The 60036-nt window shown below is 46.3% G+C and overlaps 2 protein-coding genes across 2 annotated transcripts; both read left to right on the top strand.

Moving 5' to 3' along the window:
• The first annotated feature begins 18113 nt into the window (after nt 1-18113).
• LOC129714459 (adhesion G protein-coupled receptor E1-like) lies at nt 18114-23591 on the top strand. The gene is made up of 3 exons (XM_055664063.1): nt 18114-18774; nt 19719-19853; nt 21776-23591. Exons 1-3 carry the CDS (start codon nt 18681-18683, stop codon nt 21973-21975), a joined length of 429 nt encoding a protein of 142 aa, XP_055520038.1. The 5' UTR covers nt 18114-18680; the 3' UTR covers nt 21976-23591.
• LOC129714419 (adhesion G protein-coupled receptor E2-like) lies at nt 22063-49983 on the top strand. Its single transcript, XM_055664002.1, has 20 exons — nt 22063-22096; nt 22882-23022; nt 25130-25267; nt 25996-26136; nt 26690-26830; nt 29091-29231; nt 30442-30573; nt 31019-31086; nt 32492-32578; nt 34220-34394; nt 36524-36643; nt 39347-39534; nt 40858-41028; nt 42753-42944; nt 43807-44042; nt 44703-44769; nt 45689-45780; nt 47627-47795; nt 48879-48965; nt 49839-49983. Exons 1-20 carry the CDS (start codon nt 22063-22065, stop codon nt 49854-49856), a joined length of 2538 nt encoding a protein of 845 aa, XP_055519977.1. The 3' UTR covers nt 49857-49983.
• Nucleotides 49984-60036: the final 10053 nt, after the last annotated feature.

Consider the following 60036-nt stretch of genomic DNA (forward strand, 5'->3'; position numbering starts at 1 on the left):
AGAGGGAGACGAGAGAGAAGAGGGGGAGAGGGGGGGGGGAGAGGGGGAGGGAGAGGGAGAGGGAGAGGGAGAGGGAGAGGGAGGGGAGGGGGAGAGGGAGAGAAAGAGGGAGAGGGGGAGGGGGGAGAGAGAGGGGGAGGGAGAGAAAGAGGGAGAGGGAGGGGAAGGGGAGGGGAGAGGGAAAGAGGGAGGGAGGTAGGGAGAGGGAGAGGGAGAGAAGGAGAGAGAGAGCCACAATCACAGCTCTCTCCACAGCTAGAGAGAGCCATGAACCAGGGCACTCCTGGATATGATTTATGAGTGAATGAGGAGGCTGTACATGAAGACAGCTGCAATTGTAAACTACCAGCTTGTCACAACCTGCTCTGCACAAACTGGCCAGTGCATGCTTACATTTAAAGATCATTTCACAATACCCCAACCCACTCAACTTACCTAAGGTAAACTCTTGATGAAGTTATTATATGGCCAAAAGACACGGCCAGGCACATGGATAGGAAGGTTTAGAGGGGCAAATATGGGGCAGGTGGGACCAGTGTAGATGGGGCATTGTGGTCAGCATGAGCAAATTGACCGAATGGCATTTTTCTACACTGTGTGCCTCTAAGACTACTCTGGTGATCTAATACCACTTGTCTCACCTCACGTTACATCTTACGGTCAAACTCTGTCCTAGTTTCAATATCCTCTGAGATCATAGATTCGCTGCCACAGAATGCCAATTCACTGGATGTTTTCAAGACAGAGTTAATTTAGCTCTTAGGGCTAACGGAATCAAAGGATATGGGGGAAAAAGTGGGAACGGGGTATTGATTTTGATCATCCATGATCATATTGAAGGTGCAGCCTCGAAGGGCCGAATGGCCTACTCCTACACCTATTTTCTATGTTCATGTTTCCACCTGTCTAAATGTCTCTTAAACATTGTGATAGTACCTGCCTCAACTTCCTGCTCCAGCAGCTCATTCCATACACCTAACACCCATTGTGTTAAAAAGTTGCCCCTCAGGTACCTATTAAATCTTCCCCCCCCCCCCCCCCCTCACCTTAAACCTATGTCCTCTGGTTCTTGATTCCCATACTCTGTGAAAAAGAATCCTTGCATTTACTCTATCTATTCAGTGGGGCACTGGGGAGAAGGGTCAGAAGTGAGGGGGGTTTGGGGTAAAAATGGGAAGGGGCTGTTAGACATTACCTAAAATTGTGGAATTCATTTGAAATGACAAGGTCTACATGTATCAGTGCCTGATGAAACCATAGCTGCCACCTGGTGGTGATCTGTATAACTGCTCGCTGCTTCTCAGCATAGAACCACATCAGAACAATGTGTAACATAGAAACATAGAAAATAGGTGCAGGAGTAGGCCATTCGGCCCTTGGAGCCTGCACCGCCATTCAATATGATCATGGCTGATCATCCAACTCAGTATCCTGTACCTGCCTTCTCTCCATACCCCCTGATCCCTTTAGCCACAAGGGCCACATCTAACCCTCTTAAATATAGCCAATGAACTGTGGCCTCAACTACCTTCTGTGGCAGAGAATTCCACAGAGTCACCACTCTCTGTGTGAAAAATGTTTTTCTCAACTCGGTCCTAAAAGACTTCCCCCTTATCCTTAAACTGTGACCCCTTGTTCTGGATCTTGAAACTGTGACCCCTTGTTCTGGAAGGAACTGCAGGTGCTGCTTTAAACCATAGACACAAAAAGCTGGAGTAACTCAGCGGGACAGGCGGCATCTCTGGATAGAAGGAATGGGCGATGTTTCGACACAAGACCCTTCTTCAGACCGATGGAGAACCACATAGGAACAAGATGCTTAACTGAGACTCCAACACCTGTCAGAAGGAATTCAAGGACAACGCACACCAACTTTGTTGCTTGTTAAGATGGTCCCACCACAGAGCCGGTTTCTACTCACCTTAATATTTTTTTTTAACTTCTTGACACAAAGCCATGGAGTGTGTTCATAAGTTCGTAAATCTTACGGGGGCAGAATTAGGCCATTCGGCCCATCGAGTCTACTTTGCCGTTCAATCATGGTTGATCTATTTTTTTCTTTCAACCCCATTCTCCTGACTTCTCCCCATAACCTTTGACACCCTTACTAATCAAGAATCTGTCAAACTCTGCTTTAAAACTACCCAAAGTGGCGCATCGGTGGAGTTGCTGCTTTACAGCGCGCAGCGCCGGAGACCTGGGTTCCATCCCGACTACGGGCGCTGTCTGTACGGAGTTTTCCTTTCTCCCCGTAACCGTGCAGATTTTCTCCGAGATCTTCAGTTTCCTCCCACACACCAAAGACGTGCAGGCACGTAGGTAAATTGGCTTGGTAAAACTTGGAGTAAAACTTTTTGCTTGGTAAAACTTGGAGTAAAACTTCAAACAAGAGGACATGACTTCAGAATTAAGGGACAGAAGTTTAGGGGTAATATGAGGGGGAACTTCTTTACACAGAGAGTGGTGGCGGTGTGGAATGAGCTCCCAGTGGAAGTGGTGGAGGCAGGTTCATTGGTATCATTTAAAAATAAATTGGATAGGCATATGGATGAGAAGGGAATGGAGGGTTATGGTATGTGCAGGCAGGTGGGACTAAGGGGGAAAAAAAAATTTGTTCGGCATGGACTTGTAGGGCCGAGATGGCCTGTTTCCGTGCTGTAATTGTTATATAGTTATATGGTTAAATGTAAAAATTGTCCTTAGTGGGTGTAGGATAGTGTTAACGTGCGTGGTTCGCTGGTCGGCACGGACCTGGTGGGCCGAAGGGCCTGTTTCCACGCTGTATCTCTACACTAAACTAAACCGAGACTTGGACAAAGTATTGAATAACCCAGCGGGTCATGCAGCATCTGTGGAGAACGTGGAAAGGTGGCATTACAGGTCGGGAATCTTCTTCAGTTTGAATGTAGGGGTGGGAGGAGGGGGGAGAAGGAGCTGGAAAAGAGGTGAGGCAAGAGCATGGCAGGTAATGGGTCGACATACACAATGTTTGTGCAGAACATGATGCCAAGTTAAACCAATCTCCTTTGCTTGCACTTGTCTTGATCCATATCCCTCAATTCCCTGCATGTCCATGTGCCTATCTAACAATAGCTTTTAAAAGGCTACTATCATATCTGCCTCCATCATTAACACTGGCAGCTCGTTCAAGACCCCCACTACTCTGTGTAAAAATACCTGTCCCACACATCTCCATTAAACTTTCCCCCTCACCTTATAGCTACGCCCTCTAGTGGAGTAAGGAATGGGTGACAGAGAAGCTGCCTGCCCTGCTGAGTTACTCCAGCTTTTTGTGTCTATCTTTGGTTTAAAACAGCATCTGCAGTTCCTTCATGCACACAACTAATGTAATGGACTGATTTGTACATTGTGCATGATATGAGTTGAGTGGATATTGTGCAAACAAAGCATTTCATTGTCTCTCAGTTCACATGACATGAAGCCAATCCCAAATGGGGAGAAATACTTTGGCATCTTACGGCGTTAAGTCGGATCAGATTATCTGCATTTTCACAACGTGTCCCTATTTTATTGCACAAAAATCCTTACAGGGGACAGGAATTTGGTTAAAACCACACCCAGTTTAGTTTAGAGATACAGCGCGGAAACATGCCCTTCAGCCCACTGAATCTGCACCGACCAGCGATCCCCACACACTAACACAATCCTATACACACTAGGGACAAGTTACAATATTACCAAGCCAATTAGCCTGCAAACCTGTATGCCTTTGGTGGTCGGAAATCAAAGATCTGGGACAAAACCCACGCAGGTCAGACTGTACGGTCTCTCTGTGACCACCTGGGTTTCCTCCGGGTGCTCCGGTTTCCCCCCACATCCCAAAGACGTGCAGGTCGGTAGGTTAATTGGCCTCTGTAAATTCCCCCCCTAGCGTGTAGAGAAAGTGGGATAACGAGGGACTAATGTGAATGGGTAGTCGATGGTCAGCATGGACTCGATGGGCCGAATGTCCTGTTTCCATGCTGGATCTCTAAACGGGAAAAATCAGAGGCCCGATGAAGTTGGGAGGGGGATCCTCAGTGATAGAGTAAATCAAGGGACAAACACTGTTACAGCAGAATCATAAAGGGGCTGTCTCACTGCAGCAACCTGATCCGTGAGTTCAGTCATACTCGCAGAATGGTCGACACGAGGTCCTAGGAGGTCTTTGTAACTCTCCTTCATGCTCGAGAGTGGTCCCCGCGTACTCGAGGCCTCAGCTAGGTCGCGGCGTATTTTTCAACATGCTGAAAAATGCCCGCGGGTAAAAAAAGGTCCCCATGGGAAAAACTCGATATTGTTTTTACTCGTAGGTTTAGTCGAAGTAGGTCGTAGTAGGTCGGCATGTTAGTCGTAGGTAATCAAGGGGAGTCGTAGATAGTAGTTGAGGCCAGTTAATTGGCTATATTTAAGAGGGAGTTAGGTGTGGCCCTTGTGGCTAAAGGGATCAGGGGGTATGGAGAGAAGGCAGGTACAGGATACTGAGTTGGATGATCAGTCATGATCATTTTGAATGGCCGAATGGCCTACTCCTGCACCTATTTTCTATGTTTCTATATTTCTATGAGCTACTCCAGCATTTGTGTCTATCTTTGATGGAAACAGGCCATTCAGCCCATCATGACCATACAAAGCCGTGCTCCAGCACCAGCACTAATGTGCTCTAGTTTTCTCACTGCCTCAGGAGATGACACCAGATCTCCTGATATGCTGTTGCTAACACGCCCCACAGTTTCTTGAGCAGGAACTAAAGGGCGAGCAGACACTAGTGTGAGAGTGGGGCCCCACTGCTCTGGATTCCTCGCTCTGCTGCAGACCACCCCAGCAGAAGCTGTGCGGAGGCCAGCAGTGATCAGCGGGAGATGCTGGCGGGGGGGAGAGTGGTCAGCATTACCATGGTGCAGCCAGCCACTCATCCCCACCCCCCAGTATCCCTGACTCCCCGGGGACTGATTCACGGCTCAGCTCAGCCCTTGTGCACCACCTCTTGCATGTTGCTGGCTTATCTTCATTGACATCCTTCTGATCAGAGTTGTGGTGACATTCATTGTCTCTGTAGGTCACACTGGGTGGGGACTGCAAACTTCATTTATTGAAAGGTTATTTTTGTTTTCACAATGCGCTCCCAGTTTTACAGTCACTGTTACTGAAGGCACCATTTAATATTCACTGTTGGCTTCGAACTCTTAGAGTCGTTAAATCATAGAGCACAGAAACAGGCCCTTCGGCCCAACTTGCCCATGTCAACCAAGGAGCCCCAACTAGGTTAGTTCAATCTTTCCCCTTCTCACCTAAACCGATATGCTCCGGTTTCCGATTTTTCTGTCCTGGGTAAAAGACTCTCTGCATTTCTCCCTCTTCCCTCTCCCCTTCCCAGCTCTCCCACTGTCTCCGCCCCTTCCTTTCTTCTTCCCGCCCCTCCTCTACCCTGGGGAAAAGACTTTGAGTATCTCCCCTACCGATGTTTCTCATAATTCCACGAACTTCCATGAAAGTCACCTCTCCCCTTCCCTTCCCACAGGAATTGGAGGACAGAGATGTGTGGTGCATCCGTCACCATTCCCATTGGAAACCAGCGCCACTGTGTCGCTAATGTTTTCAATGATGATGAATGAATGAATGAACGAATGAATGAATGAATGAATGATTGAATGAACTCAATGCCATGGGCAATGAAGGCAAGAAAGTCATTTGTCTCTTTATCTCCCTTCACTAGTGTTGTCACTAGGTCTCTCTGTTTAACACCATCCACAAGGCTCTGCCATTCAATGTGTATGTCCTGTCTTGGTTCAACTTGTTGCCTTCTGACACCTTGCACTTGGCCTTACACAAGGAGCCTTGGATCTAGTCACAGCATCTCTTCCATGTCTATAGAGTCATACAGAACGGAAACAGGCCCTTTGGCCCAACTTGTCCATGATGCCCCATCTACACTAGTCACACCCGCCTGCGTTAGATGTTCACCAGTGACCCTGGAGGGCAGAGGGTGCCTCACATGTCTGGCGGAGACTGTAGATGATCTCCAGTATAGGGCTCACATTCACCCATTCACCATTATACTTACCCTGCTCCCATGTGCCAGGCTGATCCAACAAACACAGCGATTGATGTTGCCATTCCCTCCCCAGATGCTGCCTGACCCGCCAAGTTCCTCCAGCACTTTGTTCTTTGCCCAAGATTCCAACATCTGCAGTCTCTTGATATTGGTCTACCAGATGCCTTATAGGACTTAGGTCAGATTGCATTTGGAGTATTGCGTGCAGTTCTGGTCATCCCATTGCATGAAGTGTGTGGAGGCTTTGGAAAGGGCCCAGAGGAGGTTTGCCAGAATGATGCTTGGATTAGGAGGTATTTACTAGAGGGAGGATGGACAGACGTGGATTATTTTCTATGGAACACAATAGGATCAGGGACATAGAAACATAGACAATAGGTGCAGGAGGAGGCCAATCGGCCCTTCGAGCCAGCACCGCCATTGATTGTGATCATGGCTGATCGTCCCCTATCAATAACCCGTGCCTGCCTTCTCCCCATATCCCTTGACTCCACTAGCCCCTAGAGCTCTATCTAACTCTCTCTTAAATCCGATAGAATTTGATCTGATGGAAAGATATAACATTTTGAGAGGCGTAGATAGGGTGGACAGAAAATTTTCCCGGGATAGAAATATCAAATACGAGAGTTTAAGAAAGAACTGCAGATGCTGGAAAAATCGAAGGTAGACAAAAATGCTGGAGAAACTCAGCGAGTGAGGCAGCATCTATGGAGTGAAACGTCACCTATTCCTTCACTCCATAGATGCTGCCTCACCCGCTGAGTTTCTCCAGCATTTTTGTCTACTTTCAAATAGGAATATTTGTGAAAGTGACAAAGTTTAATGGGGATCTGCGGGTCACATGATTCCAGTGTCTGAAGTTATATGTGTCTCCAGTAAGGTACAGATAGAGTGGGTGAGGGGTGGCTGGTTTGTGTGATGGACTGGGCTGTGTCTACAATTCTCTGCAACGTCTTGCTGCCTTGGGTGGCACAGTTGCCAAAAACCAATAGACAATAGACAATAGGTGCAGGAGTAGGCCATTTCGGCCCTTCGAGCCAGCACCGCCATTCAATGTGATCATGGCTGATCATCCCCAATCAGTACCCCGTTCCTGCCTTCTCCCCATATCCCCTGACTCCGCTTTCTTTAAGAGCCCTATCTAGCTCTCTCTTGAAAGTATCCAGAGAACCTGCCTCCACTGAGGCAGAGGATTCCACAGATTCACAACTCTCTGGGTGAAAAAGATTTTCCTTGTCTCCGTTCTATACGGCTTACCCCTTATTCTTAAACTGTGGCCCCTGGTTCTGGACTCCCCCGACATCGGGAACATGTTTCCTGCCTCTAGTGTGTCCAAACCCTTAATGACCTTAGTGTTTAAGAAGGAACTGCAGATGCTGGAAAATCAAAGATACACAAAAATGCTGGAGAAACTCAGCAGGTGCAGCAGCATCTATGGAGCGAAGGAAATAGGCAACGTTTCGGCACGAAACATTGCCTATTTCCTTCGCTCCATAGATGCTGCTGCACCCGCTGAGTTTCTCCAGCATTTTTGTGTACCTTAATGATCTTATATGTTGCAATAAGATCCCCTCTCATCCTTCTAAACTCCAGAGTGGCAAGTGACCATGCGGCCTGATATGGTGTTTTCTCCGATGCATCTGCAGGAATTGGGAAGAGTCATTGGAGACATGCTGAATGTCCTTCACCTCCTGAGCAACTGGAGGTGTTAGTGTGTTGTGGAGTCAATGTCTCTCTATGGATGAGACACATTGTTACCTTGTTACCGCACTGTTCCATGCCCGCCGTTCGGGCTCCTGCCCAAATGACACTGGGACACAATCGAGATGCCTAACAAATACGAGTGTGGTTGTCTTGGCCTGAGAACAAGAGTTACACTTCCCTTCCCCTGCTGATTAGCTCGATGTGATGAAGAGATGAGATGGTGTATAAATTCTGGTGATTTCAGAATCAGCTGACACAGAAGCTGCAGAGAATGGGTCTCAGCAACATGGGCTGCTGTTTGCCTCTAATGGGTAAATATTCATTCCAATACTTCCCTTCCGCTCCCCACTCCACTCTTTCCCTCCCCTCCCCTCATCTCCCTTCCTTCACTCATCCAACCCTTCCCATCTCCCAGTCCCCTCCCTCTCTTGTCTAATCTATCCTCTCCTCCGCCCTTTCCTTTCACCCACCTCTCCTGACTCGGGGGCTGGGAGGGGAGGTGGGAGCACACAGCTGGGGGGAGTGGGCAGCAGTGTCATAGCTCAGCCCTGGTCTAAACGAGTTATCGTGGGGCTTTTTCGACGAGTGGATGAATGAGGATGTGTGTCGGGCATTATCGAGGCTAGCATTGTCGTTGGCGAACTGATGTCGAATGAAGACACAAGGAACTGCAGGTGCTGGAATCATGAGCAAAACACAAAGTGCTGGAGGAACTCACAGAGCGGTAAAGATGCCATATGGTATACTTGTCTTCATCGGTCAGGGGATCGAGTATCAGAGTCAGCCAGTCAGGCAGCATCTGTGGAGGACATGGATAGGTGATATTTATGGTTGGAGCAGAGTCCAGAGTCTGGAAAAGGGTCTCAAACTGAAAAGTTTCCAGTGATGCTGCCTGATCTGCTGAGTTAGATAGAGCTCTAGGGGCTAGTGGAGTCAAGGGATATGGGGAGAAGGCAGGCACAGGTTATTGATAGGGGACGATCAGCCATGATCACAATGAATGGCGGTGCTGGCTCAAAGGGCCGAATGACCTCCTCCTGCACCTATTTTCTATGTTTCTATGTCTATGTTTCTATGAGTTACTCCAGCACTTTGTGTCCTTTTGCATATTAATCAGCATCTGCAGTTCTTTGTTGCTAGATAAGAGATAGTCTTGGCATAATGTTCTGCACACATATTGTGGGCTGAAGGGCCTGTTCACATGCTGTACTGTGTTTTTGGTCAATGAAGCTGAACCTCCAGAAGGATCATGAAAAAACACTCACTCCTTAACTCACATGTTGCCCCTGTCCCAAGCAATACGTGATGGATAGTGTCGTTTTAACTGTATTTAACCCATATTAGTCCAACCCCAGGCCATGTTTATAATGGGACAGTCTAGAGGCAAGTTCACTCTGTATTTAACCTATGTTGTCCCTGTCCTTGGAGATGTTTAATGGGATATTGTAGAGGCAGGTTCACACTTAACTTAAGCCGTGTTGTTCTAGGACAGGTGAATGTTAAACAGTTAAACTGGTGAATGGTTCACCCAAGGGGGAATGAAATTATTTTGGGGCGAATGAGTTAATTTATGTGCCTGCTCATGTGACAATATAAATGTTGTAGAAAATTCTACACAAGGGAGAATAAGACGGAAATTACCAAAAACATAATCAAATTTAGTCGAGGGTGAATGAAATTTTGTAATGAAGACTCAAGGGGGAATGACACTGAGATAGTTTAAGCACTGTTCTAGGAGATGTTTAATGGGACATGGTGGAGGCGAGTTCACTCTGTATTTAAGCCGTGTTGTCCTTTTCTTGGGCTTGTGTGATGGTACATCTTCACTCTGTATTTAGCTGGTGATATTCTCTCCTGCCCTGTCTCCCTCCACTTGCCTTATAACATAGAACATAGAAAATAGGTGCAGGAGTAGGCCATTCGGCCCTTCGAGCCTGCACCGCCATTCAATATGATCATTGCTGATCATCCAACTCAGTATCCCGTCCCTGCCTTCTCTCCATACCCCCTGATCCCTTTAGCCACAAGGGCCACATCTAACTCCCTCTTAAATATAACCAATGAACTGTGTGGCCTCAACTACCTTCTGTGGCAGAGAATTCCACAGATTCACCACTCTGTGTGAAAAATGTTTTTCTCATCTCGGTCCTAAAAGATTTCCCCCTTATCCTTAAAATGTGACCCCTTGTTCTGGACTTCCCCAACATCGGGAACAATCTTCCTGCATCGAGCCTGTCCAACCCCTTAAGAATTTTGTAAGTTTCTATAAGATCCCCCCTCAATCTTCTAAATTCTAACGAGTACAAGCCGAGTCTATCCAGTCTTTCTTCATATGAAAGTCCTGACATCCCAGGATCCTCAGATTAGGAGACCAAAACTGTACGCAATACTCCAGGTGTGGTCTCACCAAGACACTGCACAACTGCAGTAGAACCTCCCTGCTCCTATACTCAAACCCTTTTTCTATGAATGCTAACATACCATTCACTTTCTTCACTGCCTGCTGCACCTGCATGCCTACTTTCAATAACTGGTGTACCATGACACCCAGGTCTCGTTGCATCTCCCCTTTTCCTAATCAGCGATTAAGTAAGTTTGATGAAACCTCTGCCCTGTTTTGCTCATAGTTTCGGGACAAGCTCCAGAGAGCCTAGATCTAAAGGCTCAGGAAAGATTCTTCTCACACGGGCAATTCCTCGGGTGAATTAGCTTCGCATAAAACAATTAGTATTGAGGCAAGTATGTAGGGATTGAAGTTTGCACGTTCTCCCTGTGACCCTTTGGATTTCCCCTGGTTTTCTCCCACATCCCAGAGACGTGAGGATCAGTAGGTTACTTGTCCGCTGTAGATGGTCCTGAGTGTCGGCTTTTTTTTTAAATATATTTTATTTTATTAGAAGTAAGCACAGTCATATGGCACCAAAGTGCCTAATATATATTTTCATAATACATTTTATGTACAACTTCTTTTTTTTTTTGTTACATTGAAAAAAGATGAGAATAAGAAAAATAAGTTAGATAGTAAAGGATAGAAAGATGTGAAATATATAGTGTGTGAAGAAAGAAAACGAGTAAATGAAGAAAGTTGAGAGAGAAAATAGTGAAAAGAAAAGGAGATCATTATTTATAGTCTTGACCAACCCTCGTCCAGTCCTGAAACAGTTATTTTTTACAATTGTGTTGCACCATATGATTCCAAAAAAACGACGAATGGAGACCAACTCGTTATGAATTGGTCTGATTTATCCATTAGGAGGAATCGCATTTCCTCAAGATGAGCGGTGTCCAACATACTTGCAATCCACATTTTAAGCGTTGGTATTGATGTACCCTTCCAAAATGTAAGTATTAATTTTTTTGCTATTATTAAACCATAATTAAGGAATAGATTTTGAGATGTGTTCAATTTATTCCCATCTTCCATTACACCAAATATAATCATTTCAGTATTAGGTTCCATTCTTGTCTTGAATAATTTTGTAAGTATTTCAAAAATATCATTCCAAAATCTATAAAGTTTTATGCAGTAAACTAAGGAGTGTGTTATAGTTGCCTTTTGGACTAGACATTTATCACAAGTGGCGGATATATTTGGATAAAATTTGGTCAATCTTGTTTTTGTATAATATAATCTATGTACAATTTTAAATTGAATTAGATTATGTCTTACATTAATTGAACATTTGTGAATATATATCAGGTATTTTTCCCATTTAACCTTCGTAATTTTTATCATTAATTCCCGTTCCCACTCTTCTCTAAGTACCTCTGTCGATGGTAGGTCTATATTTAGAATACTATTATATAAATAGGATATTAATTTTTGTGAGTCAGCTTCAATATTCATTGCTTCTTCCAATAAGTCAGGAGTTACTTCTTGATATCCTTGTATATATTTTTTCACAAAGTCGCAAATCTGAAGATATTTAAAATATTGGTTGTTTTTCAATTTAAATTTTAATTGTAGTTGTTGGAATGATAGTAGGTTTCCCATTTCGTACATATCCCTGATCCTTCTAATTCCGAGACTTTCCCATTGGTTATATGTCTTATCAATAAGAGATGGTTTAAATAAAGGGTTATTCGCAATTGGCATTAACAGTGATAGATTTCTTAATTTTAAAGATAATTTTATTTGTTTCCAAATTCTTATTGTACCATATATAATTGGGTTCTTCTTATATATTGTGTTATTCAGTTTTTTGGGGGAAAAGAGGATCGTTCCTATATTACAAGGATGACAATCCTCCTTCTCCATTTTTATCCATTCTGTCTGTTGTGTAGAACTATCCAACCAATAAATCATATTCTTAATATGCACTGCCCAGTAATAATACATAAAATTCGGAAGTGAAAGTCCCCCGACCTCTTTTGGTTTACATAAGTGTATTTTTGTGATTCTATGTGATTTATAGTCCCAAATATAATTTGTAATGTTAGAGTCTAATTTTTTTTTTTAATATTTTGGTATATATACCGGTATAGACTGAAATAGGTATAGTAATTGTGGTAAGAAGATCATTTTTATTGCATTTATTCTACCTAATAATGATAAGGGAAGTGTTTTCCAAAATTTAATCCGTGTATTAAGTTTATTTAATAAAGGTATGAAATTAGCATTGAATAATGCTTTATATTTTCTAGTAATCTGAATACCCAAATATTTAATTTTTTCTGTTGCGATTTTAAAGGGGAACTTCAGTAAGTGTGTAGGTTCTTGAGGTTTTAATGTCATGATTTCGCTTTTGTTCCAGTTTATTCTATATCCAGAAAAAGACCCAAATTCCTCTATTAAGTTTAATAAATTTGGTATGCTCGTTTGTGACTTTGTAATATATAAAAGTATATCGTCTGCATATAATGAGATTTTATTCTTTGAGTCCCTGGTATTATAGCCCTGAATATTCGGATGAATTCTTATACTTTCAGCCAGGGGTTCTATCATAAGGGCAAATAGCAGGGGTGATAGTGCACATCCCTGCCTATTACCCCTTGATAGTTGAAATTTTTGAGATAACATGTTATTAGTTAAAATTCTTGCCATCGGTTTATCATATAATAATTTTACCCATGTTATAAAATTCTCTCCCATGTTAAATTTTTGTAGTACTTTATATAAGTATTGCCACTCTACCTGATCAAATGCTTTCTCTGCATCCAAAGAAATAATTGATATATCTTCTTCCTCTACTTTATGCGAGTACATTATATTAAACAGGCGTCTCAGATTATTAAATGAGTATCTTTTAGGTATAAACCCCGTTTGATCAGGGTTTATCAGTTTACTAATATATTTGCTTAATCTACTTGCTAAAATCTTTGCTAAAATTTTCTGATCTGTATTTAAAAGTGATATAGCTCTGTACGAGCCCGGATCTTCTAAATCTTTATCTTTTTTTGGAATAAGCGTAATAGTTGATTCTGTTAGTGTTTCAGGTAGTTTGTTTTCTTTAAAAGCATGGGAGTATAAATTAAATAAATAAGGGGCCGTTATCTCCTGAAATTTTTTATAAAATTCATTATTAAAACCATCTGGTCCCGGTGTCTTACCATTTTTCAACGATTTTATTGTTTCACCTATTTCTTTGATTGTAATTTGAGCTCCTAGTTCCTCTTGTTCCAAAGGGTCCAGTATTGGAAGATTACAGTTATCTAGAATTTTTTTTATTTTACTATCTTCTATTTTAATTTTAGATGTATATAAGTTTTGGTAAAATTGGGCAAATCTATTATTAATATCTTTAGGTAGTATTAGTAATTCGCCTTTCTCTGATTTAATTTTGGTTATAGTATTTTCCCTTTCTTGTTTTTTCAATTGGCGAGCTAAAAGTTTATGTGGCTTGTCACCAAACTCAAAATGTTCCTGTTTTGTAATTTGGAATAGTCTTATTACTCTTGCCGATAAAATTCGATTAAGTTTAAATTTCAGTAATACTATCTTATTGTGTTTATCTGTCGTGGAATCTTTGGCATTATCCAACTCTAACTGTCTGATTTCTTGTTCTAACAACAATTGTTCTGTCTTATTCTTTTTATTTTGAAAACTTTGATATGAAATTATAATTCCTCTCATAAATGCCTTAAAAGTTTCCCATAATAAAGAAGGCGAAGTACCTGGTATATCATTTGTATCGAAAAAAAGTTTCATTTGTTGTTTTAAATATTGATAGCCTTGCACGTCATTTAAAATATGTGTATTAAACCTCCAAAAAAATTTTTTACCCGGCATTCCCTCAAATTTTACTGAGAATGTCAACGGTGAGTGATCTGAGATACTACTAATGTGGTATGTTGGGTTGTTTGTATAAGGCATTAATTTCATGTCCACTAAAAAATAATCAATTCTTGAATAAGTTTTATGCACCGGAGAGTAAAACGAGTATTCCCTTCCAACTGGATTAGCAGATCTCCATACATCTATTATATTAGTATTTTTTATATATGTATTTAGAAGTTCGCTAGTTTTAGATTTTAAATTACTCTTCTTTTGTTTTGATGACTTATCTAGATATGAATCTAAAACACAGTTAAAGTCCCCCCCTATTATCACATTCTGGTAATTAAACTCTGATATTATATCAATAATTTTATCAAAAAATTGGGGGTTGTCAAAATTCGGAGCATAAATATTTATCAAAGTTAGTGGGGTTGCATAAATTTCACCCGAGACTATAATATACCTTCCCTCTTTATCTGATATAGTATTCTTTAATTTAAAAGGAATACCTTTCCTAATAAGAATAGCTGTACCCCTAGATTTAGAAGTAAATGAGGAGTAGTATGTTTGGCCTATCCAATTCGCCTTTAATCTTATTTGTGTTTGTTGTTTCATGTGGGTCTCCTGCAAAAACATTATGTCGCTTTTCAACGATTTTAGTTGGGCAAAAATTTTACCCCTCTTAATTGGTTCGTTGGCACCCCTTATATTCCAACTACAAAATGTAATTCCTCCATTCTTTATTTGTCTATCGTCTTGCATTGTAATCAGGGTAATATTCCTGAATCATATGGTGCAACCAAATACCTCAGAATTTTAGAACTTGGGTGGTCATCCCGGTTTATTCGATTTATATTGCATCTCCTTCTTGTAAAGTGCCTTAGAAAAAGAAAAAAAGAATGTGATATACAATTACTTTCAAAAAAATTAAACAGATAAAAATCTTGATTGTGCTTTAAAAAAAAAGGTGCTATTAAGGTATCTAAGGGAAGATACCTTAAGGACGAATAGCCATCAATGATGGCAAAAAATGTATCGACCTCCGTGATGTTGTTATACATTGAGCTCCTCCCCCTTGGTGAATCCTCATAAAAAGTTACATACCGTTTCATATTTTGTCTTTTCTTATATGAGTTTATCAAACCAGTGCGTGACAGCCGAGAGAAAAAATAAAAAATTTAAAAAAAAAGTTACCAGGAAGAGACATAAGGAGTAAAAAAAACCCCAAAACAAATATAGAACACAACATATACACGATTATATAAGTATATATGTCCTTCCAATTATCCAATCTTAATCTAATCTAAACTTTCCAATATATATCCCCCCAGGATTCTTACATAATATCCCATTCTATAACTACCATACATCATACAGGCCGGTACCAAAGGGTTAACTACCGTACAGGCAGGTGCCAAGGGGTTAAACTTTGAGCTTTTCATCCAAGGTTGAATATAACCAAGCTCTCTGAATAACACATTCCAACGAGATAAGCTTTTTAATTGTCTGGTTAGCTCGGCCATTTTAATCAGTTCAAAGCTCTGTAAAAAGTTCAATCTTCTTCTTTGTCGGCAGCTTGCCCCGATGTTTTCTTAACGATGTCCTCTGCATACTTTAAAGCTTTTCCGGGCTCTGCAAATGAGCGTTCAACGCCGTTATAAGATACCTTCATTTTTTCCGGGAAATTAAATTCCATATCTTACTCCCGGGACATCCCTCAAAGTGTGTCTTGCCGGTGTAAACAATCTCATTTTCTGGACTACCTCAGGAGAGTAATCGCGAAATATTCGCACATTATCCCCACGGTATGTTAGCTTCTTGCCATGAATGATCTTTTTCAATATAAATTCCACTGAAGAGATGTCACGGAATTTCACGATTATCTGTCTTGAATAATTTTTTCCTCTTGCAACATTCCCAACTCGGTTAGCGACGTCTATTCTTGGTTCTTCTGACAGTTCAAAGACATCTTTGAGCAAATCAGTAACGAAAGTACATGCTTGAGATTCATGCCCTTCACGTCCTTCCTTTACTCCAAGAATTCTCAAGTTATATCTCCGAGTTCTTGATTCCAGGTCCAGACATTTATCAGTCATTCTTCCAAGTTTTTCCTCTTCAGTTTTCTGTGATTGTTTCAAACTCTTTATTTCCGAGACAATCTCTTTTATCTCATTCTCCATCTCTTCCATTATCTCATCCAGCTTTCCGAAATCATCCTGAAACCTCTGCAGCACCTGGAGCAACAATTTAAAAGAAAAACCCTTTTTTTTTTTTTTTCGATGGGCTGAATGGCCTCCTTCAATGTTTCGAGAAAATATGAGCCAACTGCTAAATCTAGATATCTGCCCCAAACACATAAAATGGTGTCATTTTATATTGAATGTTCGTCATCGATGTCTAGATAACAAACCACTTTTTCCAGTGAGGTTGTACTGTGAAATTGAGCTGCTTATTTCTACATTTACACGAACAATAACAACGTCTTATCTCGAAGACAGCAAACAGCCAAATATATATTGTACCCACACTGGACACCATCTCTGCCATTTATTGTAAGCCTGCGGTGATCTGAAGCAGACAACATGGGTTGATGTAAAAACTCCTTGAACGTGGCAACACATGTGGACAGAGTGGTGAAGAAAGCATAAGTTATACATGCCTTCATCGGTCAATAGGCAGGTTCAAAGGTCAATTTATTGTCACATACACCAATTGGTGTAGTGAAATTCAAGTTGCCATTGCAGCACATTAATAAGAATACAACATAACATTATAAAGGAATTTAACATTAAACATAAAAAACATCCCCCCACAATGGTTCCCACTGTGAGGGAAGGCACAAAGTCCAGTCCCATCCCCTTGTCCACCCATAGTCGGGCCTATTTAGGCCTCCGCAGTCGGGGGCCTGATATTTCAGGTCCTTCTGGCCTGGTGATGGTGCTCAGGCGTCGGGGGAACCCTCTCAGCGGCTTGGGATACCTGGAACTGCCGCTTCCTTACCGGAGACCGCGGCTTCCGAAGCCGACAGGCCGCGCTGGATGGAGCTCCACCACTGGCGATCTCGACGAGAGATTGTCGTGTCGTTTAGGATGTTAAAGACAGCGCCGCCGCCCGCGGCTGGCCGCTCCACAGGCCCGCAGCTCCGTGATGTTCCAATCGGCGGACCCGGCATACCGGTGTTCCAGCACGGCGACCCGGGCAAGGCATCACCCGCTCCGGCGCTGTGCCGCCCCCGAAGCCGTGGTTCTGGCTGGTCCCCTCAGGAAAAGCCGCTCCAGGCCCGATGGTAGGCCGCAAGGACGGGTCAAAGATGCTGCTCGGAAGAAAGCCGCTGCTCAGAAGAAGGTATAGATGGTGTGTGGTTACCTTGTCTTCATCGGCCAGAGCATCGAGTATCAGAGTCATGATGCAGATTGATCGGACTTTGGTGTGGCCTCACTTGGAGTGTTGCGTGCAATTGCTGCCACCCCATTACAGGAAGGATGTGAAGCCTTTGAGGAGGTGCAGAAGAAATCTGCCAGTATGCTGACTGGAGTAGCCATAAGGGGAGGTTGGGCAGGCGTGGACTGTTTTCGCTGGTACATCGGAGGTAGAGGGGAGTCCTGATAGAAGTGTTTTAAAATAAGGAGCGACACAGACAATAGACACGAGACAATAGACAATAGGTGCAGGAGTAGGCCATTCGGCCCTTCGAGCCAGCACCGCCATTCAATGTGATTATGGCTGATCATCCCCAATCAGTTCCTCGTTCCGACCTTCTCCCCATATCCCCTCACTCCGCTATCTTTAAGAGCCCTATCTAGCTCTCTCTTGAAAGCATCCAGAGAACCAGCCTCCACCGCCCTCTGAGGCAGAGAATTCCACAGACTCACAGCTCTCTGTTGACCCTTCGATCCCACGACTCGTTTTCCACATCACAGGATGGCAGCCCATTGCCTTCAGCCCATCTACCGCCAATGTCAATGTTCTTCTTGGTTTCTTGGTCCTCCAAAATATTCCAAATGGAATTTAAACTGGAGGTGGTGAAGGGAGGGCTTAAACCAGAAAGGGTTATTGGGAAGAAAGTGCTACTTTAAATTTAGTTGCTGAGCTCATGCCTGTATTGGGTTGTTACATAGAAACATAGAAACATAGAAATCAGGTGCAGGAATAGGCCATTCGGCCCTTCGAGCCTGCACCGCCATTTAATATGATCATGGCTGATCATCCAACTCAGTATCCCGTACCTGCCGTCTCTCCATACCCTCTGATCCCCTTGGCCACAAGGGCCACATCTAACTCCCTCTTAAATATAGCCAATGAACTGGCCTCGACTGCCCTCTGCGGCAGAGAGTTCCAGAGATTCACCACTCTCTGTGTGAAAAAAGTTCTTCTCATCTCGGTTTTAAAGGATTTCCCCCTTCCCTCACAGTGAATTTCTGCTGTGGGGGGACGTTTCTTGTTGATTTCTATAGTGTACTGTTCTGTGTCTTTTTTTTTCTTTTTCTTTTTTATTTTTGTATGGATTTATTGACATTTAATCTGTTCAATTAGTTTAATCAATCTCTGTAAAGCACTTTGATTCAAATTGATTTTGTTTAAAAGTGCTATATAAATAAACATTATTATTATTATTATTATCCTTAAGCTGTGATTGTTGTTTGATTTCAGGAGCAAAATTGGGGAACAAAAGTCTAACTGCTTTGTTTTGTTCTTCTAGTTCTCATGAGCTGTGGTGTCTGCATGGTCGTTCGATCCCAGAAGACCCAGTGTAATCCAGGCTATCAAGTTGATCCAAATGACAACAATCAGTGTACAGGTGAGCTAAACTGTCTCAGGTAATTGCTGGGGAAAGCAGCCAGATGTATGATTTTCATGAATGTATACAGTGGCGGACTGGGTCTAAAAATATTGGTTGCCAGGAGACAAAGGGGGCCCACTTCATCAGGGGCCCACTTGCCATCGGGCAAGCTGACACCCTGGCCAGTCCACCACTGAATGTATCTGTTAATACGTGTGGGTAAATGAGCCTGTGTGTGTACACGTGCATTTCTAATGCTTCCATTTAAGTGTGTATATATATATATATGTATAAACGTGTGTAAGGAGGGTCTCGACCCGAAACGTCACCCATTCCTTCTTCCCAGAGATGCTGTTTGTCCCACTGAGTTACTCCAGCTTTTTGTGTCTATCTTCTGTATAAATGTGTGCATAGTTTGTTCATAAGATTGATACAAGAACATATAGCAGCGAGAGCAGACCCCTCATTACTGCTTGCCCGTTCAATGCGATATCGGCCGGTCTTTTACCACAGAGCCACTTTCCCCGCAGATCCCTAGATCACCTCATTGTCCAATAGTCTATGGATCACTGGTACACAAAAATGCTGGAGAAACTCAGTGAAGGAAATAGGCAACGTTTCGGGCCAAAACCATTCTTCCTTCCTTCTCCCCGCCACCCCGTATCAGTCTGAAGAAGGGTTTTGGCCCGAAACGTTACCTATTTCCTTCGCTCCATAGATGCTGCTGCACCCGCTGAGTTTCTCCAGCATTTTTGTGTACCTTTGATTTTCCAGCATCTGCAGTTCCTTCTTAAACACTTAAAGTCTCATTGTGCTCAGTCACAGCCCTTAGGGGGGAGAATTGCAACCATTACCACTTCCTTGGGTGAAGGGGATTCCTCTCTGTCACGGATAGCCACCCCTCACATGTAGCGCAGAGCAAACAATGATAAGATGGTGAAGACTTTTCCCTCTTTACACAGATGTCAACGAATGTGCAAGCAATCCATGTGGAGCCGGCGTCCAGTGTACCAACACTCCAGGATCCTACACCTGTCAATGCAAGACTGAGGTTGCAACTGTAATTTCATGTTCATGTCCAAAAAGCGTAGTTGAAGGTAAGGACATACAATAAGAATAAAATGAAGAGTGAATTTCAAGGTTTCGTGTAATTTAGTTTCGAGATACAGCGCGGAAACAGGCCCTTCGGCCCATCGAGTCCGCACCGACCAGCGATCCCCGCACACAAACACCATCCTACACACACTAGGGACAATTTACACTTATACCAAGTCAATTTACTGACATACCTTTGTGTCTTTGGACTGTGGGAAGAAACCAAAGATCTCGGAGTAAACCCACACAGGTCACGGGGAGAGCGTAGAAACTCCGTGCCGACAGCATCTGTAGGTGGCATCGAACCCGACGCTGCATGCGCTGTAAGGCAGCAACTCTACCGCTGCACCAGATGCAAATAATGAATGCATCGATTGGACATGGAGTGATGCACGGAGTGTGGCCATGGATCGTAATGTGTGTGGATTGGGAGATGGAGATGTGGACCAGGTTGTGCCCTTGGAAGCAACGGTCATGTGGTAACGTCCAGATAGGCAGAGTTAGAGCTGGGATTGTAGTTTAGTTTAGATTAGAGATACAGCATGGAAGCAAGCCATTCTGCCCATCGAGTCTATGCTGACCATCGATCACCTGCTCACACGAGTGAACACTATGTTATCCCACTTTCTCATTCACTCCCTACACACTAGGGGAAACGTTAGAGATGGCATTTACACTACAAACCCGCATGTCTTTGGGATGTGGAAGGAAACCGGAGCACCCGCAGACAACACAGAGGGAGGACGGGCAAACTCCACATAGACAGCACCAGGATTGAACCCGCACCGCTGCAGTACTACCAGGCACATGACTCGACCCCACCCTTGTGCCAAGTGCAGCTGAATCTACGCTTTGTGGCCTCGACTAAGTTGAACAGCCACAGGATAGGAGAGTCTAAAACAAGGCATATGTTGAGAAGGAACAACTTTTCCACACAGAGTGAGAGCAGAACGAGCTGCCAGAGGGAGTGGATGAGGTGGGACAAATACTACATCAGACACTTTGACAGGTACATGGACATGGAAGGATTAGAAGGGGATGATTCAGGCATAGCTAAGTAGGTCTAAACAACTAGCTCAGCAAGGATGCCTCCAAGGATCCGAGGATTCTCCAGTGCTTCTACGCAGCGGCTGTGGAAAGCATCTTGTCCGGAAATATTACCATCTGGTTTGGGAATTGCTCTGCCCAGGACAAGAAGGCTCTGTAGAGAGTAGTGCGTTCGGCCGAACACAATATGGGAACTTCACTCGCCCCCCTGCAGGAAGTATACATCAGGAGGTGCAACTCCAGAGACAATAAAATCATGGGAGACCCCTTCCACCCCTGCAACGGACTGTTCCAGCTGCTACGGTCAGGCAAACGCCTCCGTTGCCATGCTGTGAGAACGGAGAGGTTGAGAAGGAGTTTCTTCCCAGAGGCCATTCGGACTGTAAACGCCTATCTCACCAGGGACTAACTTTGCTGAACCTTTTTCCTTCCGCCCACAATATTTAATATGTAAAAGAATATGTGATTCTGTTTGTAGTTTGTTTGGTTGTTTGTTTGTTTGTCTTTTGGCACAAAGTCCGTGAGTATTGCCACTTTTCATTTCACTGCACATCTCGTATGTGTATGTGACGAATAAACTTGACTTGACTTGATGATTTGGTCTGTTTGTGTGTTATATTGCTCGGTGACACGATGGCTCCATGGTGGTGGTTAATAATGTGGGGTAAGTCCATGCCGGGCAGAGAGTGGATGAAGAGCAACAGGGACGTGAGAGTGAGCTCCTGTCACACTCCGTGCATCACTCTCTCGTCAGGCATCATTATAGAATCACCACATTGGTACTTCTGTTCACAGAGACCAGTCCTGGCGATCACACCAGGTTAACAACAAGTAAACAATGTGATTCTGTTGTTAATGATTGTCACTGTTTACACAGATATCGATGAGTGTAAATCCTCGCCCTGTCACCACAACGCAACTTGTACCAACACGCTGGGTTCCTACCAGTGCGACTGCAACGCAGGGTTTAACGCATCAGCTTCGTCCACCAGACTCCATGTAAATAAGGCCTGTGAAGGTGAGGACTCTAAGAGTCAACCACATTGTTGCGTTGGTCACGAGTCCTCGACCTTGTGATGACACCAAATTTTCCTCCCTGGAGACATGAGAAATTCCAACAGCTTTTCACGACAACTTGTTTCGTCTTTGTGAGCACCACTACCGATGATTAGATGTTTTCCAAATGTCCGCCACTGTGGTGGGATTTAAATTCCAGTTTTGGAGATGATTATTGTGCTGATTTTACCCTTGTGCCACCAACATACAATGGCCAGACACCAGAGTCCTAGCAAAAGGATTTGAGTATAGGAGCAGGGAGGTTCTACTGCAGTTGTACAGGGTCTTGGTGAGACCACACCTGGAGTATTGCGTACAGTTTTGGTCTCCAAATCTGAGGAAGCACATTATTGCCATAGAGGGAGTGCAGAGAAGGTTCACCAGACTGATTCCTGGGATGTGAGGACTGTCTTATAAAGAAAGACTGGATAGACTTGGTTTATACTCTCTAGACTTTAGGAGATTGAGAGGGGATCTTATAGAAACTTACAAAATTCTTAAGGGGTTGGACAGGCTAGATGCAGGAAAATTGCTCCCGATGTTGGGGAAGTCCAGGAGAAGGGGTCACAGTTTAAGGATAAGGGGGAAATCCTTTAAAACCGAGATGAGAAGAACTTTTTTCACACAGAGAGTGGTGAATCTCTGGAACTCTCTGCCACGGAGGGTAGTCGAGGCCAGTTCATTGGCTATATCTAAGAGGGAGTTAGATGTGGCCCTTGTGGCTAAGGGGATCAGAGGGTATGGAGAGAAGGCAGGTACGGGATACTGAGTTGGATGATCAGCCATGATCACATTGAATGGTGGTGCAGGCTCGAAGGGCCGAATGGCCTACTCCTGCACCTATTTTCTATGTTTCTATGTTTCTATGTAACGGAGAACAACGTTTACAATTGTGAAGGGTTTTCACTGTTGTCACTGTTTACACAGATATCGATGAGTGTAAATCCTCGCCCTGTCACCATAACGCAACTTGTACCAACACGTTGGGTTCCTACCAGTGCGACTGCAACGCAGGGTTTCAGACATCAGCTTCGTCCATCGGACTCCGTGCAAAGAAGAACTGTGAAGGTGAGGACATTGGGAGAGATTGGTACTCTGATCATGTCGGCTGGAGATGATTTCCTTCCAGGGAGGGGAGTAGAGAAACCAATGGGTTTTCATGACATTTTGTTCATTTTACGAGCGCTATCACTGATGATTATTTTTCTAAATTCCCGTTGGAGAAGAGGGATTGAATTCCAGTTTTGTAGATGACTATTGTGATTTCAACCCTGCATCACTGTGTGAAAGATGCATCTTCTAGATGCGCTGGGATGCATCCTCAGTGATGTCACCTGGGGTCATCGGGTGTTTCGGGTCTCATAACATCAGACACCCTCGCCCAGGCGACCCAGCCGAGGTTGATCAAACCCCGACTTGCATCCCAGCAGCAACCGCACACGGATCAGCCATCTTAATCCAAACTTTCTCAGCGGCTCCACTTGCGGATTGAATGGCCCTCTTCTTTGCCAGCCCCGTAACGCCCAACTAGTTGAGGACTCTGAGAAAAGCCTCTACAGCCCACCTCTACGGGCTCATACCAACACACTCACAGACAACAGAGTCCTCGTGCAACAGAGAACATCGCAGTGGCAGAGTGGTGCAGCAAGTTTGCAGAGAACATTGCAGTGGCAGAGTGGTGCAGCGATGGACTCTGGGTGCTGTCTGTATCAAAGATACGCAGGTTTGAAGACCTGTGAGAGTAAGGTCTTCACATCACCATGAAGTGGAGAATAAATCTCAAATTGAGAATGGGATTGTGAATGCTCCAGGATTGTTTTGCCGATCCCTGGAATTAAGGAATAATTTCCTGGCGCTTGCACTGTGCAAATTCCAAAAGAAATAGCAGAGGGTGGCGGTGGGTTGTGTCAGCTGGGTTCAATCAATCCAAAATAGGCCTTTTTCTTACTTTTCATTCTAAATATATTAGAGATTGGGAGATGAGTTTATGGACCAGCCAGGTTCCTTGGATGGAGACCGTGTCATGCTGAGGAACATGTCCCATTGGGTCAGCAGTGCCAGCTGCCGTGGTCACTACTGTCCCAAGCTCCAGCCTAGGCTCAGCGCACTACCAAACACTGGGAAACAGATCGATGGAGCGGGGAGAGCCCTTGGAAGCAGGGGACGGTACAATGCCACCTCCAGGAACTGGTCCAAGCAGCTGTAGCTGGTGGGCTCACTATAGGCCCAATTCCCTGGTCCCACATGGTGCAAGGCCGTACCTGCAGTTCTCGTTCCGTGCAGGGGGGGGGAGCAATTTGCGGAGGTCCAGATGTGGCCAGACCCGGTCTGGGCTCGGAGCCACGATAAAGATGAATGGTGCAGTGGACACCCTGTGTCTACAACCACCCCATGTCACCCACACCAGCCACACCGTGACATGGTTCTTTACACAACTGCCCTGATAGAGAAGGCTAGGTTACTGCTCAACCTTTCCACTCTCACCGACAGACAGTTCCAGTTCAATGGAATCGAGGGCAATCATCGCAGCTTCTGGATTGTCCAAGGCCATTTGGTTCCTCAATTCCCTTTGATCCAGGAAGATCTGTTCCTTAACTCCATCCACCTGTCTTTCTCCCTCAACCTTTCACTTAATCCTTTGTCCCAACGAGGGTCTGCTCTGTGTTTAAGGCACATGCCGGTGTGTTACTGCATCCAGACAATAGGTGCAGGAGTAGGCCATTCGGCCCCTCGACCTAGCACCGCCATTCACTGGCTGATCATCCACAATCAGTACCCTGTTCCTGCCTTCTCACCATATCCTCTGACTCAGCTTTCTTTAAGAGCTCTATCTAACTCTCTCTTGAAAGCATCCAGGGAATTGGCCTGAGGGAGAGAATTCCACAGATTCACAACCCTTTTGTGAAAATGCTTTTCCTCATCTCTGTTCTAAATGGCTTACCTCTTATTCTTAAACTGTGGCCCCTGGTTCTGGACGCCCCCAGCATCAGGAACATGTTTCCTGCCTCTAGCGTGTCCAAACTCTGAATAATCTTATATGTTTCAATAAGATTCCCTATCATCCTTCCAAATTCCAGAGTGTACAAGCCCAGCCGCTCCATTCTATCAACATAGTTATAGTGCAACAGGGAACAAACTGTGTTACTATTATGAAGGGTTTTCACTGTTCCCACAGATATTGATGAATGCAAATCCGCACCCTGTGGCAAAAACACGTTTTGTGACAACACGCCAGGTTCCTACCAATGCAACTGCGTCGCAGGGTTTCATGCATCAGCTGCGACCACTGGCATCGGTGCAGAGGACTGCGAAGGTTGGGACGCTTTGTTTTGTTTCGAGATACAGCGTGGAAACAGGCCTTTCGGGCCCACCCAGCCACCACTATTCAGTCACGGCTGATCTATCTTTCCCTCTCAACCCCATTCTCTTGCCTTCTACCCAAAAACCTGACACTTGTGCTAATGAAGAACCTGTCAATCTCCCCTTTAAAAAACTCAAAGACTTGGCCACTAGTGGAAACAGCCTCTCCATATTCTTTCCATCCAGGCCTTTCATTCTTCAGTAAGTTTCATTGAGATGCCCCCATCATCCACCTAAACTGAAACAAGTACAGACCTACAAATGGTGGGTTCAGCCAGAGCAGCGAGTGTGCTGGTGGTGATCAACTGGTTGTTTCTCTGCTCAAAGAACTGAATATTAGTTACTCACAAGGTGAGGTCCATGATTTAGACCCAGTAATGATGTAGGGCCGGCAAAGTATTTCCAAATAGGGTTGTGCATGACTTGGAGGGGAACCTGTGGGTGGTGGTGTTCCCAGTGCCTGAAGCCCTTGTACTATTTGCTGATCAAGGTACAAATGCCTGGAAGCAGCTGTTAGAGCAACCAAGGCAAGTAATCGACTGACTTCCAAGGACATTTCCTGCAGTATTTAAGCGTCACCACGTTGGTTCTAGTTACATAGACCAGTCCTGGCGATCACACCAGGTTAACAACAAGTAAACAATGTGATTCTGTTGTTAATGATTGTCACTGTTTACACAGATATCGATGAGTGTAAATCCTCGCCCTGTCACCATAACGCAACTTGTACCAACACGCTGGGTTCCTACCAGTGCGACTGCAACGCAGGGTTTAACGCATCAGCTTCATCCACCGGACTCCGTGCAAATAAGACCTGTGAAGGTGAGGACAGGAAGAGTCAACCACATTGGTGCGTTGGTCACGTGGGCTTGACCTGGTGAGGACACCAGATCTCCTTCCCTGGAGACGTGAGAGAAACCGATGGTATATTTGTGACAACTTGTTCATTTTTGTGAGCACCATTACTCATGTTTAGTTGTTCCCCATATTGCCGCTGCTGTGATGGGATGTGAATCTGAGTTTGTGGGTGGAGACTGTGGTGATTTTATCCTGCACCACCAACATACTCTGACCAGACACAATGTCCTCGGGTAACAGAGAACAACGAGGTTTACCATTGTGAAGGGTCTCAAGTTGGCATTGGGGTTGCCTCCCCTTCATATTATCCTGCTGATTCCTGGAATTAACAAAGGATCTCATGGACGTTGTCCTCAGCCAAGTCCACAGGAAGGTCGTAGTGTTTTCAAAGAAAGCTGGGATCACTTGGGATTTGTTGTCCACTGAGATTCACTGAGACCAGTCCTGGCGATCACACCAGGTTAACAACAAGTAAACAATGTGATTCTGATGTTGATGATTGTCACTGTTTACACAGATATCGATGAGTGTAAATCTTTGCCCTGTCACCATAACGCAACTTGTAACAACACGCTGGGTTCCTACCAGTGCGACTGCAAATCAGGGTTTAACGCATCAGCTTCGTCCACCGGACTCCATGCAAATAAGACCTGTGAAGGTGAGGACAGGAAGAGTCAACACCATTGGTGCATTGGTCACGTGGGCTTGACCTGGTGAGGACACTAGATCTCCTTCCATGGAGACGTGAGAGAAACCGATGGTATATTTGTGACAACTTGTTCATTTTTGTGAGCACCATTACTCATGATTAGTTGTTTCCCATATTCCCGCTGCTGTGATTAGGTATGTTGTAAACCCTACCTGAAGCGTCGTTGAAAATCTGTCCCAGCCCGTGTGCACGATTTTGGCGCCGTTTGGAGGGGGGCGGGTTTAAAATGCGATTTTCCCTAGGCTGTTCAAATCGAGCTTGTTCAGCCTAGTTCATTATTGACGAAAAATCGCTGGAAGATTCTTTCGCTGGAGCTATTTTTACTTTTAAGGGGTTTATTTAATTGTTATAATAGGATAAAAATTAACCTCTAAACCCGCGACCGCAGACAACGGGCTGGATCTCATACAGGGGACAACGGAAGGTAGGTTGTTTATTTTTATGTTAAAAAGGGCTTCTTAAGATCCCTTTATACAAATTTTTATGTTGCGAGTAGCTAATTTGGGGCCCATTAAATCCCGCAGTATTTTTCTGGGCATTTGGGGGTACAAATCTACCGCAATGTGAACGTTCTAAACCAGCGCGTTCCACAGTATCCCACTCGAAAGCTGATTAATGGCCATTAATTTACAGCAATTGAACGCTAAATTCCTTCCATTTGGCCTATAAATTAATGTCAATGAGATTTTAAAATCAGGTTTTATCGTGAATTCTTTGTGAATATTATTTGGACACTTAGGCTATTTAAAAATGTTAATCATTTCTTAAGAAAAGGATAGATGTTTAGATCTAGTAATTGAAGTTTGAAATTAACTACAATTGGGTAACTTACTAATTATATGCTTTAATTTCAGGTCATCCAAGTAAGATTATTTTATATTTGTTTCAGAATGCTTCAATCTATGATAACTGAAAATTTCATTCAGTTCTCTTAATTTTTAAGAAAGTTATGGGCTTTTGACTGTCCACGATCACAGCTTTTTTTGTTATGTCCATAGAAAATCAACAGGGAACAAGATGCTAATTGCCAAGTATGAAAATGGCCATAACTTTTTAAATACTTGAGATATGAAATTGAATTAGGTGTCAAATTAAACTTCTTTTTATGCTTTATCTGATGGGATAAATTGCAGACTTGATTTTTTAAATCTCAAAATGTTGTAACATTGCTACTGTCATGGGATGTGAATCTGAGTTTGTAGATGGAGACTGTGGTGATTTTATCCTGCAACACCAATGTGCCGGGCAGAGAGTGGGTGAAGAGTAACAGGGATGTGAGAGTGAGCTCCTGTCACACCAGGTTATCAACGAGTAAACAACGTGATTCTGTTGTCACTGTTTGGGAGATGGAGATGTGGACCAGGCTGTGCCCTTGGAAGCAACGGTCATGTGTTAACGTCCAGATAGACCGAGTTAGAGCTGGATGTCACACAAGGTCTGGGAGTTTAGTTTGGTTCAGTTTAGAGATACAGCATGAGTTCTATATTCTCCCACTTTCTTCTCCATTCCCTACACACTGGAGGCAATTTACAGAGGCTAATTAACCGACAAACCCGCACCTACTTGACATGGTGGACGAAAGGGGAGAATCAGGAGTGTTTCCAATGACTCCTGTGTCTATGAGGCATGCAGTCATAGAGTCATACAGCACGGAAACAGGCCCTTCGGCCCAACTCATCCATGCCCCAACTAAGTTAGTCCCATTTACAAACATTTGGCCCATATCCCACTGAGCACTTCTTATCCCTGTACCTGTCCAAGTGTTCGTTAAATGTTATTATAGCATCTGCCTCAATTACCTCCTCTGTCACCTCATTCCATATATCTGCCCCCCTCTGAGTGAAACAGTTGCCCCCCAGCTTCCTGTTAAATTTGCCCCTCCCTTAAACCTGTGTCCTCTGGTTTTTGATTCCCCTGCTCTGGATAAAAACTGTGCACTCACTCTATCTATTCCCCTGATGATTTCATTTACCTCTATAAGATCAGCCCTCAGTGTGGGGTATGTCCATGCCGGGCGGAGAGTGGGTGAAGAGCAACAGGGATGTGAGAGTGAGCTCCTGTCACACTCCGTGCATCACTCTCTCGTCAGGCATCATTATAGAATCACCACATTGGTACTTCTGTTCACAGAGACCAGTCCTGGCGATCACACCAGGTTAACAAGTAAACAATGTGATTCTGTTGTTAATGATTGTCACTGTTTACACAGATATCGATGAGTGTGAATCCTCGCCCTGTCACCATAACGCAACTTGTACCAACACGCTGGGTTCCTACCAGTGCGACTGCAAATCAGGGTTTAACGCATCAGCTTCATCCACTGGACTCCGTGCAAATAAGACCTGTGAAGGTGAGGACAGGAAGAGTCAACCACATTGGTGCGTTGGTCACGTGGGCTTGACCTGGTGAGGACACCAGATCTCCTTCCCTGGAGACGTGAGAGAAACCGATGGTATATTTGTGACAACTTGTTCATTTTTGTGAGCACCATTACTCATGTTTAGTTGTCTCCCATATTCCCGCTGCTGTGATGGGATGTGAATATGAGTTTGTCGATGGAGACTGTGGTATTGGGGTTGCCTCCCCTTCATATTATCCCGCAGATTCCTGGAATTAACAAAGGATCTCATGGACGTTGTCCTCAGCCAAGTCCACAGGAAGGTCGTAGTGTTTTCAAAGAAAGCTGGGGTCACTTGGGATTTGTTGTCCACTGAGATTCAAAATTCAAACCTGGTTAGAGTCCAACCTGAGCCTGAGCCCAACCTGGAGTTGGGTCCTGCTGGAGGGGGGTGACGTCAAATGTTTTAACTTGACTTTGGACATGGATGTGAATGTGTGGGGATTGGGAGATGGAGATGTGGACCAGGCTGTGCCCTTGGAAGCAACGGTCATGTGGTAACGTCCAGATAGACCGGGTTAGAGCTGGATGTCACACAAGGTCTGGGAGTTTAGTTTGGTTTAGTTTAGAGATACAGCATGAGTTCTATATTCTCCCACTTTCTTCTCCATTCCCTACACACTAGAGGCAATTTACAGAGGCTAATAAACCGACAAATTGCACCTACTTGACATGTTGGGGAAAACTGGAGAATCAGTAGCATTTCCAATGACTCCTGTGTCTATGAGGCATGCAGTCATAGTCATACAGCACGGAAACAGGCCCTTCTGCCCAACTCATCCATGCTAGCCAGTCTGCCTCAATTACCTCCTCTGTCACTTCGTTCCAGATATCTGGCCCTCTCTGAGTGAAACAGTTGCCCCTCAGCCTCCTATTAAATTTGCACCTCTGTGAACCTGTGTCGTCTGGTTTTTGATTCCCCTGCTCTGGATAAAAACTGTGCATTCACCCTATCTATTCCCCTCATGATTTCATACACCTCTATAAGATTAGCCCTCAGTGTGGGGTAAGACCATGCCGGGCGGAGAGTGGGTGAAGAGTAACAGGGATGTGAGAGTGAGCTCCTGTCACACTCCGTGCATCACTCCCTCGTCACTCGCAGTCTCTCGCTCCTCACCATCCGTGATGTCCATGTTTGTATCTCTGTCCCTCTCTGCAACAGACGTGGACGAATGCGAGCATGGGCACCAGTGCAGCGCCAACATGACCTGTCGCAACACCTTTGGGAGTTACCTCTGTGTCTGTGGAGCGGGATATCACCCAGAGCCGGGACAGACGCACCAGGCCTGTCAAGGTAAGCGCAGACTTAGGATGAGAGCTGATGTTCAGGGAATCAAAACTGGAGATGACGGAAACACTCACCAAGTCAGGCAGAAGCTGTGGAAGGGACGGCAGGGACTGATTAGTGATGGTTAACATGGCTCTTTGGGTGGGAAATTGTGGATTACAAATTTGATTGGGTGTGACAAAGAAGGCACTTGCCATGTTTGCCTTCATTGGTCCGGGCATTCAGTACAACAGCTGAGATGTTGTGTTACAATTGTGTAAATGTCGGTGAGACCACACTTGGAATATTGAGAACACTTTAGGTCACCCAGTCTGATGCTGCACATGGTGGGAGCACCATAGTGGAGCTCTGGGTGAGGGGCAGAGGTAAGGTCTACTCTGCCCGATCAGTAGGGTGACAGGTGGAGTCTACAGGTGGCACTGACATCTCTTTCATGTGATTCTTACACCAGTCGATCCACTCAATTGTTCCAGCCCGGGAAAGCAGAATTCCACGGTTCAGCGGTCCAGTTCCGAGCAGGTATGTGAACGGCCTCTGACATCAATAGAGACACAGCGATTAGATCCACACTGCTGGGGTGACTCAGCGGGTCAGGCAGCACCTGTGGAGGGAATAGACAGATCACATTGCGTGTCGGGACCATCCTTCAAGATTGTAATGTCCACTACAATCAGACTAAAGAAGTGTCATGACCTCGAAACATCGCCTATCCATGTTCTCCAGAGATGCTGCCTGACCCGCTGAGTTCCTCCAACACCATGTGTTTTACACCATGTACCTTACCCTGTAAAGTACATGTCACTCTATAGGACTTTTGTTCAGCTACATTTGGACCATTGCATACAGGTCTGGTCACCACATTACAGGAAGGATGTGGAGGATCTGGAGAGGGTGCAGAATGGTGTCTGGATTAGGTGGTGTTAGACACAGGAGAGATTGGGCAGACTTGGATTGTTTTCACTGGAATGCCAGAGGTTGAGAGGGGGGACCTGATGGAAGTATATAAATTGATGAGAGACATGGATGGGGAAGTCAGCTTTAGGGTGAGAGGGGGAGAGTTTCAAGGAGTTGATCGGGGGGGCAAGTATTTTACACACAGGGTAGTGGGTGCCAGAAACACACTGATGGGGGTGGGGGTGGAGCAGATATGACCATGGTGTTTAAGATACTTAAACACGGATATGCAGGGAATGGAGGGATATGGGTTATGTACAGGCAGATAAGAGTTGGTCTTATCATCATGTTCGGCACAGACATTATGGGCCGAAGGGCCTGTTACTCTGCTGTACTCTTCAGTGTTCTATGTTTATAAAGGCAACCCCACTTTATAAGCAACTCCTTCCTGTCATTGCCACCATTTAAGCCATGAGGTCCATTCATAGTTGCCATGGTACATGACACTCACACCATCCCTGTACACAAGCAGTTTTACAGCCTTTATAGTCAGACATTAACATGTTAGAAACATAGAAACATAGAAATTAGGTGCAGGAGTAGGCCATTCGGCCCTTCGAGCCTTTCATGGCTATCATCCAACTCAGTATCCCGTACCTGCCTTCTCTCCATACCCTCTGATCCCCTTGGCCACAAGGGCCACATCTAACTCCCTCTTAAATATAGCCAATGAACTGGCCTCAACTACCCTCTGTGGCAGAGAGTTCCAGAGATTCACCACTCTCTGTGTGAAAAAAGTTCTCCTCATCTCGGTTTTAAAGGATTTCCCCCTTATCCTTAAGCTGTGACCCCTTGTCCTGGACTCCCCCAACATCGGGAACATTCTTCCTGCATCTAGCCTGTCCAACCCCTTAAGAATTTTGTAATGTTGATTTGGAAGACTCTTTTGTCCGATTGCTTGTAATGTTTGACTAATTCCCCAGCATGGCCAGTCCAATATATCTAACTGTTGTTTTGTTCCATTGTCCAGTTAACCTCTGCAAAAGACATGCTGGACAACCTTGCTTACTTCCAAAATAAAATATGTCAGAATTTCAACATGGATAGTGATGTCAAGGTAAGGTGTTACCAACCGTACGATTTGATCTTCGGGTAAATGTGGTGAGCGTCTGAGATAGAGAGAGTCACGAGGATATTTACAAAGATTCTGTGGGCGGCACAGTGGTGCAGCGGGTAGAGCTGCTGCCTCACAGCGCCAGACACCGGGAATCGATTCTGACTTTGGCTGCTGTCTGTGTGGAGTTTGCACGTTCTCTCTGTGACTGTGTGGGTTTGCTTTGGGACCTCTGATTTCCTCCCGCATCTGAAAGTCGTGCGGGTTTGTAGGTTAATTGGCTTCTGTAAGTTGCCCGCTAGTGTATCGAGAGTGCATGAGAAACAGGGATGACATGGAACTAGTGGGAACGGGTGATCAACGGTCAGCGCGGACTCGGTGGGCCGAAGGGCCTGTTTCCGTGCTATTTCAGGATTCCAGCATTCAATATGTAGCAATGTTACAAAATTTTGAGATTTAAAAAATCAAGTTTGTAATTTATCCCATCAGATAAAGCATAACAATAAGTTTAATTTGACACCTAATTCACTTTCATATCTCAAGTAATAAAAGAGTTATGGCCATTTTCATACTCGGAAATTAGCATCTTGTTCCCTATTGATTTTCTATGGACATAACAAAAAAGCTGTGATCGTGGACAGTCAAAAGCCCATAACCTTCTTAAAAATTAAGGGAACTGAATGAAATTTTCAGTTATCATAGATTGCAGCAATCTGAAACAAATATAAAATAATCTTACTTGGATGACCTGAAATTAAAGCATATAATTAGTTAGTTACCCAATTGTAGCTAATTTCAAACTTCAATTACTAGTCTAAACATCTATCCATTTCTTAATAAATGATTAACATTTTTAAATAGCCTAAGTGTCCAAATAATATTCACAAATAATTCACAATAAAACATGATTTTTAAATCTCATTTACATCAATTTATAGGCCAAATGGAAGGAATTTAGTGTTCATTTGCTGTAAATTAAAGTCAATTTTAATCGGCTTTCTAGTGGGTTCCTGTGAACGCGCTGGTTTAGAACGTTCACATTGCGCTGGATTTGTGCCCTCAAGTGCCCAGAAAAATACTGCGGGATATAAAGAGCCCAAAATGAGCTACTCGCTATAGAAAACTTTATAGACAGGGTTCTTAAGAAGCCCCATTTAATGTAAAAATAAGGTACATACCTTTAATTGTTTGCTTTATAAAACCCTGGGGCTGCGAGAGGTTGCGGAGTGAGAGAGTGATTTTTAAACTACTATAAATATTATACAAGGCCATAAAAACTAATAATACCTTTTGCGACGGGGTCTTTCAGCGATTTTCCGTTAATGATTTACTAGGCTGAACATTTTCGATTGGAACAGCCTAGTAAAAATCGCGTTTTAAACCCGCCCCCTCTAAACAGCGCCAAAATCACACACAAGGGGTGGGGCAGCTGCTCAGCCACGATTCAGGTACGTTTTGTAACATACCTACAATATGATGGAGACATCGAGAAAGGAAACAAGCACTTTGGCCCATGTTGACCAAGACGCCCCATCAAAGCTCGTCCCATTTCCCCATGTTTTGCCCATATTCTCTCAACATTTCTGAACCATGTAATCGCAATGTTTTGCTTTTCATTATATTGAGTGTTCTCTTCACCCATAGGTCATGGAAACCTTTACAAACACGGTTCTCAATCGCTCACTGCCGGAAATCATGGACACAAAAGAAAGGCTGGAGGTAGTAACAGCCATATTGGATTTTGTGGACAATATGGCCATGGCGATAGCTCTCGCTTTGCCCAGTTCAGACACGAAGACCATCAAAACAGATGAATTTGGTAAAGTACTCTCCGTGGGAAACATTCACCATCGGAACAAAGGTTCTCGTTGCTAGTTACCGAGTGCGTGGAACTGGATTTAAATGAAGGGGAGGCAATGTGGAGTTGACTTTAAAATAATCAGCTTTGAGCCTGAAGTGCCTGCTCATCACTTGGTGTAGAATAGATGAAGATGGATTGATTAAGATGTTGGCTCTTGATATCAATGTCACCGCAATATTTCCTGAGGCAGAAAATCAACAGAACTGCAGATTGAAGGGAATTTGGGGGGGAAAGTCCCATAAAATGCTGGAAACACTCGGCAGCTCAGGCAGCATCTGAGGCAAGAGAAACGGCCGATGTTCCAGGTTAAAGACGGGAACCCTTTCTCTTTCCACACGTTCTGCCTGAGATGCTGAATCCACCGCCTGCTGTGCTTTGATGTCAGAGTTGCTGAGACTGCCTGGGAGCGGCTTGGTTTAACACGACAAACCTGGAATGGTGAGGTGTCCTGTCTCCAGTGTTGTACCCGCGTAGGAGGGTCGCTCAGAGGTCGGACTGGTTAGAGATAAGGGAAACAAGATATATTTACAATGAAGTAGAGAGATAAACATAGAAACATGGAAAATAGGTGCAGGAGTAGGCCATTCGGCCCTTCGAGCCTGCACCGCCATTCAATATGATCATCGCTGATCATCCAACTCAGTATCCTGTACCTCCCTTCCCTCCATACCCCCTGATCCCTTTAGCCACAAGGGCCACATCTAACTCCCTCTTAAATATAGCCATTGAACTGTGGCCTCAATTACCTTCTGTGGCAGAGAATTCCACAGATTCACCACTCTCGGTGTAAAAAATGATTTTCTCATCTCGGTTCTAAAAGACTTCCCTCTTATCCTTAAACTGTAACCCCTTGTTCTGGACTTCCCCAACATCGGGAATAATCTTCCTGCATCAAGCCTGTCCAACCCCTTAAGAAGTTTGTAACTTTCTATAAGATCCCCCCTCAATCTTCTAAATTCTAGTGTCTATCCAGTCTTTCTTCATATGAAAGTCCTGACATCCCAGGAATCGGCCTGGTGAACCTTCTCTGTACTCCCTCTATGGCAAGAATGTCTTTCCTCAGATTAGGAGACCAAAACTGTGCGCAATACTCCAGACGTGGTCTCACCAAGACCCTGTACAACTGCAGTAGAACCTCCCTGCTCCTATACTCAAATCCTCCTATACTCAAACCCAAGACCAATGAATGAAAGATAAGCAAAAAAGTAACGATGATGAAGGAAAAAGGTCATTGATAGCTGTTTGTCAGGTGAAAACGAGAAACTAGTGTGACTTGGGAGGTGGAAGGATAGAGAGAGAGGGAATGCCGTGGCTACCTGAAGTGAGAGTAATCAACATTAATACCACTGGGCTGTAAGCTGCCCGAGCGACATATGAGATGATGTTCCTCCAATTTGCATTTAGCCTCACTCTGACAATGGAGGAGACCCAGGACAGAAAGGTCTGTGTGGGAATGGGACGGAGAATTAAAGTGTTTGGCAACCGGGAGATCAGGTTGGTTCAGGTGGACTGAGCAAAGGTGTTGAGATGTTGATCGTCCTGGTTCCCAGCACTGTGCAGTGGTGACTGGAGCTCGCCTGTGTTGTACTTATACCCACAAACTCTAACTGTAGGTGTAGTAGCCATTTAGCTGCCCACTGTTCACACTCAACTCACAACCTTCTCTAAAGAAAACAATGCCTACTTCTCTGGCCTGTCCATGGGACTGGTGTTCCTCAGTGACTGGATATTACCACTAAATCTTGCCTGCTCTCTTTCGAAGGCCACATCTTCCCTCATGCATGGTACCCAGGTGCAATATGACTGAACCAACTTCATAGCAATTCAACGACACTTCAATAGTGACATCCATCAGGACGTTCTGAGGTTGAGAGAGACACAGGGTTGAGGACCAGTCAGCCCAGACTCTGTGCTCAGGGTGTGGAAGAGGGACTCCACCCTACCTCCAGGCTCAGGGGCAAGAGGACTACCTGAGCCACGGCTAACAAGTTAGACCTTGGGGATTGTTGCAAAGCTAGCGGCAGAGAGGGAGAGGGATCAGTTCTGTTGCCATTGCACGCTTCACAATGTCTAATCTTTTCCTATAGAGCTGAAGGTCCAGGTGATTGAGAAGAAGAATAGCAGTGAGGACCAGTTGGTGGAGATGCAGGTTAAGAGCAATGTCATGAAGATATTCTGGAGTTCAATCACTGGAGGCACTAACCCTGGTAAATGTTCTGTCTCTTTCCCATCCTTCCATACCTGGTGTGTAGATATCACATGAACTGATGGAACATAGAAAACGACACAGCAGAGGAACAGGTCCTTTGGCCACAACCTCAGTGCTGAACATGAAGCCAAGATAAACTATCCAGCCTGACCATGATCCATATCCCTCCATAGCCATGTACCTATCTAAAACCTCTTGCATGCCATTATTGCATCAGCTTACACCACCAGCCCTGGCAGCATGTTCCAGGCACCCACCACCGTCTGTATTAAAAACCTGCCCCGCACATCTCCTTGAAACTTTTCCCTTTCACGTTAAAGCTGCGCCCCCGATCAGTCTGAAGAAGGGTTTCGGCCCAAAACGTTGCCTATTTCCTTCGCTCCATAGATGCTGCTGCACCCGCTGAGTTTCTCCAGCTTTTTTGTGTACCCTCTAGTCTAGATATTTGCCACATTCATCATGTCATTCCACAGAAAGGCATCATCTAGATGATGTTTAAGAGGGAACTGCAGATGCTGGAGAATCGAAGGTTACACAGAAAAGCTGGAGAAACTCAGCGGGTGCAGCAGCATCTATGGAGCGAAGGAAATAGGCAACGTTTCGGGCCGAAACCCTTCTTCAGACTGATCGGGGGTGGCTGGGGACAAGAAAGGGAAAAGGAGGAGTAGCCAGAAGGCTGGAGGGTGGGAGGAGACAGCAGGGGAGCTGAGGAAGGGGAGGAGACAGCAAGGACTAACAGAATTGGGAGAATTCGATGTTCATGCCCCGGGGGTGTAGACTCCCCAAACGGAATATGAGGTGCTGTTCCTCCAATTTCCGGTGCTGCTCGCTGTGGCCATGGAGGAGACCCAGGACAGAGAGGTCGGCACTGAAATACACCTGGACTATTTCCGACACTTCCCTACCATTCCTTGACCTCACTATCTCCATTGCAGGTGATAGACTTCTAACCGACATACACTATAAACCCACTGACTCCCATGGCTATCTGGACTACACTTCTTCCCACCCTGCTTCCTGTAAGGACTCCATCCCCTACTCCCAATTCCTCCGTCTACGCCGCATCTGCTCCACGGATGAGGCGTTCCACACCAGGACATCTGAAATGTCCTCACTATTCAGGGAACGGGGGTTCCCCTCCTCCACCATAAATGAGGCTCGCACCAGGGTCTCTTCCATACCCCGCAACACTGCTCTCTCTCCCCATCCCCGCACTCGCAACAAGGGCCGAGTCCCCCTAGTCCTCACCTTTCACCCCACCAGCCGTCACATACAAAAAATAATCCTCCGTCAGTTTTCGCCACCTCCAACGTGACCCCACTACTCGCCACATCTTCCCATCTCCCCCCATATCTGCCTTCCGCAAAGACCGCTCCCTCCATAACTCCCTTGTCAATTCTTCCCTTCCCTCTCGGTCCACCCCCTCCCCGGGCACTTTCCCTTGCGGCCGCAGGAGATGCAACACTTGTCCCTTTGCCTCCCCCCTCGACTCCGTTCAAGGACCCAAGCAGTCGTTCCAGGTGCGACAGAGGTTTACCTGCATCTCTTCCAACCTCATCTATTGCGTCCGCTGCTCTAGATGCCAGCAGATCTATATCGGTGAGACCAAGCGGAGGTTGGGCGATCGTTTCGCCGAACACCTCCGCTCGGTCCGCAATAACCAAGCTGACCTCCCGGTGGCTCAGCACTTCAACTCCCCCTCCCACTCCGCCTCCGACCTCTCTGTCCTGGGTCTCCTCCATGGCCACAGCGAGCAGCACCGGAAATTGGAGGAACAGCACCTCATATTCCGTTTGGGGAGTCTACACCCCCGGGGCATGAACATCGAATTCTCCCAATTCTGTTAGTCCTTGCTGTCTCCTCCCCTTCCTCAGCTCCCCTGCTGTCTCCTCCCACCCTCCAGCCTTCTGGCTACTCCTCCTTTTCCCTTTCTTGTCCCCACCCACCCCCGATCAGTCTGAAGAAGGGTTTCGGCCCGAAACGTTGCCTATTTCCTTCGCTCCATAGATGCTGCTGCACCCGCTGAGTTTCTCCAGCTTTTCTGTGTAACCATCATCTAGATGATGATGGGTGGATGTCATAGAATCTTTTATCCAGAGTAGGAGAATCAGGAACCAGAGGACATAGTTTAAAGGTGAGATGGGGAACCCCAGGAGCAACGTTTTTACTCATGGAGAGGTGGGTATGTGGAAGAAGCTTCCAGAGGAGGTTTTTGAGGCCGGTTCTATAACAGCCAGTTCTATAAAAGACAGGTACATGAATACAACACATTTAGAACGATATGGGCCAAACGCAGGGAAATGGGACAAGATTAGATGGGGCATCTTGGTCGGCATGGACAAGTTGGGCTGAAGGGCCTGTATCTGTGCTCTGTGACACAATGACTCTATCTTGTGTGAATGGCCATGTGGAACCACCCACAAGGCACAAGTCAGGACCATGATAGATCACCCTCCATATGCCTGGATGAGTGCAGTTGCAACAGCACCAAACTAACTTGACTGCCCTGGACAAAGCAGGCTGCTCGATGATCTCCCGATCCACCACTGTTTAAGCTGGTTTTAATGCTCAGAGCCCCAGTACAGGGCACCGCTGGATTGGGTGGCGTGTGCTGTAGACCTGACTTTATGTCCAGTTTCTAGAGTGTTACACCTGACATTTCTCCACACTCACCAATGGTTGAAACTGTTATCACCGACAGAGTTTGCGGCTGTTTCCTTTCTCGTATTCAACGACATGGAATCCGTGTTGAACAGAGAGATTAAAGGGGGAAACTCACCTCCGAGGACGGTCACATTGAACTCCAAGGTGGTCTCAGCCACGATCAGCAACAAAGCCGCCAGCTCCAAGCTGCAAGAAATGGTCAATTTCACTCTGAAACTAAACCAGGTTTGTAAATCCCACCTGGACTGTTTCCCGATGGATAATGGGCTCCCCCAAAGGTACAAATAGGAAATAGTTCCTGAACTCAGAATTAAACTCCTCCTGCCTCCATTGGGTAAGTCCCCATCAAATCTGGGTCACATAGTGCAAGGTGTTATCTAGGACTAACTGGCCAAGTAGACGAGGGAAAAGCTAAAGGTGCAGAGACTGGAATGAAATACAGAAAATGCCTGAAACTCTCAGCAGGTCGGGCAGCATCAGTGGAGAGAGGAACAAAGCTAACGTCTCATTGTCTGCAGAACCTGCCTGAGCTGCTGAGTACTTTCACCATCTTGTGTTTACGTTAGACTCAAGATGAGAGGAATGGCTCTGATTGCATTCTTGGTGAACAAGGGAGATGAAGAAGAACCTTTGCTCTGGGTGATTTACTGCTGGGAAGTCACCATACACTGGGTAGAGATGGGTGTCCATGTGACCCTGGTTAACCCACCACACCCTGCAGTGTGAAGGTTGGGAGGGCAGCAGACACACTGAGCCAGGCTTCAGGCCTAATGTCTCCACATAAGCTGGTTCAGGTCAGTTCATGGTCATCTCTCCATTCACCGTTACTCAGGGTCAGCACAAGGAGACCTGATGCAGGAAGTGGAAATGCCACATCTGAGGGAGAGGGGAGAAGGGTTAGAGATTGGTAATGAGATGGGTCACAGGAGGAGACCATGCGCCTCCATTTCTCAGGTGGTGATGAAGCTGTGGTTTCAATGTACAGCCGCCATATCAATGAAAGACATAGAAACATAGACAATAGGTGCAGGAGTAGGCCATTCGGCGCTTCGAGCCAGCACCGCCATTCAATATGATCATGGCTGATCATCCAACTCAGTATCCTGTACCTGCCTTCTCTCCATACCCCCTGATCCCTTTAGCCACAAGGGCCACATCTAACTCCCTCTTAAATATAGCATCACTGCTATAGCAAATATAGCAAGACAATCGCTATCACTGTACTGTGCATGTGGGATGTCAGCTGGGATATTGTAGAAGGCACTTCACTCTCGATACACTCTGACTGTCCATCCCCAGGCTAGTTTCAATGTGGAGGGAGCTTCACTCTGTATGTATCCAGTGCCCCACCCTGGGGCAGTTTGATGGAACAGTACGGTGAGATCCTGTGGCCGGTTTCCCACCTGCAGGAGGTCACTGTGAATTGTTGTCACCAAAGGGACAGGACAGATCTAATGTTTTCTGTGTAAATACAACTTGGGGAATGCTCAACCTATTATCAGAAAGATTCCATCGATGGTTAACAATCTTTGCTCTTCTCTGCCGCAGGAACAGAAAGACAACAAGAAGCCAACGTGTGTGTTTTGGAAGACGACGGAAGGGGAAAGTGTCTGGTCCAGTAAGGGTTGTGTGACGTATGGTTTCAATCAGACACATGTGGACTGCCAGTGTGACCACCTCACAAGCTTTGCTATTTTAATGGCACTTGTTGAACCTAAGGTACGAGATCGTTCAACAGATAAACTAAAGGGGAACAAGTCAGATAGTCAGAGTGAAGGAGACACACAGCATTGAAACGGACCACCATGTCCATGCTGACCCTCAAGCATCTATTGCTCTAAAGAAGGGTCTCTACCCGAAACGTCACCCATTCCTTCTCTCCAGAGATGCTGCTTATCCCGCTGAGTTACTCCAGCTTTTTGTGTCTGTTAAATCTGTTACTTGGTAGATTGAAAAAGTCTTCAGTCTGAATAAAGGTCCCGAACCAAAACATCACCCGTCCTTTTTCTGCAGAGATGCTGCCTGACCTGCTGAGTATCTCCAGTGTCTGTCTTCAGTATTAATCAGCATCTGCAGTTTCTTCCTACACAATGCTACTACTTGGTCTGTTGCCTTCTACACCTTTGTGATTTAAGTCGTACCTTAGAGCGCTGTGAGGTAGCTATCTCTCCCACCCACACAATCTGGGTGTCCCAGATCACAGGCACCCACTGGATGAAATCATTCCTCCCCAAACCTCACACCCTACACCTATACCTTCTGGTTTTAGATGCCTGTGCTGTGGTATAAAGTTTCTCATAATCCGTTTCATCTACACCCATCCCATTCATAATTTGTGTACCTTAATCAAGTACGACCAACCTTACGGGAGAGGAATCATGAACTGAGGGACACGGGTTGAAGGTGAGGGGGGAAACAATTAATGGGAACCTGAGGGGCAGCTTTTCCACACAGTGGGTGGCAGGTATGTGCAAGTAGTTGAGACAAGTCCGATGGCAACATTTAAAAGACGTTTGGACAGGTACAGAGGAATGTGGTCCAAATATGGGCAAATGGGACTCAAGGGTTCTTTAATGAGGGGATGAATAGGAAGCATTCTAGAACACAATGAATGGTGTTCTAGAGGTTGACTGGCCCTGGCCCAAAGTTCCAGCCCATTGTCCCTGGAGACACTGCGAGTGACAGAGCCTCGGGACATCAGGGTGACAAGGGTTCTCGATCACAATGAAATTGGTGGTCAACGTTCTAGAACATGACGGGGTGGTGCCTGTAGATCTAGAACTCAAGGGGACCAGGTCCAGGCTTCAAGCCTGGTGCCAATGGACATTCTGGGGGTATCAGAGCCCCAGGCATCAGGGTTGTTGATCACCAGGGAATTAATAGCTGACGTTCTAGAACATGATGAGTTGGTGCCTGTAGATCTAGAACCCAAGGGGACCTGGCTCAGAGCTCCAGCCTGGTGCCAATGGACATTCGGGGGTATCAGAGCCCCAGGCATCAGGGTTATTGATCACCAGGGAATTAACAGCTGACGTTCTAGAACATGATGAGTTGGTGCCTGTAGATCTAGAACCCAAGGGGACCTGGCTCAGAGCTCCAGCCTGTTGTCAATGGATATTCTGGGGGAGTCAGAGCCCCAGGCATCAGGGTTGGTGTTCACAAGGGAATTGATTGTTGGCGTTCTAGAACATGGCGAGTAGGTGCCTGTAGATCTAGAACTCAAGGGGACCTGCCCCACAGCTTAAACCTGTTGTTCATGTACAATCTGGGGGTATAAGAGCCCCAGGCATCAGGGTTAGCGTTCACGAGGGAATTGATAGTTGACGTTCTAGAACATGATGAGTTGGGGCCTGGAGATCAGGCCCAGACTCCATCGTGTTGTCCCTGGAGACCCTGCCGCTGCTGTGGTGTGAACGTTGTGTCCCACATTGTGCCTGCTGCAGGATGACCGACACTTGGAGGTGATCACCTACATCTTCCTCATCATCTCTCTGCTGTGCCTCGCCGCCTCCATCGCCATCTTTGTCAACTGCGGCTCCATCCAGAACGCCAACACCATCGTCCACAAACATCTGAGCATCACCCTCTTCCTGGCACAGTTCGTCTTCCTGATAGGAATGCCGATTAAACAGCCGGTGAGAAATCCAAGCTGCAGCTCCAAATTCTCAGCTCTCTCCTGAATCTTGACCTTATCTACACCTCTCATCATTTCACATACCCCTCTCAGATCTACCCTCAACCCCCAAGTATTGCTGCAGAGAAAATAAAATGTTTGTGCAACTTCACCGCATGGCAAATCCCTCTAATCCAGGCAGCTTCCCGGTGAATCTCTTCTGCACCATCTCCAAAGCCTCCACAACCTTCTCATCATAGACTTGGGATGAATTACAGATTTATTTAATTATTGGTGGGATTGAAGTTCACGTCCTGGGTCCAAGTCCAGCAATTGACCAATTCTGCTTGGCTGCTGGGATCAACAGAAATGTGCAATTTAATTACATCACTAGACCTTGCTGGAGATATTGAGACCCGGAACTCCTAATTCATCATTCCAAACCAGGTTTAGTTTAGCTTAGAGATACAGCTGGGAAACAAGCCCTTTGGCCCACCAAATCTACGCCAACTAGCGACCCTCACTCACTATCCTACACACTCGGGACAATTTACAATCTTTTCTTACCCTCACCAATGAACCTACGTCTTTGGAGTGGGGGAGGAAACTGGAGAGCCCGGAGAAAACCCACGTGGTCACAGGGAGAATGTACAAATTCCGTACAGACAGCACCCATAGTCAGGATCTCCAGGCAGGCAGTAACTCTACCACTGCACCATTGTGCCACCCTAATATCCATGTCACATGTATCGTGACGATAGTTTCTCTGGGTATTTGCGTGTGTGTGTCTCTGCCCACTGTATTTGACCATTGCTGCCTGTCTATGATACATTCTGCTACCACCCAATGCTGCCCACTAACCCAGCTGTTGCCATTGTCTTTAGGTGGTGTGTGGCCTGATTGCAGGCTGTTTGCATTACCTCTTCCTTGCCGTCTTCGTCTGGATGTTCCTGGAGAGTTTGCAGCTTTTCATCATGTCCAGGCACCTCACCGTCACAAACTACAGCCGAACGCACATCATCAAACTAAAATACCTCTACATTTCCAGCTACGCCGTGCCTGCTGTGATAGTCATTATCTCCGCTGCAATAAAACCCAAAGGCTACGGGTCAAAAAAACAGTGAGTAACAACTTATGGACAGGAATGTTTCAGTGGGATACGGGCCAAACGCTGGCACGTGGGACTTGGGTAGATGGGGAAGCTTGGTCAGCATGAGCAAGTGGGGCTGAATGGCCTGTTTCCATACTGAATGACTCTATGCCTCTGATAGGGAAATGTCACACAGCTCCACAGCTGATTTATTCCAACACAGCGAGAGGCCATTTGGTCCATTGGATCCATGCAAGTTCCCAGCAGACTGATCCCGGCAGCCCCATTGCCCCTCTCCTTGTCTCCATGCATCTTATTCTCTCAGTAACTCTGACTCTTTTCCCACCCACCTACACTGAAGGGGAATTCACCGCAAATCGTCATCTCGTCCTCATCTTTAACAACTCCAATGACATACAGGTTTGTAGGTTAATTAGCTTGGTTTTAAATGTAAAATGACCCCTAGTGTGTGCAGGATAGTGTTATTGTAAGGGGATTGAGGGTTATTGTAAGGGGATTGAGGGTCGGTGTGGACTCGGTGGTCCGAAGAGCCCGTTTCTGCACTGTAGTTCTAAACTGTACAAAACAGTGACCCTGTGTGTGTCAGGGCCAGCTCACAGCACTGGGCCTTCCACAAGTACCTCAATAAGCCGAGTGTGAGTCAGTAACAAAACTCTTTCCTCCTCACAGCTGTTGGCTGAGCCTGGAGTCAGGCATCCGCTGGAGTTTCCTGGGACCGGTCTGCCTGGTGATCGTGGTAAGCTTCTACCCAGTAACTCCCCCAAACCCAACACCACTTCACTAAATACTTCGCTGCTTGCAGCTGGTGGCAACTCCATTCCAATGGTTCACCAGAATGCTGCCTGCATCAGAGGGGATTAGCTACAAGGGGAGGTTGAACAGACTTGGATGGTTATCCCTGGAATGCCAGAGGTTGAGGGGAGTCTGTCCAAAGCAAGCGCTGTCTGCGGAGGGCGCTCAGCATTGCCAAGGACTGCTCTCACCCCAACCATGGACTGTTTACCCTCCTACCATCCGGGAGGCGCTACAGGTCTCTCCGTTGCTGAACCAGCAGGTCGAGGAACAGCTTCTTTCCGGCGGCTGTCACTCTACTCAACAACGTACCTCGGTGACTGCCAATCACCACTCCCCGGACACTTATTATTTTTTTTTATTCAAATCGTTTGCTATGTCGCTCTTCAAGGGAGATGCTAAATGCATTTTGTTGTCTCTGTACTGTACACTGACAATGACAATTAAAATTGAATCTGAATCTGAATCTGAATCTGAACTGGTAGAAGTATATGACATTCTGAGAGGCATAGATAGGGTAGACAGTCAGAACCTTTTCCCAAGGTGGAAATGTCAAAGACTAGAGGACATAGCTTAAGGTGAGAGGGGCTAAATGTAAACGAGAAGTGCGGGGTAAATTTTGTTACACAGAGAGTGGTGGGTGCCTGCAACCTGCTGCCAGGGGTGGTGGTGGAGGCAGATATGGTAGTGGTGTTTAGATATGCACATGGATATGTGGGGAATGGAGGGACGTGGTCCATGTGCACAGAGAGGTGATTAGTTTATTTTGGCATCGTGTTCAACATGGACATTGTGGGCCGAAGGGCCTGTTACTGTGCTGTGCTGTTCCATGTTCTCTGTTGACCCTCCACGACCCTCTCCAGGTCAACACGGTGCTGCTAGCTTGGACTCTCGGCCTACTGAGGAAACATTTTGCCTCACGCAACAAGGAAGTGTCGAAGCTCAAAGAAACCAGGTACGTGGAGCAGAGAAGATAGAACGGTACAGCGCAGCAACAGGCCCTTCGGCCCACCATGTCTATGCTGACCACGATCAACGTTGCAACTCATCCCATCTGCCTGCATGTGGGCCATATCTCTCCATCCTCAGCCTGTTCAATAGCCTGTCTGAATGTCTCTTAAATATCTGCTTCCACCTCCTGTCCTGGCAGCGCAGTCCAGGCACCCACCACTGTGTAAAAACAACTTCCCTCTCACATCTCCTTTAAACTCACCGGCTTGAAGAGCGTTTTCCTCGCGGCCTGCGCAGCGAGTGAAGTCACGCTCCTCCCGCTTCGGGTTTTCAGAGAGATGCAGAGAGTCGGGCCCTGTACTCTCTCTCTCTCTGTTCCTCCGCTTTTCTTCCAGAGCTCCCTCTCCCCCCCCGCTTTTCTCCTCTCCCCCCCCACTCTCTCCCCATCCCCTCCCTCCCCTCCCCCCTCTCCCCCCCCTCTCTCTTTCCCCCCCCTTCCCTCCCCTCCCTCCCCCCCCCGCTCCTCTCTTTTCTCCTCATCCCTCCCCCTCCCTCCCCCCCCTCCCCCTCCCTTCCCTCCCCACTCTCTTCCCCCTTCCCCCCTCTCCCCCTCCCCTCCCCTCCCCCCGCTCCATCCCCCCTCTCCCCCTACTTCCCCCCCCCCCCCCTCCTCTCTCTCCTCTCTCCTCTCTCCCCCCTCCCCCCTCCTTCCCTGTGTGTTTGGGAGGTGGTTAGTGTGTGTGTGTGACACCGACACCGCAGGCACCCCCCCCCCCCCCCCCCCCCGCAACCTTGTGTTGAGGGGACGGGAGCCAACGGGTATCTCTTGGTCTAATCTCCCTTAAACTTTCCCCCTTGCACTTTAACCCTATGCCCTTTAGCATTTGACCTCCCCCACCCTGAGAATACCAGACCTTTCGATCCAACCTCTTCATCCCTTGTATTTGAACTGATCCCTGGTGACTGAGTGGGCTGAGGGACGGCAGGGTCCCAGGGTGGGTCTCTGTCCACGGTGCTGACCTCTGACCATGTTGACAATGGAAGTGGGGAGAGAAGCTGGATTAGTTTACAGAGACAGCTTGGAAACAGGCCCTTCGGCCCAGCGACTCCATGCTGACCATTGATCACCCGTTCACACTAGTTCTATGTCATCCCACTTTCTCATCACTCCCTGCACACTTGGGGCAATTTCCAATTAAGCTATAAACCCACACGTCTTTGGGGTGTGAGAGGATACCGGAGCATCTGGAGGAAACCCATGTGGTCACAGGGAGAACGTGCAAACTCCACACAGACAGCACCCAAGGTCGGGATCAACCCCGAGTCTCTGGCGCTGGGAGGCAGCAGCTCTACCTGCTGCACCACTGTGCCGCCCCTTAAGTCAGGATCATTTTCATCATGATGATGTTCCCATTGAACTGCTGGGAACAGGCCCTTCTGCCCACAATATCTGCGCCAATCAGGTGATTATATGAAACATAGAAATTAGGTGCAGGAGTAGGCCATTCGGCCCTTCGAGCCTGCACCGCCATTCAATATGATCATGGCTGATCATCCAACTCAGTATCCCGTACCTGCCTTCTCTCCATACCCTCTGATCCCCTTAGCCACAAGGGCCACATCTAACTCCCTCTTACATATAGCCACTGAACTGGCCTCGACTACCCTCTGCGGCAGAGAGTTCCAGAGACTCACCACTCTCTGTGATGCACTGTGATGAAAGATGCACTGATTTTATAACTTGCTGTTGGGTGTTCAGAATGCCCCAAGAGTGTGAAAGCTCCCACATGGAAGGAGTTTCTTCATGACAATGTTCCCATTGACCTGCTGTCTTCCCTCATTGTGCACAGAACCCTGACCCTCAAGGCTGCCGCACGGATGCTTGTTTTGGGAACCACCTGGATCTTCGGGATATTCCAGGTGAATGAGAACACCATGGTGTTCTCCCACTTGTTCACCATCATCAACAGTCTGCAGGGGCTGTTTGTTTTCCTCATTTACTGCGTCTTCAACCGCCAGGTGAGGAGAACCTCCACAGAGAAACCTTCTCTCCTCTGATGCTGCCCTTTGCACTCTGACATGGCTGTGATCAATGTTCATGCCGTCTTTCAATGACCCACGGACTGGGAGCAAGAATCGCCCACTTGCTCCTTCACATTCCCTCCGCCATTTAATAAGACCAGACTGATCTGATTGTGATCTCCCACCTTCGTTCCCATCCACCCTCGATCACCCTTCGCCCCTTCCTGATCCAGAAGCTCTACATCTCTCCGGGAAGGTTTTCCAAGAGCTTTCTCCCATCTTCATTGGATGGGACAAATAATATAAGAGCAAGGACAGTATGGGGCAGCTTTATAAAGCATTGGTGAGGCCACGACTAGAACATTGTCTGCAGTTGTGGTCACCTTAGTCTAGAAATGACATGATTGCTCTGGAGATGGAGAGGAGGAGATTCACCAGCACGTTGCCCAGAGTGGAGAGTCTCAGTTATAGACGGAGACTGGGTTTGTGTCCTTGGGGCGTAAATGGCTGAGGGGGGACTGAGAGAGGTGTAAAAAATATTCAGGGGCAAGGATAGTATTAAATCTCCCTCGTAGTAGAGATGTCTGTTATCGGAGGACAGAGGTTTAAAGGTATGGTTTAGAATGGATATAAAGAAGAATGTTTTCCCTCAGAGTGGGTTGGAGTTTGGAGCCACTGCCTGAGGGACTATGGAGATACGGACTCTCACAACATTTAGACAAACACTTGAATTGCCAAGGCATAGAAGGCTACAGGCCAAGTGTGGGTAAATGGGATCAGTATTGAGGGTTACTTGATTGTCAGCACGGAGCGGATGGGCTGAAGGGCCTGTTTCTCTGCTGAACAACTCTGTAACTGAAGAGAGATCCAGAGAATCGCAACCCTGTGAGAGAAAATGGTGGACAGGCCAACCCCAATGGAACTGGTAAGAAGAGGAAGCATCTTGGAGCCTCGCTCCCGAGTGAGTGATCCCATGGAGATGCTAACGGCAGAAGCCACTGGATAAGTGTGAACTCTCACTTGACTTTGGGACGGTTGCAAGTTTTCTCCATGGGTTGAAATATTCCCATTTTGTTGAAGGTGGCGACTCAATGTCGGAAATGGTTGACCAGGAAGTACAAGAGTTTCACCACCGAATCGTCAGAGATTGAGATGAGCACGACTGAGGTAAGGAGCTTTATCTGGAAACACAGAAATCCTCAGCAGGTCAGGCAGCGTCTGTGGGGAGAGAAACCAAGTGAATGAGCCCAGTCGATGATCTAACATCAAAGTAATCAAGAATCGGTCAATCTCCAGTTTAAAAATATGCATTAACTTGGCCTCCACAGCTGTCCCATGGCAATGAATTCCCCAGATTCACCACCCTCTGACTAAAGAAATTCTTTATCGCCTCTCTAAAGGTATGTCCTTTTATTCTGAGGCTATGACCCAGTGCCGTCAAACGCTCATCATATGTTAGCCCAATCATTCCTGGGATCATTCTCGTAAACCCCCTCTGGACCCTCTCCAACACCAGCTCATCCTTCCTCAGATATGGGGCCCAAAATAGCTCGCAATACTCCAGATGCGGTCTGACCAGTGGCTTATAAAGCCTCTGCAATACATCCCTCCTTATTAAGCCTCAGCATTTCATCACTTTGTCCCGTTGTTGATTCCCAGTAGAAGATGACCTATAGTGGCCATCTCCAACAAGTCCACATTCATCCACTGAGCCCTGGCATTCAATCACATTATCATTGTCGAATCCCCCTCCATCACGTCCTGGGAGTCACCACTGTGTGGAAACTCTGGTAGATCAACAAGCAGGGTGAACAGAGGATCCTTAGGTCCATGTTAGACACAAAAAGCTGGAGTAACTCAGTGGGACAGGCAGCATATCTGGAGAAAAGGAATAGGTGATGTTTCGGGTCGACATCCTTCCTCAGACAGAGTCGGGGGAAAGGGAAATGCGTCAGGTTTCATGAGGTCCATGAGGTTGGTCTCAACTGTGTGTTGCTAAGAACGAGATAAGTCATTGTAATCCCATTTTGTTTTATCCAGACTTATAAAACGTTATAAGCGGAAGATTCAAGACTCGAGGACAAGATTTATCTCAGTGGATTTTCCTCCTTTCATGCTCTCTCACTGTCGTTCCTCATCTCCCTCTGCTTTCCATCCCGAAGATTGTGGGTTGAAGTCACGCTCCAGTGGTCCCGCTTCTCCAGTTATCTGGCTTATCCTGGGCTTGTGAAAAGACACTGTCGAATGTAAGGCAGTGTCTGCAAGTGAGCTGATCAGGGAATGTGTGGGTGAGCATTGGCTTATTTGCATGTGACCACAAATATATTTCTGGGCTTTTGCTCATTTTCCAAGTTTTTCCCAACCATCCTGCGTTATTCACTGTTATTCCCCCTGAGACACTCAGCAGTGCGGGCAACACTCGGGCAACACTGTTGGCATCTGATTTGAAGTCAACGTCAGCCCAGATTTGGACTTGACCTTATCCCAAACGTTGCAAACACAAGTATGGATTGGCTCATGTGCACGGTCCAGATACACACAGATCATGTACACACGTGTACACCACATACTGACGGATGCAACACACCTGCAAAACAGATCAGGACAGAACGTGGACATGTACACAATTCATAGAGTACACAGACAAAGGTACACACAAAAACACATACACACACATGCATGTACATATAGACACATACACTTCTGACGTGCACATACTCAGACGCACACGCAGACATGCACACACAGAGACATGCGCACACAACACACACATAGACCTGCACGCACAGACAAGCACACACACAGACACAAGCACACACAGACCCGACGTAAACACACACGCAGACCCACATAAACAAAGACGAGCATACACACAGACCCACACACACAGACCAGCACACACACAGACACGCGCACACATAGACCCACACACAAACACAAATATACTCCGCATTCACACAGACTTGTGGCACAATTGCAGCAGAGACACACCACTCAGGATCTGAGGTCAATCTTAACTTTTCTTTGATTGCCCAATGCAGTATCGATGGAACGAATATCACATCTTCTCCCGTTCTCGTTCTGTGACAATGAACCGTAATGAACAGAACCAACGTAGCTTCTTGCTTTATTCATTTAAAAACAATGTGTATGTAAAACATACTTCAATGATTTTTCTTATTGCAATAATGTGGTTTATTTACAAAGGAGCCTATGCTTGGAAATCACTGTAGTGGTGTTCAAAGTTCATTTAATCAAGTGACACAAATAAATATTATTGCATCTACAAAGCCAAGTGCAGTGATTAATGCTTAAGTGTAAATCTATATAATTAAAAGTGTCTTCTTCACCACTTCCTGTCTGCGCTGTATATTGATTTTATAAAAATTGCTACCATATATCGCTATAATTTTTGGCCATCTTACTCACAGTCCCCCTCTGCTGTGCAGGACAAGAGGATTTTTCCCATCGATGAAAAATAAAAGACTTATTAATGTTTTTAAAATGTTGAGATTCTCTCTCCTGCCAATCACTCCATAAAGGCTACGCCCCTTCCAGATTGAGGGGGACTATAAAACCCGGAAGTGTGGGCGTGGCTCAGTCTCTGCAAGATGGGGGAGCGTGAGGTCACGACTCTCTGTCTGAGCTGCGAATCAATTTAACACACTGAATGTCTAATGAACTGTGAGTGTGGAGTTTAATGTGGTTTTTATATGGTGGTGATTTCTGGGGTTTTATGTGGTTTTATGGTGGTTTCACCCTGCTTGAAGTGGTATGAAACTGCATTTGAATTTGGTGGCCTTGCACCCTGCTTGAAATGGTATGAGACTGTATTTGAATTTGGTGGCCTTGCACCCTGCTTGAAATGGTATGAGACTGCATTTGAATTTGGTGGCCTTGCACCCTGCTTGAAATGGTATGAGACTGTATTTGAATTTGGTGGCCTTGCACCCTGCTTGAAATGGTATGAGACTGCATTTGAATTTGGTGACCTGGCACCCAGCTTGAAATGGTATGAAACTGCATTTGAATTTGGTGGCCTTGCACCCTGCTTGAAATGGTATTACAAGGAATAGACATGAGTCAACTGACAGCCCACCAGCCGTGAGTGAGTGAGCTACCAGCACACCAGGCTTGAGTGACTGTGCTACCAGCCCAAGAAGCCATTCGGCACACAATGTCCATCTTAGCCCTCTGTAAACCAGTCCCTTCAGCCCACAACACCCATACTAGCGCTCCAGAAAGCCCCCCCACTGGCCACCAATATTGGAATTGGTGGAGAGGTGGAATATTTCATTGGGGGACCAGCCCTTCCGTGTGAATATGGGACCCAATGGGTTCCACTTAGTCTAGTATGAAATAAAAACCATAACCCTCAGAGATACACAGCATGTCAGGCAGCATCTGTGGAGAGAGAAAAGTAATGAAGGTTTTAAGTGAGCAAAATACAAAGTGTTGGAGGAACTCAACAGGTCAGGCAACTTCTGTGGAGGGAAGGGACAGACTTTTTGTAACCCTTGGTCAAGTTGATCAGACTGATCAGAAAATCTGTAGAAGGGTTCTGACCCAAAACATCGTCTGTCCATTCCCTCCACAAATGCTGCCTGAACTGCTCAGTTCTTTCAACACTTTGCTATTTACTCAAGACTCCAGCATCTGCAGTTTCTTGACTCTCCTTTAAGTTAACGTCCCTTTATCAACCAGAAACATGTAGACATGACACGCAGCATTTCTGTCCATTTCACATTGCCCTGTGTAACTGTACAAGTGGTTAACAGGCGCCATCAACGGGGTATTATTGGTACTGCAGCCATCTGTGCAGTAATTTCAAGAGTCGAGAGAATTTTATTGTCATACTAAACTAAGCGGGACCCATTGGGTCCCTGCCACACAGGAGGCCTGGTCCCCCAACGCAATCCGTTCCCCCAACGCAATACTCGACCACTCACCCATAGCCCCCACAGAAGGCCTGGTCGCCCAACGCAACCCGATCCCCAACACAAGATTCCACCACTCACCCGTTCCCCCAGCGTAATGTTTCACCACTCACCCATAGCCCCCAACTGCTCGGGGGCAGCTCATTTCCCCTTATTCACCCTCCCTCTTTTTAAACTTTTAAAAAATCCAATTGCAGTTGCTGCCAGGACTCAGTGTCCTGGGATTTGCAACATTGTAGCAGGCAGGGCTACAATCCCATTGTGATGTCATAGCTGTAACTGCCACTGCAGTGTTCAAGTGATTCTTTCTCAAATTGGATTTTTTAAAGTTACAAATGTGAATAACTTGTAAAATATAACGTCAATGTGAACAAAACTTGATAAATAAAAACACATCACAAGACAATCGTGAGTAAGGTGGTCCAAAAATCGCAGCACTATCGTGTACAGTTTTGCCATAGATCTTGGATCACGCACAATGCCCACACAAGAATCACAAACAAAACGAGAGTTTTAGTAATATACTAGACCAAGTGGGACTCAATGGTCCCCATTAACCCAAAGCAATATTCCACTACTCACCCATTGCCCGCAACTGCACAGGTATGGCTCATTTCCCCTCATCCCCCAACACTCCCTCCCCCTCCTCTTCCCCCACCCTCTTATCTCCCCTCTCCTCCTTCCCTCCTTCCATCACCTCTTCCTCCATCTCCTTTCCCCTACCTTCAGCCACTCCCTCCCTCCATAACCCCTCTCCCCTGCCTACCCCTCCTGACCCGTTCGGCCCCATTCCCCAACGTAATATTCCACCACTCACCCGCTCCCCCAACGCAACCTGTTTCCACCACTCACCCGTTCCAACGCAACCCGTTCCCCCAACACAATATTCCACCACTAAACCATAGCCCCCAACTGCGCAGGCGCGGCTGATTTACCCTCATCCCCAACACTCCTTCCCCCTCCTCTTCACCCTCCCTCTTCTCGCCCTCTCATCCTCCATAACCCCTCTCCCCTCCCTACCCCCTCCTCTCCCGCTATCTGTTTAAATAACATTAAACAACAATCCACGTCCCCTCCCGCATTGCTGCATTTTTAAAATGTAAATGAGATCCTATTGTGATATAATTGCCGGGTGGAGCACTGCTAATGGGTAGTTTATGTGAATGAGATCCCATTGTGACGTCATAGCTGTAACTGCCACTGCAACTTCAAGTGATTTTTCTCAAAGTGGGGTTTTGTAAAGTTGAAAATGTGAATAACGTAAAATATAACATAAATCTGAACGAAACTTTGATACACCACACCACAGGACAATGGTGAGTAAGGTGGTCAGAACACTCAAGGACACCTTACAGTTAAAACAAGCAAATTACAAATATATAATTAAAATGAAACAAAAACAACATATACAGCAATAATACATAATTTGGAGAGAGTGCAGCGGCAGCTAGTCGCGGCAGCGTTCACTCTCACTTCCGGCTGTCATTGTTAGTGGTCGCCATACAGCCATACGAATAATAAATAGCACAGAACACGATAGTCTTTAACACAGTCATAGTCTTTAACGCAGACATCCCCACACAGCGGGATCAGTCATCCTCCTCTGTTGTCCTCCCGTGATCAGGGGGCTCCCAAACCCCCCGCTGTCGCCCCTACAGGCGGCCCGATGTTCAGGCCCGCTCACCGGAGTGATGGAAGTCTGAAGTTGGGACTGGAGGACATCCTCAGCGGCTTGGACATCCAAATCGGCCACCTCCTAACGGAGTCCGTGACTTCCAAAGTTCACAGGTGCGCTGGTCAAACATTCAACGCTGGCGGCCCTCGGCAAAGGGCCCCAGGACTCCGCGATGTGGAGGTCAGCGCCGCCCGCGATAGAAGCTCTACGAAAGGCCGCTCCAATCCAGGTGGTAGGCCGCAAGGAGGGTATGGATGGATCAAAATGGAACAATTAAATTACATGAAATTTAATCCTTTGATGTTAAGTAGGTCAGCACCCATGATGGACGGGGCAGTGTTTACCACTTTTTGTAATCTCCTACAAGTCTTGGTGTTCAATTTTAAGAACCAGGCCATGATGCAACTTGTCAATATGCTCTCTACCTGTCGAGGTTCAAGAGAATATTGGTTGACAGTCCAAACCTTCTCAATCATATGAGGAATTAGAGGTGTTGATGGACATTCTTTTGTGCTTAATGTGCTGGATTCAGGACAGATCTTTAAAGATATGCATGGCCTGAAATTTGAAGTTAAAGTTGTTGACTTTCTCCACCACTGATCCTTTGCTGAAGACAGGCTTGTAGGCTTGTAGATACTTGGCCTTCCTCTTCTAAAGTTAACAATCCGTTCCTCGGTTTTACTGACATTGAGAGCAAGAAATTATGTTCTTCCACCATTTCTAACTCATGATCAGCCATGATATATTGAATGGTGGTGCTGGCTCGAATAACCAAATGACCTAGTACTACACCCATTTTCTATGTCTCTATGTTTCCATGACTACAAATCAACATGCGGGTAATGCAAGGGATGTTTCAGTTTTGATATTCAGACAGTATTACAGAATCCAGAACATTTTCACACGGCAAATTATTGAATGACTGATATAAAAATATTGTAAGGTATTTTCAATGTAAGGGCAAGACATTGTAGAATTTGCACTTCGAGTATTGCGTTCAGTTTTGGAAATCCTGCTGCAGGAAACATGACATTTTTATGGCCCATTTTTAGTATTCACTGGAATTCTTTAATGGCAGTCTAGATTTTTTTTAGGAGTGCTTATTGAAGCCAATTGAGAAGATGACTTATTTTTTGACTATTTATTTTTGGGCGTGGTACCAATTTTTCCAAGATGGAGGCAGCATGAATGAATTTGGCTCCTGGGCCACTGGCCAATTTTGTGTTTGTCATTATTAGAGTAAGGATTAGATTTAGTGTCCGGCTTATGGGAAGTTTATCAGTTTGTGGGCAGTGGAGTAATCATTCCTTTTGTGCTCACTGCTGGAGATTCAGTCTCACTGGAGACTGCCACTTTGATCTGGCCCACAATATAATTGCCTTCATTATTTGCTTTGATCAGCTTCTATATTTTCTCCCTGTCTCAGTCTCCATGCCAGCTGGGATTCATTCCGCATTCACAGCGGCAGGTGGCACAGTGGTAGAGTTGCTGCCTTACAGTGGCAGAGTTGCGGGTTCAATCCTGACTACGGGTGCTGTATGTACAGTACAGAAAATGTATCTCCACCACATCCAGCTGAAATTGAAAACCGCACCTTGGCAGCAATGAGTGTGGTACACCACAAAATGGTTTCCCTACTCTCTGCATGCAAGTGATTTGTCCAAGTCTGTTCTTGCCTTGTGTCATCATACAATTTAACCGCAATCCAAGGTATTAGTGGCAGCCAGCTTCACCACAACCTTCAACATGAAGGGTCCCGACCTGAAAGGTCGCCTAGCTATGTTATCCAGAGATGCTGCCTGACCCACTGAGTTACCCCACCACTTTGTGCCCTTGTTTGTAAACCAACGTTTGCAGTTTCTCGTGTCAACATCACTGCCTCTGGAAGATATTGTTATAGTCGAGGTTAACCTGAACCCAGCCACAATCAATGTTGCCAATATAGAACAGTACAGAAAAGCACACCCACTCAAAGTGTTGAAGTAACTCATTGGGTCTGGTAGCATCCTTGGAGAACATGGATAAGTGACGTTTCGGGTCGGGACTCTTCTTCAGACTTTCAGGCAATATTAAAGAGGAGTTTGAAGAAGGGTCACCACCCATGTTCTCCAGGGGCGCTGCCTAAACCATTGAATTACTCCAGCACTTAGTGTATTTTTATTTTGTAAACCAGTATCTGCAGTTCCTCGTTCCTTCATAGAACAGTACAGCACAGATCACTCATGCCAAAATGTCTCTGGCAAACATGGTGCCAAGTTAAACAATCTCAGATATGCTATGGTGAATATTAACTGTAAACAGAGGACATGCGTAGGAATACTGTACATGCTGGTGTAAATTAACTATTAAATGCTGGACACCCGAACTTGACTGGAATATCTCCTTGGAATATCGACCCAACCTGAATCTGACACAGAGACACCAGAGGCTGCAGATGATGGGAACCTGAGGAAAAAACAAATCTTACGAGATACATGGTGGAAACAGGCCCCTTCAGCCCACAGAGTCCGCGCCAACCAGTAATCACCCCGTACACGAGCACGATAAGGAAAAAACAAACTGCTATTTGTGATTTATGTGTAGGAAGGAACTGCAGATGCTGCTTTAAATTGAAGATAGACACAAAATGCTGGAGTAACTCAGCGGGACAGGCAGTATCTCTGGAGAGAAGGAGTGGGTGACGTATCGGGTCGAGACCCTTCTTCAGACTCCAGCATTCTATGTCTATCTCTGATTTATGCGCTGTTCGCAGAGACATATTCGGAGGCGGACATCAAGTGTTGTTGGTAGACCATAAATTCTGTGAAAAACGCTCTTTGGTCTGCCTGAAACTTGTTGGTGTCCCAACAGATGTCCGTCAGGGAATGTTGCCGACTGGCTCACTCCAGACTGCAGGAGTACGTGCTGAGGGACGCACTGCAGCTCGGTGCAGCCAACGCCAAGGCTCTGTGGGGGAGGACCACAGTCTAGGGTCCCTCAACTGCTGGACATTGCGGGGCGAGTCTGGTGGGGCCACCCCCAAAGTGGGGAAGGAAGATCACCCCAGGGAGCCACAAGAGTGGCAAGGGTGCTATCTGTAAGGAAAAAAAGGTGCTAATACTGCTGGGTACAACACTGACAATATTGAATGTAGACACACTAAGAAAGTATTAAGACTTTGATGTTTTGTATATATATTTTTTAACAGCTTATTTTTGAAACAAAACATCTCACCCTCTCTCACTCCTTCTGTTCTGCCATCTGTACATCTCTTTAGCTGCCTGACTCGCTGAGTTATTCCAGCAGTTTGAGTCCTATGGAATATTTCCAGCATCTGCAGTTCCACGTGCTCCTATTTTATCATACACCTTTAGACGTTGCTTCAATTGTTTCACAACATTTGGACAACCTAGGTGTCATACAACTGGAAGGAATAGCAACTACAGTGGGTGGGAAGAGTGTGGCACAGGTTGGAGATCTGTTTGGGAAGATGGTGCCACGGTTGAAGATCTGTTGTGGCCAAAGTTGGCTAGGTTTGGTTTTCTTGCAGGAACGAGGTATTGAGAAGGATAACAAAGCACCTCCACCATCTTTTCATCACCCACCCCCCTCAGCCCATCCCACCTCATCTAGACTCATCCCTTCACCTCCTCCGCAACCTGAGCCTCACCTACCAAACCAAAACCGCTCCCCCACTGCTACCTCTCTCTTCTAAAGCCTCCACTTTGACCCCATCCACTTTGTGCTTCCTGAGCCCCCATGCAATGTCCCCAACCTTGTGTTCCATAGTTAATGGTCAAACTTGCGCACCCCATTTTATGTCCCTCTTGTGCACACCACTTTGTGCCGCCATTTTGTGGTTCCCTCTGCCCCCTTGTGCACACGGCTTTATGGTTCCCCTTTGTGCATCTTACCCTGTGGTCCAACTGGATCACCCCACTTAGTATCCCCCACCTACCATCCCTCATTGCTCAGCTAGCCCTCAGGCTCTCTCCCCCTGACCTCCTGACCCTCAACTCACATGTCCCACTCTCTCACCATCCTACCCTTGATCTTGTGCTCTCCCCCACCCCTCAAACTCCCACACCCCTCGTACCCCCCCTAATCCTCTCCCACTCCTCCTCCTACCATCACTCCATGCTCTTCCCTACCCCTCATGGTCCCCGACCCATCGTCCCCACACCCTCGCTCTCCCCAATACACTCCCCCTCACTCTAGTCCAAAGCTCTCCCTTAACCCCCTTCTCCCCTCAAGCTACTCCCCACCCCACCCTCTCCCCCCCTCGCACCACTTCCCACCCCCGTCACTCTCCCCGCCCCAAGCTCCCTCCTCTAACCCTTGATCCCACGCTCTCGCCCCTTACACCCTCATTCTCCCCTAACCCCTTACTCTCTCTCTCACCCCAAGTTCTCTCCCCTAATCCCTCACCTCTCACTCTCCCATCCCCTTTCCTTCCCTCTCCCTCGCACTCTCCCTCCCCCTCTCTCTCTTTCCCTCTCTCTTTCTTCATCTCCCCTCTCAAACAACACTCTCTCCCATCTCTCGCCTGACACCATCACCACTCTCTCTCACACTCTCTCCTCTCTCTCTCTCTCTCTCCCATCTCTCTCCCTGTCTCTCTCTCTCTCTCTCTCTCTCCCTCTCACTCTCTCTCCTCCTCTCCCCCCCTCACTCTCTCTCTCTCTCACACACTCTCTCTCACACTCTCACACTCTCTCTCTCTCACACATACACTCACACCATCACACACTCTCTCCATCTCTCCTCTCTCACCTTCACTCTCTCTCTCTCTCTCCATCTCTCCCCTCCATCACACTCTCTCTCTCACATACTCTCCTCTCCTTCACTCTCTCACACCCTCTCTCCACCTCTCTCTCTCTCCCTCCATCACACACTCTCTCCATATTCACTCTGTATCTCTCTCCATCTCTCTCTCTCTCTCCCTCTCTCTCTCACACTCTCTCCCTCTCTCCCTCCCTCCCTCTCCCTCCCTCTCTCTCTCTCTCTCTCTCTCTCTCTCTCACTCTCTCTCTCTCTCTCTCTCTCTCTCTCTCTCTCTCTCTCTCTCTCCCTCTCACTCTCTCTCTCTCTCTCTCTCTCTCTCTCTCTCTCTCTCTCCCTCTCTCCCTCTCTCTCTCCCACACTCTCTCCATCTCTCCTCTCTCTCTCTCTCTCTCTCTCTCTCTCCCTCTCTCTCTCTCTCTCCCTCTCTCTCCCTCTCTATATACACACACTCTCTCCTCTCTCTCTCTCCTCACTCCCCCCCCCCCCCTCCCTCTCCCTCCATCAATCCTCTCTCTCCCTCTCTCACACACTCTCTCTCTCTCTCTCACCTCTCTCTCCCTCTCTCTCTCTCTCTCTCTCTCTCTCTCTCTCTCTCTCTCTCTCTCTCCCTCTCTCTCTCTCTCCCCCTCCTTCCCTCTCTCCCCCTCTCTCTCTCCGTCTCTCTCTCCCTCTCTCTCTCTCTCCCTCTCTCTCTCTCTCTCCCTCTCTCCCTCTCTCTCCTCTCTCCCCCTCCTCATTCTCTCTCTCTCCCTCTCCTCTCTCTCTCACTCTCTCTCTCCCCTCTCCCTCTCTCTCTCTCCTCTCTCTCTCTCTCTCCCTCTCTCTCTCTCTCTCTATCTCCCTCTCCCTCTCACACTTTCTC

Source organism: Leucoraja erinacea, chromosome 39, assembly GCF_028641065.1.
Source record: "Leucoraja erinacea ecotype New England chromosome 39, Leri_hhj_1, whole genome shotgun sequence".
Lineage (NCBI taxonomy): Eukaryota > Metazoa > Chordata > Chondrichthyes > Rajiformes > Rajidae > Leucoraja > Leucoraja erinaceus.

Coding starts and splice junctions, on each gene's coding strand:
- LOC129714459 (XM_055664063.1), top strand. CDS start 18,681: ATGAGCTGTGGTGTCTGCATGGTCGTTCGATCCCAGAAGACCCAGTGT. Junction 18,775..19,718: donor TGACAACAATCAGTGTACAG/GTGAGCTAAACT, acceptor CTCTTTACACAG/ATGTCAACGAATGTGCAAGC. Junction 19,854..21,775: donor TCCAAAAAGCGTAGTTGAAG/GTAAGGACATAC, acceptor CTGTTTACACAG/ATATCGATGAGTGTAAATCC.
- LOC129714419 (XM_055664002.1), top strand. CDS start 22,063: ATGATTAGATGTTTTCCAAATGTCCGCCACTGTG. Junction 26,137..26,689: donor TGCAAATAAGACCTGTGAAG/GTGAGGACAGGA, acceptor CTGTTTACACAG/ATATCGATGAGTGTAAATCT. Junction 44,770..45,688: donor CGGTCTGCCTGGTGATCGTG/GTAAGCTTCTAC, acceptor GACCCTCTCCAG/GTCAACACGGTGCTGCTAGC.